The sequence below is a fragment of the Coturnix japonica genome, chromosome 28, assembly GCF_054131305.1.
Source record: "Coturnix japonica strain WE chromosome 28, WE-NBRP24, whole genome shotgun sequence".
NCBI lineage: Eukaryota > Metazoa > Chordata > Aves > Galliformes > Phasianidae > Coturnix > Coturnix japonica.
In genome coordinates this window covers 6,115,966-6,185,973 of record NC_140690.1, presented here as the reverse complement: position 1 = coordinate 6,185,973, position 70,008 = coordinate 6,115,966, and the positions used below count along the sequence as shown (strand labels likewise).

Sequence of the window (70,008 nt, the reverse complement as noted above, 5' to 3'; positions counted from 1 at the left end):
TGTAGTGAGCTGGGGTTTGGCCTCTTCTCTCGTGTGATCAGTTATAGATCTAGAGGGAATGGTTTTAAGCTGTGCCAGGAAAGATTCAGGCTGGACATTAGGAAATATTACTTCCCCTAAAGGGTATTCAGGCATTGGATAGCACTGCCCAGGGAGGTGGTGGAGTCACCGACCATGGGAGTGCTCAAGAAACATTTGGATGTTGTGTTGAGAGGTATGATTTATCCGGGAAGTATTGGTAATGGTTGGACCAGATGATTTTGTAGGTCTTCTCCAACCTTGATAATTCTGTGATTCTGAGCTGAGAAACTTTTCTTGCTCAAGTCCAGCTTCCAAGCTTAACCACCTACAATGAAGTTGATGTCGTTTTTCTGGTAGCCCTCAAGACAGTGTCCGCATTTACCCAAAATCAGGAGGTAACCAGCTGCAGTGAAGTGAGCAATTTCAGTGCCTATTTCTGATGGTGGCAATGAGTTCAGAGGTCACACTTAATTGACGGTGCCTGTTTCCATTCTGACAAAGGATGTAGTTGCAGCTGACTTCCCGAGGCTGCCATACGTGGTGGTGACGCAGCCTTGGGCTTCTGCATTTGCATGACTCCCACCTTTCCTTTCTGTGTCTTGCAGGTCAGCTGGTGCTGGAAGCGGCCGGTATCTGAGTAGGAATGAAGGTGAGTGCAGGAGCAGCTGCTGAGGGGAGGAAGGAAGTCCGTGCTAATGAGCTCTGTAGCATCTGCGGGTACGGAACACAAGGAGGCAGCAGTGATGCAGGGGGCTCCCCAGCAGGAAGCTGTCTGATCCAAATGCTTGCTGAGAGTTTGGAAGCCCAAGCCCTTATGGTCTCTGTAAGGGTGGCTAGTAAAAAGATGTTAACCAAGATGGTGGTAAATAGTCAAAGATTATTAGCAAAGGAAAACTGACCAATGTTGATGCCTTGACCAGAAAGCTGAGGCAGTCTCAACTGGGGAGCAGTCTCCAAGAGATTCTGCCTTAGTGGTGGTCAGCCTTTATATGAGGTGAGGTCTCAGAAGAGGTGCAGTCGAGGTCCACCCCTTCTGGGAGCACAGCTAGATTACTCTCACCTGTGCTCCCGCAGCTGGCCCAACACTTGCCTCAGCTGATTAATCAGAGGTTCAAGCTGTGATTTCCCATACAGTCTCAAAGCTGAAGGCAGCATCTCCTTGATCTGATGGTGGTGTGCCTGAGTGAGGGAGTGATCCAAGCTGGATGCAAAAGAGTCATCTTAATTTCTCTCCTATTTTACTTCAGATGACACCTATTGGGTGTTGGTTTCTTAAAATTTGGATCTAGGAGGTGGCCTCTCCCTTTGCTTCTGGTGAAAGCACAGAAGTGCAGCAGGAGTAGAAGACAAAGAGGTTTTCTTGGTGACAGCAACACCAATTATTTGATTCAAATGTAGAACTGTGATGAAGATGGTGAAGAACAGATCCGCCTCAAAGACATGCTTGATCACATAAGGAATGAGCATGTGATCCAAGACAGTCAGCGTGGATTTAGCAGGGGAAGGCCATGCCTAACCAATCTGGTGCTCTTCTATGATGGAGTGACTGCATTTGTGGACAAAAGGAAGGAAACTGATGTCATTGACCTGGACTTGAGCAAGATCTTTTACATGGCCCTCCACCACATCCTTATCTCTAAACTGGAGGGATGTGGATTTGACAGGTGGACCACCTGGTGGATAAGGGATTGGTTGAAAGGCCACAGACAGAGGGTGGTGATTCATGGTTCTGTGTCCAGGTGGAGGCCAATAACAAGTGGTGTCATCCAGGAGTCTGTCTTGGGACCAGGGCTTTTTTACATGGTTATCAGTGACACCAATGATGCAATGGAGTGCACCCTCTGCTGTTTGCTGAGTGGTGGGGCTGATGCAGTGGAAGGAAGGGATGCCATTCAGAGGGAGCTCAACCGAGAGGTTGGCCTAGGTGAATCTAATGAGGTTCAAGACAGCAAAGTGCAAGGTTTTGCACTTGGGCTGGAGGAATCCCAGGCATTTCTACAGCCTGGGAGGAGCAGTCCTTAAGAGAAGCCCCGCAGAGAAGGACCTGGGGGTCCTGGTGGATGAAAAACAGAACGTGAGCCATCAGCGTGCTCTTGCAGCTCAGAGAGCAAATGGTCCCCTGGGCTCCATCAGAAGAGGGGATGGCCAGCAGGGACAGGGAGGCGATTGATCTTCATGATCCTTGAGGTCCCTTCCAGCCCGGGCCATTCTATGATTCTGTGATTACACTCGCTGTCAGAAATAACAGCAGCTGTACAGAAGCTTGTTTTTTCTTTCTTTTTCTGGCTTTGAAGGAGAAGGGGTGGAGCAAGGGGAGACCCACTGGTCATTTGTCACCTCATGAACAGGATGGATTCTGCATTGACTGTGAAAAACCTGGGCTAGTAGCATGGGCATGTTTCAGGCTGGACTCTTCTTTTGCTGCTTGGTTTCCTTTTGGCTACAGGGAGACAGCTGTCTAAAGGTGTGTTTTCAAACCCACTCTCCAAAACCGTGTTTCATTGTTGAAGGTGGTTCAGTGAGCTCTTGCAGTGCAGATGCTGTAGTTTGCTGTAGAATCTGAATGGTTTCTGTTCCTAGGGGAGGACTGGGAGGAGGTAGTGAGAAGAGAATTCAATGCCTAAGGGGAGGGGAGGTCGGGGATTGGTGGGAGAGGGAGCCAATAGGAGGGAGAGAGGAGTTGGGCGCAGGGTGATGGTAACACCCCTTTGTGATGTCATAATGCCCCTTTGTGACGTCATAATGCTTCTTTGTGATGTCATAATGCCCTTTGTGATGTCATAATGCTCCTTTCTGACATCACGATGCCCCTTTCTGACGTCACGATGCCCCTTTGTGATGTCATAATGCCTCTTTGTGACGTCATGATGCCCCTTTGTGATGTCATAATGCCCTTTGTGACGTCATAATGCTTATTTGTGATGTCATAATGCCCCTTTTTGACATTATAGTGCCCCTTTGTGACATCATAATGCTTATTTGTGACGTCATAATGCCCATTTGTGACATCATATCACCCCTTTGTGATGTCATACTGCCCCATATGAAGTCCAGGCAGAGTCAAAACTTATGGACCTGCACGAGGATCACTTTCAAGACAGTCGCTCTGTTGCTTCAAGCTTATTTGCTTCGTCCTGCCGCCACTCTATTAACAAGTATCAGCAACCTCTTGCATGATTCAACTTGCAAACGTTTCACACTAACCCTTGTGTTTCTGTGCCTTCCTAGATAATTCGAGCCCTTGTCAACCCCAAAGATCCAAACCAAGTAGTGATGTGCAGTGTGTTTCCATCAATGGAGAGTTCTTATTAAGCACAAATCGCTGCAATTCGGATGACAGCCTTCCACATGGTAACAGTGATGGACACAAGGGGCTCATCCACGTTCATGCTCTCATATCTCCTGGCTCTGCTGAAGCTCCTGACCTGAGCCTGCCAGACACCACAGTCACCTGCCTGGATTGTGACCCAGCGCCTTTGCAGTGCTGCCCATCCCAAGCACAGCCCGAGTGCCCCAACAGCAGCACCACCATGCAGGAGCAGGGCAGCATCAGTGAGGTGAAGCTGAGCATCTTAGATGGGGACTTAGAGTCAGGCTGCCAGTCCCAGGCACCAGGCAGCAGCACCAGCTCTGAGCCACTCTCAACTTGACAAGAGGAGTCCTATCTTCACCCTTGACCTCTCAAGCCCTCCTGTCTTTTATTGAATAAAGTCACTCTCATGCTCAATCATCGCCTCGGCTGCATTCCGAGTCTTCATTCACAGGGATTGGGATGAATGCAACAAACAGCAAGGCAGCTCAGCTTGCAATGCTATGGCTGTGGGGTTCGTGCAGGCAGAGCTCTGGGTTCCCATTTTGCCTGGCTTTGGGATGTCAGCAGCAAGATCTCTACCATTTTGTATGGGAGCAAATAATCTCTAGCATCCAGGTTGCTGCTCATGATAATCCCAGTCTTCCTGGCTGTCGCTTTGTGATACCTTTCAAAGCCTTCTGATACTCTTTGATGCCATGGCTGCTCCCTAACACCTCTGTCCTCCTGCCATGTTGACTCATGTCTCCCACTTTGAAGCTGGCTTTGCAGATCATCTCCAGCCCTGTCATCATCACGCTGCAGCAGGAGGTGCTCACCTGGCCCAGTGTCTGGCAGTACTGCTTGTTCTGCAGATGAGCAGCTGCCTCCTCATCTCTTCAGCTACAGTAGTTTTTCTCAGGGCAGTTAGATGCAGTCACGCTCCTCTGGATTTGGTGTGTTAAATCCATGCTGCATGGCAGCAGTCAGTGCAATACAAAGGCGTTCTGTGTGCCACAGCATTTCTCCAGGGGCTGCCAAAGGTAGAAGCACAACACAGCACCATCCTTCTGACAGTAATGTCTGTGAGTGTTAGACATGTGAGCACTGCATCATCCCCAGCGTGTCAGTGCTTTTCCACACCAACCTGACTCTCACACTCTGCACTGAATGTAACTCTGCTCTTGTGGAGACAAATGCTTTCTGTCACATCCTCCATCCCTGCAATCATTTGCCGGTAGGCAGCTCTTGCAGAAGAATCAAGCAGCAGAACCTTGTGCTCACCCTACAGCATGCAAATGCTATGAAAGCAGAAATAACCTGGCGTGCTCTGGGTCTGCAAGGCTGCACAGATGGGAGAGGTAGATTGTGTTTTTGCAGTGGAAGTTTCCAGTATTTTCAGTACATAGTGTAGGCCGTAACTGAATGTATAACCCTCTTGTAAAACAGCTGTATAAGTAGTTTTTCCACCAAGAAAATTGCTGAACAGAGTTAAGTTCAGACTGGGGGCATTCTGACATGGGTAGAATTGAGACAAGCACAAGATAAATACAGGGTGGGTAGAGCCCAGCACAGCACAGAATGAATGTACTGACTGTTGGAAACATCGCCCTTCTCTCTCCGCAGAAAAGTACAAGGCAGACCTAAAAACAAGAGGTTGGTAATTGACCTTCTATGGAAATGAATCCTAGCAACAGTCTGGAGGAGTGTGTGAGCCTGAGATGCTCAACCAATGAGAGCCATGAGAGCATCACCTGCATTGGGTTTAGGGCATAGAACAGAATTAATGTCACTGACTGGTGTGCAGTTTCTCCCTTGCCAACAGGGGATGTGCGCGCAGTATTGCAGTAATGAATAAGCACTGCTGCTATCGCTGCCAGCTTTGCCTAACTAGAAATCTTTGACTTTGAGAGTTTCTCACACAAGGGGAGGGGGTAAGAAAGTAAAGAGGCACAGAAAACTAAGGGAAACTGCTCTTCTTTATCTTATCTATAAAAATTGATACAATTGATGCTGTCGTGCATTTTTTTATTATTTTTAATTTTTTGCCAATGTCAGTTAGATTGTTTTAAAATATCCACACACCAAAATCTGACTACCAAGCAAATGTAATGAAAATGAAATGAAGGTGAGTTAGCGGAAAGCACAAGGCCATATTATATCAGGCTCTAGCAAATTTACAGGCAGTCACTGCACGAAGAGGTAGATCTGAGTTGCACATTATATGATTCCCACAAAGATTAATGAAATCTGAAGCTTTCAATATATTTCCCCAATAATCAAAAGAGAACGGATCCCCAGGGTCTCTCCCGCAGACGTTCTTTCCGTGGTCTCTGCTGCCACCTGCTGGCCAATACACGGAACTGCCACTGTTGGGCGTTTGGTGCCGCAGGAAGCACAACGCAGATCTGAGTTCTGACCGGTCTACGCAGCAAATCCGCCAATCTTTATTGCGATAAGCCCTCCACATGGCATTGCACACGCACTCGAACACGCAACAGGCATAGATTTCTCCTAACTCCTCGAGGAGCAGGCAAGCAGAACAACTGAGCGCAGCACTGCTTGTGATTGGGCCACCCCCATCATAGAGATGTGTGTTAGATCTTTTACCCACCCCTGGCTTTTTTGGCTACAAGGGCACACTGCTGGCTCATGGTCAATCTGTCGTCCACCAGGACGCCCAGGTCCCTCTCAGCAGAGCTCCTCTCCAGCAGCTCTTCTTTCTGCTTACACAAGGAAGATAGACTTGTCAATGCAGAGAAATGAATCACAGAATCACAGAATGACCCGGGTTGGAATGGACCCCAAGGATCATGAAGCTCCAGCCCCCCTGCCTGGAAGGGCCACCAAACTTCCATGTTTACTAATGAAATAAATGAAATAAATGACAAAATTTCCTTTCAGAGAGTTGCATTCACACCTTGACTTAGGTTTGTACAGCTTGGGCATTTGGTCAGACGTGTACTGAAGTCAGGTTTTTCTTTGATTGAGAAAGCATTGAACTAGTTCCTCATTGATGTACAGTTCCTTAGAAATGGAGTAGTCCCCACTTCAGACCAGCTCCTACTGGATCCCATTTCCTGAGAGTCCCCCAAGAAATTCTGGAGGAATCAGTTTGCTTTCTAATCTACCAACTGTCTGATACTTTCAACACCTTGAATAAATTGCCAGTTGCTGACTTGTTTCTTTTTGTAAATCTGTTGATGCACGCACAAAAAATGGATCAGAGCACGGGGTCTTATCTGGAGATGGGAAAACAATTGGATAAACAGAAAATTGTTTTTTGCAAGTTTTGCAGATCTATAAGTGGCTTTTCAAGAGATTGTACCACTTCTGCACATTGATTGTCTGACAGTTTCCCTATGATTTTACTTAAAAATGAAGAAGCAATGAAAAGCTCTGTGCTCTGTGGGTGTGCATGGCTGGCTCTGCCCTTCTCATAGAGGAGAAAATCAACATTTTCACCCCTGGTTCCTACACTTAGATAAAATCCCCTCCACTTACCTGCAATTTTCCTATGTGTGGAAACAGCCTGACCTCAGATGGGGTGAAGCAGCTTCTATTTGTCCTTTCCCATTATTGAGGGAATAATCTGTATTCTTTTATCGTAAGAAGAAAGGAAATTTTGGATGAGGGAAGTACCTACAACATGTAGAGACTCTTAGGAAACAGAAAAATAAAAATAATAAAAAAATAAAAACAGTATCACAAAGAAAATCTTGAAAAGAGCCAAATAATAAGGGAAAATAGCTGACTGCTGCAGGTGCACTTTGAAGACCCACAACAGAGGAAGCTGAGGTCTCTCCTTCTTGTCCCTTCACTGTTTCTCAGTGTGCCTCATTGTGCCCAGGCGATGGCTTTTTTTATTATTTTACTTCTGTTATTACAGCAATTCACCTGCCAAAGAATTTAATTTGCTATGGAACTATATAGAATATCAGAGGAAAGACAGTGACAGTGCATGGACCCCCTTCTCTCTCCTCCTGGTATCTACATGTGCTGGAGAACTTCGCTTTTACCATAATATGCCTTGAAAGTGTTTGCAGCCTCATGATCTTTCTGGCTCTGCACAAACCTGCCTTCTCCAAGAGATTTTACTTTGAGATGTTGATGGCAGCTTGTAGTTTCCCCTTTTGGGAACCCTACTTGTCCTGGGCATCCTGATGTCTGAGTGGAGTCAGTCCTTGCTCTACAGCATCTTTCAACACCAAATATGCTGACCCCACTGCCAAGAGAACATTTCCTTGTAAAAAGCAACACAAAGAATTGAAGTCAGGGGTCATATTTGATATGGTCAATAAATCCATCCCTGGCTGACTTTCTTTATTAAGTTTCAGACATTTTTAATGAAAGAGCTATAATCCCTGTAATAAATTTTCTCTTGGTTTTCTATGTATTCAGATCTTAGTCTATGAAGAAGTAAAAGTGAATACAACTGAATTTACCATTGAATTGTAATATTTATTTCTTCTTCTGGTAGTATGTAGCAAATCATCTGTGCCTTACTGACTTCCCTTACTGACTGTGTTGCTAAATATCCTAATGGAAATCTCTTTTATTTGTATTTCTTTCTACTTTCCCCTGTTAAGGATTTAATGGCTGCTCTCAGGTCACCGTGGAGCCTTTTGTACTCCAGGCTGAACAGCCCCAGCTCTTTCAGCCTGTCCTCATAGGAGAGGTGTTCCAGCCCTTGAATCAGTTCTATGGCATGTATCAGTGACCTGTACATGCTCCAACAGGTCCATGTCTCTCCTGTACTGAGGACTCTGCATCTGGATGCAGTACTCCAGATGAGGCCTCATCAGCACAGAGTAGAGGGGCAGGATCGCCTCCTTTGCCCTGCTGGCCGTGCTTCTTTTGATGCAGCCCAGGATATGGTTAACTTTCTGTGCTGTGAGAGCACACTGCTGGCTCATGTTCAGCTTCCCACCAACAGGAACCCCAGGTATTTTTCGCCAGGACTTTGCTCAATCCTTTCAGGCATTTCCCTTCCACTGAAAGCTTGATCCAGGATCTTGCCTTGTTCATGTGCACGGTGCTTTCTCACTTCATTGTGTGCACGGTGATTTCCCAAATAAGTCCAGATTTGCAGCATTTCCTTTCCAAAAAGAATTGAAGGTGGGGAATAAAGTGGGGAGGAGAGAGATAGATTCCAGCTGTATCTGCTGATCCATCTTTGCCTCATAGCAGGAAATAATCAAACACCTGTCTTAGTTCCTGGTGCTGTTCAAAGAGGAGCTCCTCATGAAAGATGAATTTCTTCCTCAAGTTCTATTGATCACAGTACCGGTCTGTTTATCAGTGTTCTGTTTTGGACCCCTCACTATAAGAAAGATATTGAGGCCCTAAATCTTGTCCAGTGAAAGGCAACAAAGCAGTGAAGGATCTGGAGCAAAATTAAGCTGGGCAGTTCTTTTTTTTTTTTTTGAGAACCAAAGCAATAATATTTTTATTTTATTTCTTTATTTATTGCTTACATCCCACTGAATGCAGCAAGAATATTCAGAAATATAAGTGTGAGGTGCCACTTCTCTCTTGCTGGTGCAAAAGCAGATCAAACCTCTGCACATCAGGAGCAAAAAGAGACAGATTTTGCAGAGCACTCCATAGCTGGGACTGCAGGAGGGCTCAGCCTGCTGTGCATAGCAAAGTTTCTCTTGTGTCCCTTGTCTCACTGCAGCTTTAAGGAATTCCCGAGGGGAGCTGCCTTAATAGCAAGTTGTACCACTTTTAAAGCTACATTTGTATCGCTCACACAGCAAGAGCTCTTGTCACATGGAAGCCATCGAATGAAAACACTGATGTGGCAAGAGAATAAGGCGAGATAATGAGAAATTAAGAGCATGAAAAGTAAATGCTCTAGAAAAGCTGACACTTCATAACACTTCAAGTGAACACTTGCCTGAATTTCAAAGTCGACCGATAAAAAATTATTTGCTTTTCTTATGTAACAGAAATAGATAAAGAATTCTGTTTGGATAGGAAAAGATTCCACTAGGCTGCAATTTACGTATGGATGCTCAATATTTAAGGAAATTGATTCTTTTACTTTGTAAAAGTGCTGTGCGTCACAGGGCAACCATGGGTCCTGTGATCCATCCTGCCCAGCCCCACAGCACGGGGCTCAGCTGTGACCCAGGAGCAGCCACCATCCTGTCCATGGCAGGGTGACCCTGCGCATGCCATCGTGCCCTCCACCAGGCCATGGAAACTGCATTTTCTTCTTCCCCCCCCATCCCCAGAATGATAAAAGACAGACTCCATCAAGTCAATAGAGATGCTCCTGTTTCAAGGTGTGCAGAAATTCCCACCCTGCAGTGGTTTGAACAAGGACTGGTGACACGAAACAAACGGGGCTGCAGAAAGCAGAAAGAAATTGGTCTGTGCTTTATGGGGCACATCCTGGAGCTCCTCTGAGATCCGAGTTCAGCACCAATGGGATCATGCAGAGAAATCCTTAAGTCCGAGTTCAAAAGTCGTTTCTTCAGTGACCAAAGGGAAGTGAGAGCGCATAAGGAGAGAATACCACTCCCAGGGCTCAACGCAGCCATTCCCCTGCAGCATTTGAAGCACGGACTCAGATGTGAATGATCCAAATCCTTTATTACAAGTTCTCACATCCATTATAAACCTTCACAAGTTTTTTTTTTTCTAACATATCCAATCAGAGCCGTGAGTCCCTTCTTCTCCTTCCAGAGGTGTCCTTGGTTCTCAGGCTGTTGATCTGGCTCCACAGCTGCTGCTCTGAACAGCTTTTCTTGTATTCCCACATTCCCCCACGAGCCCAGCGCGGGGCAGGGCAGGATGGAGCAGGGGATGCTCCAAGGGACCACAGGAGAGGTAGAAGAAAGCTCCAGTGTGAGACCAGGGCCTCGTCGGCCCCCTGAGCAGAGAAACATGAGCAGGGCAGCTGGAGAGGCTGCGTCCTCATTGACACTCCTGGGCTGAGCCTTCAGCCTTCTGAAGGGCTCCAGCCATGCACCATCGTTCTCTGTAGGATTGTCCTTCAGGTGTGCAGCCGTGGGGGAGTCGTGCAGGATCAGGGTCCAACCCGTCCACACTCCGCTCCTGGCACAACCATCTCCATCCTCACCCATCTGCAGCCCTTCCCCACCCCACTGCAGAGCAAAGTGGGTACCCAGGGAAGAGCAGAGGGTCAGCAGACGTTGCAGTTGGGATTCAGAGATCTCTGCAGGGAAGCTCAGGGTGAGCCAGGTCAGATGCGCAGCTCCGGCTGCTGCACAAACAAAAGAGAGTGGATTTCAGAGTCTTGCTGCCAAAATGCTCCCCAAGAACAGCAGGGGATGCCCAGCGCCAGGGAAGAGGGGACCCTGCATGGGGATATCCCAGAGAGCGGGCAGGGGACAGACTAAGACAGCAAGGTGAGAGGAAGGCACTGAGGGACCAGAAAGCTGCAAGATCCCCTCTGCCCTCTTCGCCCTCCAGGCTCCTGGCCCCACTCAGTGCAAACCCACCCAGGCCCAGGGATGACAAGTCAACACAGGGCACTCTCACCTCCTGCAGGATCTGGGGAGCACCAAGCCCGAGGCTCACCTGGAGGCAGTGAAGATGTGCTTGGAGTTGGTGCAGATGGCGTTGATGGGGCTGCCCTTTGATCTCCCCAACTGGGCCGAAGTTATCCATGTTCCAGACTTTGATCACGCCTCCTTGGTACGCACTCAACAACATGGGGCAGCCAGGGATGAAGGCCAGGGTACAGACCCAATCTTTGTGTGCTCTTGGGATTTGCTGTAGGTACATGGCAGAGCAGAGATCACAATCAGCCTCATGCACTCAGCTGCAGGGCTGCAGATCATCCACTGCTGCCCCAGAGTCAATCCAAATCACCAAGCTGGACGCAAGACTTGGGGCCTGAATCCTCTTCTCAGAGAGTAACATAGCAACTGATGCTCCAAGCCTATGTCCCAAGGGGAAGTGGCAGTTCTGGGTGCCCTTCAGTACACACCCATAGGCACACAGAGCCACTTGGCACACACACTGCCAGATCCCCAGGCTGCCTTTCCAGGATAGCAGGACCTAGACCAGGTCCCTCAGCCTTCCTCCTTCCACACTTCCACATACCCTCGATCACAATTCCACATACCCTCTATTACACTTCCACATACCCTCAGTTACACTTTCTTATACCATCAGAACAGTTTGTCCCATTCAAACACCTTTAATACCATATAACGTTCCCTTAGCAATCCGTATTGTTCAGTTATAAACAAAAAGTTACTTTCTCTTTAACCCTTTTTCCTTTGTACATGATTCCACTATTTATACCCTCAATTAATGATTCATACTGCATGTGATGTTATGATGTGGAATATGGACAGCAACAGCACAAAACCATGACACAGTGTTACCGACCCAACAGGCTCCGACCTTAGAGCCGCTCAGGGCTTTGCTAGCAGATCTCAGCAAGGAGGCTCCCACCTCCGTCTTCGGCACTCCATGGGAAGATTGTCGGGGTCACTGAGCTGCAGCAATACAACAGGGCTGGCAAAAATGTTCTTGGTTGGTGTGAGAGAACCTGAGCTGGGGCTCATCCAAGGAGATTCAGCGATCACAGCTTCTAGTCCTGCACTTCACACATAGCTCCAGGCAACAGCAAATTAACTGTCCCTAAACACTGCAAAAAGAGGATGGATCCAATTGGATGGCCCCTGAGATAGACAAAACTTAACACCCAACACAAAACACAGTCCTCTCACCTGCTGGTCAGCAAACAACAGAGCACAACACACACCAGCATCCAGGACTCGTGCAAAAAAAGAAGAAAAAGAAATTGCTAGATGGTGTTTCTCAGAAACACAGAAGCACAAGCCAACTGGAAGATAGCTGCAATTATTCTTGAAAACAATGTCCTTTGTTATCTTGATGTGGCCAGTGTTGAGCGAAGCAAACAAAGTCAACCCGATTTTCTTACATTCAGATTAATCTGCAAGGCACAAAGTAATAAAGGTATGATTTTTATTAATAAACTGAGTGTTAGCAGCTGTCAGAAGAATGAATGTGTCACACACAGAGGTAAACTCCCACAGCAAAACTAGATGTAACATTTCCTATCTGTGTTTCATCCTCACAGGAAAAGCCTTTCTTCGCAAGATCTCCTGGAAGAGAGATGGTAAGAGACATGAAAACTGAAGGATCCGAGCACAGCTCTCCAGTAGCTCCCTCTATACGTAGATGGTCGCAGAGACAAAAGGTCAAGTCCACTTTTGGAGGGTTCCTTAGGCACACCAACCCCATGTTCCTATTACAGACCCTTGCATAAGACAGGTGATATACCTACAAGATTATCTACAGCTTAGACTATGAAAACAGGGAGTCTAGCTAGAGAAAATTATCTACCTGTGCTTCTGAGCAATCTGTTAACCACTCTCATACAGTTCAGGCCAATCCAAACAAGATGCAATGACATGTCAGCCACAGAAACAGCTTGATTTTAAGGAGTTTGTTTGGACAAGCCCCTGTTGCATACGGTGGTCAAACATGCATTACTTGGGGGCACATTGTATTTGATTTAACACATCCTCTTACCTTTGGCTTTGCACAGAGTCCAAAGTCTATCAGCTTCAAATTGTCAATCAGCAGATTTTCCCGGTGGATGAGAAAGCAGTCAGGAATGATTTCCACCCAAATGCCCAAGGAAACATCTTTTCTCTTCTCTTATTTCCTGCTGTGGACAGTGGTTCCCAGTCTACTCAAAGCTCGCTCGCTCTCGCTGTCTCAGAGATCTTCACTGACTGCTGGCAAGTTCCCATCTTCCAATATCCCAGGTGGGAAATACTAGCTTGTATCTGTTGGAAAGGACCTGGGGACTAGGAGGACAAGTGGTGAGAGACCACAGGCTGAATGCAAGCCAGCAGTGTGCTCTGACAGAAAAGAAGTACAACAAGATCATCAGCTGCATTAAAAAGCAGCACAACCAGACCAGGACAAGTCATTCCTGCTTCAACACTCATTGCACCACATCTACAATACTGTATCTGGTTTTTGGCCAGGAAGGATAACAACCTGAAACAAACTCTGAAGCAAGTTCTATGGATGACCTCCAGCCTGTGCAGGGGGCTGAAGCTCCCACTCAGAGAAGAGAAGCTGGGGAGAATGATCTTTGTTCAGAGTGCCTTCCAGTAGCCTTAGATAGAGGGATTTCATAAGATGCCTAGGAAAATGCTCGTGCTGTAATGATTTGCTTTACTCCGAGATACCAGCAGCTTACAAAATGCAAAGCTCTAACCTACTGGTGAGGAAATATTCAAGCCTTCCAGTACCTAACCTGTGCTTCAAGTCTTCAGTGACAGAAAATCCATTGGATGGGGCCAGAGGAATGCATCTCACCCCACACCCTCTGTACAGCCACCATTTGTTTAAAGGATCACTCTTCCTTGAGGCACAAAACTAGAGCAGGTTACACAACAGACTGACACCACAAGGGCTTCTCTCGAGATACAAACTGCAGCAAAGAGCATCACAAAAATGTGAAACCAACACTCAGATCAGATCTGTGTCTCTGCTCCGCTCATTAGGAGCATCATGTTTTACTCCCCTTTCAGAGGAAGATACTTCTTCAAGGATAACAAAATCCAGCTCAGCTACAGAACATAGTACCAAATAGCAATAATTATCTCACATTTCCTGTAGGGAAAGAATCCTAAGCACAAGTTATTGTCTGAGTTTCAGCTGGGACTGAATTATCTTCTTCAGTGTCTGATATAATACTACGTTTTCATTCTAGAGAAACAATGGAGATAGCGCAGTGATGCTTACAGTTGCTGCCAGGCAGCGTTGTACAGAGCCACAGTCAATCTCAGCTGAGAGCCCAAGGAAGTGAGAAGGAACAGAACTAGGACAGCTGACTTAAACTGGCCAAAGGATATTCCATACTATATGACATATTGTGGAAGGAGTTTTGAAGGGGGTAGAACTTCATGTAAATCTCTTCCACTACTAGGAGGCTAACTGGACACTGATTGGTAGGTGGTGAGCAATTGCTTTTGCATTCATCATAACTATTATCCTTTTCTCTATCTCAGTACATAATTCTATCTCAACCCATGAGTTCTACTTTGTGTTACTTCTCCCCCCTTCAGTTCTCTCCTGCAATCCACTGGAATGGAGTGGAGTACTGTAACTCTCTCTGCCAACAGAAAAATAAAAACACATTCATTATTATTTATGGAAGACTGACTGCAGTTCAGGCTCACTGGTTTGAGGTCTCTGGGCATAACCCTGACTGTGAACAGAAGCAATTGCTGAAACAGTCTGTCAAAAAAAGACTGGAGCTTCCTCTTCCAAAAGGCGGTCCTTAGAAACAATGCAATCAAACAGCTTCCCTGTAAGATAAGGTTATCTGAAAATGCATTTAGAGAGTATCAGAGAAAGATAAGTAAGAAAGACAGCACAGAAAGCAGAAACTATTTCTTACCTCTATGACTATAAATATTTCTTTGATGCCTCTCTTACATGATCCAATGGGCAAACATGTTGATGACTTCAGTTCTTCATGGCATCAATTTCTGTTTTAGCATGAGGCAAGTCATCCTTAAGAGACCATAAAAGCAAGCGATGAAATCGCTAACTACTGTGACATACCAGGTACCACATCTGACTGCTGTGGAACAGAACAAGCACATATGGGACAGTACACAATTCAACATCAACTCAGCAATGACTGACATCACTCCCATAGAAATTCTGAAACAGAGCTGTGAAAAATGAAAAGTAAAACATTCAGCATTTTCATTGGCATTTTGGTAAAGTTGCTGTAATAATGTAACAATAATGTAATGTAATGTAATGATGTAATAACTTCCTCCATTTTAAAGCCAGAGAATTCTGCCCTCTGAACAACCAGCAACAAGATTTGTGGTGCTCTGTTAAACTTTTTCCAGCTCTACAGCATCTTTCAAAAGGCAATGGGACCAGTAGGCTGCATTCGTATGTACCATCCCACCTGCCCCCGTGTTCTTGAGAACTCCACAACTCCAACAGAAGATATTATCATATTTAAATGCCTTTTGGCTTACCCCTACAGTAACTTTCTCCATGATTTTTAGTGCAACTTTTTCACCAGACAGAAGATGCCGCCCGAGTTTTACCTTGGCAAAACCACCTACAAATTAAAACACAGATGCTTAAAGTTGAGTGTGAATTCTTCTCTAATATAACATTACAATTTCCAACTGGTTTAAAAAACGAATTCCAAATTTATACAAATGAAACCTGACTTAGAGAACTGACAAGAGCTGTTAATCTATTCTCAGATTAATTCTAGAGTGGTGAGACAGACTGTTAGGCGTGCTGTTTCTGTACAAAGATGACACTTACCCGTTCCAACTGTTTCATGGAATTCCTAGTACTTGAGAATTTCCTCGTAGTCACTGACAGACATCCTGAATGTGCAAGAACTGAAGATCCTCCAAGCACGTGCAATGAGGAAGTGCCAGCAGTGTTCACATCCTACTTAGGACATATTCTTAGAGGCAGAAGGGACACTCGTGGCAGATCCAGCAATGCTCATCTTCTCACCAACGTGCATCCCCCTCTCACCCAGCAACAACAAAACACAGTGCATGAAGCTGGCTTCACTTAGGTTAACAATATGGAACATCCCTCAGGGCTTTGTGCCACAGAGCAGTAGCAGGGCTGGACTACAGCTTGAGGAAGCAGTGGAAGCCTTTCCCTGTATGGTTACAGTGTCCCTGCACGCACCCCACAGCCAGAGCGTTGCAAGCTGAGCTGTCTTGCTGTTTCTTGTACTCATCCCAATCTCTGCGAATGAAAACTCAGAATTCAGTCAAGGCGTTGATTGAGCACGAGCGTGCCTTTATTCAATAGGAAAAAGGAGGGGGTGTGAGGTCTGGAGGAAAGATGGGACTCATTCTCTGTTGTCTGACGAGAGTGTCTCAGAAGTCGGGCTGTTGCCCGGAGCCTGGGACTCTTGGCCTGATTCTACCTCCCCCTCCAAGATGTTTAGCTTCTCCTCTGTAATGCTGACCTGAGCCTGCATGGTTGTGCTGCTGTCGGGGCACTCGTGCTGTGCTTGGGCTGGGCTGTCCTCGAAAGGCACTCGGTTCAGGCTGGTGCCTGAGGAGTCTGGCAGGCTCAGGTCAGCAGCTTCAACAGGTATGGGATGAACGAGAGCTTCAACGATGATGGCATTCTTCTCTTTATAACTGATGTTATACGGAAGGCTTTCATCTGAACTGAAGCATCCTGTGCTTAGTAACAGTTCTTCATTGATGGAATCACAGGATGCTGCATCGTAACATGCCTGGCGTCTTGGAGATATACAAGGGCTCGGGTCACCTAGGAAGGAGTAGACGCACAGCAGTTAGTGTCAAAGTTTCACAAGATGAATCATGAAACAGGTTCTTGACATTTGGCTATGCAGTGATGGTGGGCAGAAGCAAATAGGCTTCTAGCAACAGTGTCACTGTCTTGAAAGTGATCCTCGTGCAGGTCCAGCTCTTGTGTTGACAAGAGACTCATTTGGGAAAGACAGGGGTCAACTGAAGATGTCAGGCACAGGCTTGAATGCCAGAAGGATGTACAAGCCCACTGAAAGCATGAATTCTACCTGTGTTGCTGACAAGCAGTGATTTGAAAGCTGGATTTGCATGCTTACCTGCCAGGACCAAGACTTCTGCTTCAGAGGGCTCCCTGGCACTGCTCTGCAGTTGGCGTTTGGCCACAGGGGATGGTTTGCCCAGGCAGAAGCAGGAACGCCAACTGCAAGCTGCTGACTCTGCCCTCTTACTGGGAGAACTCATTCTGCAGAGAAAACAGAGCATGCTGTCAGTCGTGGTGCAGGGTGAGGGAAGAGCTGCACCGAACCCTTGCCAATAGTTGCCTGTTCCGGGCAATGCCTGGTTTCTGCTGAAACACAGCTTAGAAAAGCGCTCTGTTTCAAACAGCAGAGGATGCTTCCATTCCTACAGCTCAGCCCTCAAGTCCTGTTGGCTAAATACCTCTCAACGATGTCAAGCAGGGACATGGATCCCGAGAATGTTGGAGGCTCCGGCTGCTTCGCTCTCCTGGGGCAGGCCTTCAACAGGGAACGAAGGCAGGAGATGAACTTGCCCCGTTTCTTTGGCTCTGCGCAACAAAACAAAAAAACAAGTTCATTTCAGCCCTGGCTCGGTTGGACGAGGCCGAGTGCAACACATTCAACAGAACACGTAACAACAGAAAGCATGTTCCCAACAAAGACACGCAAGAACGGATTTTCCCCATCCCTGGAGGTGCCCAAGGAGCTTAATGCAGTTCTCTTTCTAAGCTTGCTCAACTCGGGCATTAATGAACCCCCTGAAAGCCACGTTCAGACCCCATTTTACTAACCCGCATTGTCAAATGTAAAATACGCACCTGGCTTTGGCAATGAATGTAGGATGGACTCGGGCAGCTTTCCCCTGATGAGTTCCACGCACTCACCAGGGAAAAAACCAACCTGTAATAAGAACAAAAAGACAGGTGGGCATTAGCCCAAGCCCAGAGCCAAAGGGAAGGTCCTCTGACACCGACACAGGGCAACTGTTTGCATCCAGAAGCCATCCTGTGCAGGCAGATCAGCTCCAACTGGAGATTCCCGACTCTACTGAAGCTGTGCTCTCTAGTCAAAAATGTGTGCCTACCTCAAAGCCACGCTTGCCTCTCCAAAAGGGGCTCATCTCCTTTGGTGGCATATCAACAATGCACACGATGTCTCCAACCTGCAAAAGATTGAAACATCAATCCCAGCTTCAGCACAGCTAAAACAAAAGCCTTTTTCTACGACACAAAATATGAGAGTATTCCCAAGGCGTTCACACTCTATACTAATTCTGTGCACAACAACAAGGAACGCCTGGAACTGCTTACCTCCAGAGAGAGCTCATCCGGCCCCTGGGCGACGTGGCTCCTAATAACATGGGCTGCCGCAATCGCTGGTACGTTTAAAGATGACATAGCACGTACCAGCTGCGGCTCCCGCATGTTATCAGCCTGCAAAACAGAGCACAGGCCGTGGTCAGGGCACTGAGGACAAACCAGGAGGATTTCAAGGTGAGGAGCACATCTGCAAAGAAAGCTGCAGCAAATGCGCTGCGTCCTTATCAGGAGCACTTCAGAAGGAGCTGCACGTCTCATCACAGTTATTTCCCTTTCTGGCGTGCATTGCCAGGCCATGCAAAGATGCATCTCTCTCTACCCAGACTAATCAGCAATGGCACTGGCACAGACAGGTGGCCAGGCCCTTTTTGGCCCATTCTTTCCTGCAGGAGAGTACACCTGCAGCTCCTTCTAATGGCTCAACACAGGGAAAAAAGACCGGCCAGAGCTTCATACTGTACCTCCGTCGCCGCCAACTCAGGCTCACGGCTGATCCCACTGCACGCAGCACCCATCACAGCAAGTGTGAACAGCTGGAACAGAGCAGAAACACACTTCTGTTTTCTCTATTCACACAGCACAGTATGGACAGACTTCTTCAGAGCTACCCGCGCATACCCTGCGGCAAAACCATGCGGGGGGACAAAACATGGCACGTACCTGGCAGTGAGATCACCTCAAGCTATCTGCAGCAGTTCCTTGTCGCTTTGCTCGGATGAAATGAGAGCAAAAGCTGCACCGAGGCAGTGGGCGGAGGGTGAGGAGAGGAGAGAGAAAGAGCAGGTCAGTGAGCAGGGCTAAGACAGTCATGGAATAACACACACAGCACAACTGTCCCACCCACTTGCTGCAAGACATGCTGAGTCTCAGGCTACGTGATGCCTGTCCGCCCAGCAACTTTACAATGCTTCCACTACTGAGCAAAGACAATGGAAGAAGCACGGGACAGGTGCCAACTTTACTGATACCCCCTTTGGAACGTGTGTACCGGGGAAAATTACGTCTGATGGTCAAGAGTAAGCAATACGGTGCTGTGAGCTCAAACAGCCAGCAGTTCTCAACACCTCACTGCCCACCCATCCATCCCACGCCAGCTCAACTTACCTACAAGCTGCTGCACACGACGGTGAGAAGAAAAAGCACTAAAGATACTAACTAAAGCCACTAACTAAAGGCACTAACTAACTAACGGCACTAACTAACTAAAGGCACTAACTAACTAACGGAACTAACTAACGGCACTAACTAACAACAGTAACTAACTAACAACAGTAACTAACTAACAACGCTAACTAACAACACTAACTAACTAACAAAACTAACTAACTAACAAAACTAACTAACTAACGGCACAAAAGGCACAAGAACAACAAGACAACCAACCACTCCGACCACTAGCTCACCCACAAAGGAACACAGAACGCACCGCTCCTCCCCTCATTCCAGCCGCTTATGACATCACCAACGGCCAACAGCCTGGTCCACCATGACCCCCCACAAGGCGGGGAGCCAAGACCACGTGGTCACGTCTGATTCCAACACGGCACCACAACATTCCAGGACTCAGTGTGGGCTTGGAATTCTATCCTGGTGTGGCAGCGCAATGGGAGGTGTTAGGGCACAGCTGAAGAGCTGACAGACAACGGACGTTTCCAAAGGAGGGTGCCAGATTAACTCTCAGCATTCTCTTGCGGGGCTCTTAGGAATGCTTTAAACCCATTTTCACTGCCTAGCTCATTTCTAGAAAGTCCAGTTGAGAAATGCTCACTTTGTCTGGGGAACGCCTCTATGCATCATGAATGAAAAATAAAATAAAATGGGCACGCGACCCTATGAAACTTACCTCTCTGCTCTTGCTGTCAGCCAGACACCTCAGATGAGCATGACGTGTCCCTGCTCCTGAATGAAGATTCACCCAAGTCTGTGTTCCTCTCTGCTCCATCTCTGGCTCTAAAAGAAACACAGACAGAGATGATTACAAGATCCTTTGTGCAGACGAAAGACAAGGGTGCACACGAATTCTGTTTAGCAAGAAATACTACAGTCCCAATGGACTGCTGTGGTAGTATTTGAATCCTCATTTGGGGCTGGAGCTCAACAGGTCACACATCAGAAATAACACAAAGTGCATCTGGAAGACGTGTCTCAAAGCCCAGAAAATCCAACACGGGAGGGGGCTGGACAGTGGACCACAAGTGTCCATTTCCATTGCAGCTCCCTGTAGAGAACAGCACCAATCAGCAGGCGTGAATCAATTCATTCACAAGCTGCCCAATGACTCTGTTCTTTACGTGATAAAGAAACACACAGAGATTCCTGACCAAAAAGTTGGGAGTTAATAACAACCAAAGAGGTTCCTGTTCCTACACCTCATCCTCTCACCCCAACTCCTGGGTGATGCCCACAGGCTTCAAGTCAGCTCTCAAATCCATTGAACTCCAGTCACAGAACTCCATCAAAAAGGATGTCACACATGTGACACTTACATACATTTTGCATCAGAAACAGTGATGCCAGCAGGAGCAGAGAGGTGACTGTCCCTCTGTACTCAGCACTGGTGAGGCCACAACTCTAATTCTGTGTCCAGTTTGTGCCCCTCACTGCAAAAAAGACACTGAGGCATTGGAATGTGTTCAAAGAAGGGTAACAAAGCTGGTGAGGGGTCTGGAGCACAATGGGGCCATATGAGGAGAGGCTGCAGGAGATGGGAATGTCCAGCCTGGAGAAGAGGTGGCTCAGGGGAAACCTCATTGCTCTCTATAACTTCCTGAAGGGAGGTTGCAGTGAGCTGGTGCTTGGCCTCTTCTCTCGTGTCATTACTGATAGAACTAGAGGGAATGGTTCCAAGCTGCGGCAGGAGAGGTTCAGGCTGGACATTAGGAAATATTACTTCTCAGAAAGGGTGGCCAGGCACTGGAATGGACTGCCCAGGGAGGTGGTGGAGTCACCCACCCTGGGGGTGTTCAAGGAACGTCTGCAGAAATCCCTGCTGAAATCCTGACCTCTGCCACAGGTGGCTGAGTGACACAAAAGCTGTGTCCTTGGTTCCCGGCCTTACCTTCACATGCTGTTCATCTTGCTCTGCAGCTCCTGTTCTGAATAATCTTCTTATATTCCCATGTGATGTACCCTGAAATACATCATTTAGTGAGTCTGAACAAAACATAAGACATTAATTGGAACTGTGAAGAAATGTTTTTTGCACTTTACTTGGAGGATGTTACATGCTATACCTTCTTTTCTCAATTGTAACACATGATTTTTTATAAAAAGAAACATAGCAAGTCAGCTCTTCAGTGTGCATATTGATGAAACTTGATGAAATACAACTTTAGAAAAAGGTAATTTGAAAATTTAAATATTCTTATCAGAATCTCTGCTATTAGTTACCGTTCCAATGTTCTGATTTGATGATGATTCTCTCAGAGCTGTTTTGTCACTCCCCACCTCAAATGCACTTCAAGTGCTTTAGGAGCATCACTGGAATTTTGAATAAACTCGATATATTTTAGCAAAGCTGCTACAGATGCATGACTGAAGTACTTTGGAAAAATATAATCTTGATTGAATGCTGAACAGTGTTATTTAATTATAATCCAGGTAATTAAATTAATTAAACCAAGGGAATCACCTCCCAGTCAGTCAGCTCCCACCAGGGAACTCGCTTCCCTGCCAAGCAGATGCAACCAACACAAGCTGCTACATCACTCTAGGGCCCCACTGAGTCTTCCCAAGGGGTCTCCAAAGGCTTCCCTGTTGACTTCTGGGAACCTGGGAACACTCACATGGAAACCAGTGCCCCCTAATGTGCCCCAGAGGTTTCTCAGGGCCCCGCAATTAGCTCTACAGACATCCAGACATGCCCCAGAGCAAGTATGTGTGCTGTAGGGAGCCCAAGAGACATTCCAGAGTACCCTAGTACTCCTCAGTGCGCTCAAGGGTTCTTCACCTGTCTCTAAATATGCCCTATTGGACTTTGTTTTCTCTTCTGGAGCCTTCCTTACTTCTCAGCTTTGCTTTCTCATGCCATTTATCTCGCTCCACAGCTACTGCTCAGAATATTCTTTCTTGCATTCCCACATTCCAACAGAATCACAGAATTATAGGGGTTGGAAGGGACCTCTAGAGATCATTGAGTCCAACCCCCCTGCCAAAGCAGGTTCCCTACACCACGTTGCACAGGTAGGTGTCCAGGCGTGTCTTGAATATCTCCAGAGAAGGAGACTCCACCACCTCCCTGGGAAGCCTGTTCCAGTGCTCCGTCACCCTCAGTGTGAAGAGGTTCTTGCACACATTCGTGCGGAACTTCCTATGCAGAAGTTTCACCCCATTACCCCTAGTCCTGTCCCCACGCACTACTGAAAAGAGACCAGCCGTGCCACTATGGCCCCCACACCTCAGGTATTTATAAACCTGGATCAAATCCCCTCTCAGCACCGCCAACGACAACCCTCTGCACTCTGCCAGTCAGACAGTTCTTGACCCAATTCACTGTACACTCATCTATTCCATGCTTCCTCAGCTTTGTTATAAGGATGTCATGGGGGACAATATCAAAAGCCTTTCTGAAATCAAGGTAGACTACATCTGCCACTCTCCCCCTATCCACCCAGCCAGTGACATCTTCATAAAAGGCCACCAGGTTGGTCAAGCACGACCTCCCCTTGGTGAACCCATGCTGAATACTCCTGATAACCTGCTTTACTCCCAGTTCTCTGGAGATGGCATCCAGCACAAGCTGTTCCATCACATTCCCTGGGACAGAGGTGAGGCTGACTGGCCTATAGTTACCTGGGTCCTCCTTCTTGCCATTTTTTAAAGACCGGAGTGACACTGGTCATCCTCCAGTCTTCAGACACCTCCCCAGTTTCCAAGGCCTCTGAATGACTACAGAGAGCGGCTCAGCAATGACCTCCACCAGCTCTCTCAGCACCCGTGGATGCACCCCATCAGGTCCCATGGATTTATGGACCTTAATGTTTCCTAGGCACTCACGGACCACCTCTTCCCTGACTAAAGGGAAATCTCCCATTCCCCAGACTCTCTCATTAACCTCCAGGTTCTGGGATTCCTCAGGGAATGCCTTTTCACTAAAGACAGAAGCAAAGAAAGCATACAGTATTTCCGCCTTCTCAGCATCCTCTGTTACCAGGACCCCTTCCTCTGTTACCGACCCCTCCAACCCCCCCTTGTTTTTTGTTTATTAGCAAACTGCTAACATACGACAAAATAATAGCACTAATTACATAAGTAACATCATCATGCCAGCATCCCGACCACCTGCTTTAGAGATTTATCCTTCATTTTGTGTAACACTTCAAACACTGCAAAGAAACAAAGCAAGTGCAGAAACAGGACGCCACTTCCCTCAGGATTTTACAGTCTCATTCATGTCTGACAGATGGAGGCCCTGACAACAAGAGCTGTGTCTGTCCATAACAAGGACTCACCTCTGCAGGTGCAGGGGCAGCTCTCAGAGAAGCCTTCTTCATTTCTGCTTTCTTCTCTTTTTGTCTTTTGTCTGGGAGCTGGTGTCAATCTGCCTGAGGGAAGGGAGGCCCCTTCAGAGGGATCTAGATAAGCTGGATCAACCTCACTGGGCTGAGGTGAATGGGATGAGCTTCAGTGAGGCCAAATGCCAGGTCCTGCACTTTGGCCACAATAACCCCATGCAGCGCTATAGGCTTGGGGCTGAGTGGCTGCAGGACTGTGCAGAGGAAATGGACCTGGGGCTGTTGGTCGATGCTCAGCTGAACATGAGCCAACAGTGTGCCCAGGTGGCCAAGAAGGCCAACGGCATCCTGGCCTGTATAAGAAATAGTGTGGCCAGCAGGAGCAGAGAGGTAATCATCCCCTTGGACTCAACACTGGAGAGGCTGTGCCTCAAGTCTTATGTTCAGTTTTGGGCTCCTCGCTACAAGAAAGTCATTGAGGCACTGGAACTTGTATGTGGAAGTCTGTCCCTTGAGCAGCTCCCATTCATCATCAGCTCCCATTATGAACCCCACTGTGCAAAACTTCTAACTTCTACTGCAGATGGCTGCAGTCACCAAAGCTCAGCCCACTATCCAGGTATCAGCCTTCTCCCTTCTGTTTTCCATCTTAGCCCATAGTTTTGCTCCCAAAAATGGAACTGCACTCCAACAGTCAAAACACAAACTAATACATCACTTTCACTGCTCCTTCCTGCACCCCCAAATTAATGGTTACCTGACATCCCCTACAGCACAGCACCTGCTCACAAGTATCATTCAAACTCTATTCTTTCATACTTCTTGATAGAGGACAGTAAAAACTCCCTTCTGCATGGCACTAAGGACAGTCTGTCCCCATCACATCCCTCTGTGTGCTGAAAGCTGCCATTGGATCTCTTGCAGCCTGCTGGCTGCTGCTCACAAACACAGGGAACTGCACCACACTGATTCTAAAGAGAGAAAGGAAGAAATGCTGGTGGGTATGGGCACCCAAGCATTGCAGAGATGCTCCAGATTTTGCCAGAGATGGAATCTCAGAGTGCTGGGACATGATTGATCACTAAGGAAAACACTTGGAAGCACATTCAATCTGCAGAAGCTGTAATTACTGGGCACAGTCAGCCTTCCTATGGCTCAGCTGGAGGAGGCGGGTGCTCTCACACATCTGCTCAGGGGCTTCAGCTGAGACACTTGCACAATGCTGGGATCATTCTGATGGAAACTATGTCTTCAGATACCATGGTTAAATCCATCCAAAATGATCAAGCCGAGCCTTAGCTCTTGAGCAGCACTTCTTCCCCACCCTTCACTACTCCAAGCAGCTCCAACAAACTTCTCAGAAGAAATCCAGGCCAGCACAGACCTGGCAGACCAGAACCAAGTGCAGCCTGTGGGACGGCAGTGCCCACTCCTTGCTTCCACCCTGCTCCAGCAGGTTAAGGAGTCTGAGCCTCACTGGCCTTTGACAGCTCAAGACTTTCAGCACCTCATGCCAACATTTCTCACTAAGATACACCTCAGGCATTGAATTCTCTTCTCACTACCTCCTCACAGTCCTCCCCTAGGAACAGAAACCATTCAGATTCTACAGCAAACTACAGCATCTGCACTGCAAGAGCACACTGAACCACCTGCAACAATGAAACATGGTTTTGGAGAGTGGGTTTGAAAACACACCTTTAGACAGCTGTCTCCCTGTAGCCAAAAGGAAACCAAGCAGCAAAAGAAGAGTCCAGCCTGAAACATGCCCATGCTACTAGCCCAGGTTTTTCACAGTGAATGTAAAATCCATCTTGCTCTTGAGGTAACAAATGACCAGTGGGTCTCCCCTTGCTCCACCCCTTCTCCTTCAAAGCCAGAAAAAGAAAGAAAAAACAAGCAGAAGAAACCCAGATGTACCTTTCCACACACAGAGCAGAAAGTGGAACAGCAGTTGGTCTCCTTCCTGAGACATGGTGGGGAGCATGCCAGAGGAAGCCCAAGTTCCTTGCTTCTCTCCACAGGGACTTCAAGCACTCTTGGCAAGAGCTGCTTTGGTTCTTTCTTCAACTGCTTCCATCACCAGAATCTCCTTTGGAAAAGGAACACTAAAGAAAGAATCAGCAAATGAGAAAGAATGAGCAATAACCACTTTCCCAGCTTTCTACTGACATGCAATTAAGACTCACGACTTGGGCAAGGTCTTAAAATCAGCTGGTTACAAGAACTGTCCCAAAATATATCCAGCTTCTGTACAGCTGCCGTTATTTCTGTCAGTGAGTGTAATCAGAGAATCATAGAATGGCCTGGGTTGGAAGGGACCTCAAGGATCATGAAGATCAATCGCCTCCCTGTCCCTGCTGGCCATCCCCTCTTCTGATGGAGCCCAGGGGACCATTTGCTCTCTGAGCTGCAAGAGCACGCTGATGGCTCACGTTCTGTTTTTCATCCACCAGGACCCCCAGGTCCTTCTCTGCGGGGCTTCTCTTAAGGACTGCTCCTCCCAGGCTGTAGAAATGCCTGGGATTCCTCCAGCCCAAGTGCAAAACCTTGCACTTTGCTGTCTTGAACCTCATTAGATTCACCTAGGCCAACCTCTCGGTTGAGCTCCCTCTGAATGGCATCCCTTCCTTCCACTGCATCAGCCGCACCACTCAGCAAACAGCAGAGGGTGCACTCCATTGCATCATTGGTGTCACTGATAACCATGTTAAAAAGCACTGGTCCCAAGACAGACTCCTGGATGACACCACTTGTTATCAGCCTTCACCTGGACATCGAACCATGAATCACCACCCTCTGTCTGTGGCCTTTCAACCAATCCCTTATCCACCAGGTGGTTCACCTGTCAAATCCACATCCCTCCAGTTTAGAGATAAGGATGTGGTGGAGGGCCATGTCAAAGATCTTGCTCAAGTCCAGGTCAATGACATCAGTTTCCTTCCTTTTGTCCACAAATGCAGTCACTCCATCATAGAAGACCACCTGATTAGTTAGGCATGGCCTTCCCCTGCTAAAGCCACACTGACTGTCTTGGATCACATGCTCATTCCTTATGTGATCAAGCATGTCTTTGAGGTGTATCTGTTCTTCACCATCTTCATCACTGTTCCACATTTGAATCAAATAATCGGTGTTGCAGTCACGAAGAAAACCTCTTTGTCTTCTACTCCTGCTGCACATCTGTGCTTTCACCAGAAGCAAAGGGAGAGGCCACCTCCTAGATCCAAATTTTAAGAAACCAACACCCAATAGGTGTCATCTGAAGTAAAATAGGAGAGAAATTAAGATGACTCTTCTGCATCCAGCTTGGATCACTCCCTCACTCAGGCACACCACCATCAGATCAAGGAGATGCTGCCTTCAGCTTAGAGACTGTATGGGAAATCACAGCTTGAACCTCTGATTAATCAGCTGAGGCAAGTGTTGGGTCAGCTGCGGGAGCACAGGTGAGAGTAATCTAGCTGTGCTCCTGGAAGGGGTGGACCTCAACTCCACTTCCTCTGAGACCTCATTTAAGGGCTGACCACCACTGAGGCAGCATCTCTTGGAGATTGCTCCCCAGTTGAGACTGCCTCAGCTTTCTGGTCAAAACATTGACATTGGTGAGTTTTCCTTTGCTAACAACCTTTGACTATTTACCACCATCTTGGTTAACATCTTTATATTAGCCACCCTTACAGAGACCATAAGGGTTTGGGCTTCCAAACTCTCAGCAAGCATTTGGATCAGACAGCTTCCTGCTGGGGAGCCCCCTGCATCACTTCTGCTTCTTCTGATACCGAACCCGCAGATGCTTCAGAGCTCACTAGCATGGACTTCCTTCCTCCCCTCAGCAGCTGCTCCTGCACTCACCTTCATTCCTACTCAGATACCGGCCGCTTCCAGCACCAGCTGACCTGCAAGACACAGAAAGGAAAGGTGGGAGTCATGCAAACGCACAAGCCCAAGGCTGCATCACCACTACGTATGGCAGCCTCAGGAAGTCAGCTGCAACTACAGCCTTTGTCAGAATGGAAACAGGCACTATCAGTTAAGTGTGACCTCTGAACTCATTGCCACCATCAGAAATAGGCACTGAAATTGCTCACTTCACTGTAGCTGGTTACCTCCTTCTTTTGGGAAATGCGGACATGGAATTGAAGGACACCAGAAAATTGACATCTACTTCATTGTAGGTGGTTAAGCTTGGAAGCAGGACTTGAGCAAGAAAAGCTTCTCAGCTCAGAATCACAGAATTATCAAGGTTGGAAAAGACCTAGAAGATCATCTGGTCCAACCATTATTAATACTTCCCGGCTTAATCATATTCCTCAGCACCACATCCAAACGTTTCTTGAACACTGCCATGATCGGTGACTCCACCACCTCCCTGGGCAGTGCATTCCAATGCCTGAATACCCTTTCCGACAAGTAATGTTTCGCAATGTCCAGCCTGAATTTTCCCTGGCGCAGCATAAAACCTTTCCCTCTAGTTCTATCAGTGATTACACAAGAGAAGAGGCCAAACCCCAGCTCACTACAACCTCCCTTCAGGAAGTTATAGAGAGTTATAAGGTCTCTCCTGAGCCTCCTCTTCTCCAAGCTGAACAATCCTAGTTCCCTCAGCTTCTCCTCGTAAGGTTTTGCTCCAGACCCCTCACTACCTTCTTAGCTGAAGACGTTCCAGAAACGTAAGGTTTTCTTGCATGGAGGGGCCCAAAACTGAATAGGTCAGAGCTCCTTCTTTCCATCATTGCTGTCACCTGGAAGGCTGTCCTTGGAACTGCAGTGACTCATGCATCCTAACTGCACTCCATTGATGGAAGCACAACGTGCATCATTGCAAATTGCTGGTGGGTTCCTGTGTTGGCGAGGGATGGATTCACCTGGAAAGAGTAGATACACAGCATTTAGCGTCAAACTTTCACTATCCAAGGAGGCAAAGGCTTGGTGCTGCCTGTCAAGCAGGTTTCAAGCAGCTTGCGAGACTCATTTGGGAAAGACAGGAGTCAACCAACGATGTCAGGCACGGGCTCGAACGCAGGAATACAGAGGGAGGCACAAGTCCACGGAAAGCATGAATTCTACCTGTGTTGCTGACAAGCAGTGCTTTGAAAGCTGGATTTGCACCCTTACCTGCCAGGACCACGACTTCTGCTTCGGAAGGCTCCCTGGCACTGCTCTGCAGTTGGCATTTGGCCACAGGGGATGGTTTGCCCAGGCAGAAGCAGGAACGCCAACTGCCAGCTGCTGACTCTGCCCTCTTACTGGGAGAACTCAGTCTGGAGAGAGAAAACAGAGCATGCTGTCAGTCGTGGTGCAGGGTGAGTGATGAGCTGCACCGAGCCCTTGATGACAGTTGCCCATTCCTGGCACTGCCTGCTTTCTGCTGAAACACAGCCTAGAAACGCGCTCTGTTTCAAACAGCAAAGGACGCTTCCATTCCTACAGCTCAGCCCTCAAGTCCTGCTGGCTACATTCCTCTCAACCATGTCAATCAAGATGCAGACCATGTGAGTAAAGTCTCCACAGCAGAACAGGACAGGAGCTGGCAGGCGTAACTGCTTTCTGAGGAATGGTGCAGCCATAAGGGAAGCTCAAAAGCATCCCTGACTCTTACGTTAACACCTCCTCGGCCTCAGCTCACTGCCATCTTTAATTTGTAGTGCCTGCAAGTCTGACCAACAGCTCTGCTTACAGGAGAAGCACAATTGGTTTCAGGTGTGTGGCCCTGAAATCTGGAAAACCCCAGTGTTTCCAGGTACAGCCAACACAGACCAGGATAGACGTCAGTGTGGCTTTCTGCATCTCGTGACTGCCTGCCCAACCAGGAAGGAAATGCACCTTGTGTGGCTCCACTGAGCCCGTAGGGCAACTGTGTGTAAGTTGAGTCCTTGGAGATGTAACGGACAAAAAGTAAACCAATAAAAATCACCCAAATAATGATGATGGGGGCTGGAAAGGGAATTCCTCTTTCTTTATCTTTCAGATGGAAAATCAATGATTGCATCCAAGTTCCTTAGTACAGCTGCGGGGCCTTCCTCCGCTTGTATCTTGCTGCTCCGTGTTGCAACAGGAGAGCTGCTCTGACCTCTCCTCTCAGCCTGTGCCTCCTGCACGGTGAGCAGCTTTGTGGATGGAGACACCCACACAGACTTGGGCCCAGGCAGAGAACTGTGCCCTGCAAGGGAAAAACACAGGTGAGACGGAGGAGGAAGCAGCAGCACAGCCATCCCAGTTCTGCATATCTCTCAGAATTGCTCATCCAAGCCACTGGAAGAAGAGGAGCTCAAAATAACCGTGTGCTCAGTGGTATGCTCGTGGCGAAGGACACAGCCACAATTAAGAGCAACTCACTGTATCGAAAAAGGCAAACAAAAAGCGTAGAAAAACTAGGGGGCAGGGATCTCAGAAAGCTTCACAGCCACACTTCAGTCAAGCTTCACCTGCTTGCAAAAAATCTTAACAGCAGTGATAGTTTTCTCCATGTAAGGCTTGGACACTCTCATGACCCAGCAACGGGGCACAGTATTCTAACCTAAGCCCAGAAGCCTGCTGTCTCCTCGACAGTAATAGAATTTTCAAAGGTCTTGGAGAAGCCCTGGATTGGATGAAGCTGTCAGATCAACATCAAGCTAATGGAGGAAGGTGCTCACCTACTCCCTCTCCCAATGCTCGTGTGTATTTGGAGCAGAAGAGGACATCTGCGTGGCTGATGAGGAATTCCACAACAGCTGACTGGGTCTGCAGCTCCATGCAGGCAGCTTCACTGGCGCAGGGAGATTGGCTCTGCTGGGATCTGAAGAAAAGGCAGATCTTACAAGTCATTTCCCCAAGATCATTTCCCCAAGTCTGAATTTCTGTAGCCAAAAACTGTCAAACTGGGCTCCGGAGATTTCCGCAGTGGGCAAACAGTGATGCCACTGACGAAATTATCCTGGATGATCAGGGACACAGCAGTCCCAGCTAAACAAGTGAGTAGAAACTGTCATCTAGAAATTGTTCCCCTGGGGTTGGAGGAGAGCAGAACTAAGCATCGTGTTGAAAAGGAAAAAGAAGTTTACCTTAAGAGGTTTGGAGCCCACACAATTGCTAAGTTCTTCGCGTCCATGTTTATCACCGAGCAGATCCCAGCCAGAGACACCAAGTGTCTCATTAAGTCCCATGGGGACAGTGCACTGGTGGTCAGCACTGAGGCAGACTTGATGACTTCCAAGAGGCATCTGGGGAACACAGAATCACAGAATGACCCGGGTTGGAAGGGACCTCAAGGATCATGAAGCTCCACTCCCCCTGCCTGGTAGGGCCACCTATCTTCCACATTTATTAGACCTGTCTGTCCAGGGCCACATCTAACCTTGCCTTGAATACCTCTACAGATGGGGGATCCACAACGTCCCTGGGCAGCCTGTTCCAGGACCTCAGCACTCTCCTAGTAAAGAACTTCCCCTACCAACCAACGTAAATCTTCCCTCTTTCAACTTAAAACCATTTCCCCTTGTCCTGATATTATCAGCCCTTTCAAAGAGTTAACACCCCTCCTGATTATACACACAGCCCGTGCCATCAAGGCCAAGCTTCTATCTCTTCTTGATTCCTAGTTCCATGGTGTGCACAGCATGCTGTGCTGCATGCACAGCACAGCTGTTCTGCAGAGGAACAGGGGCACCCAGTGACCAACAGCAGCCATTGTCTGCAAATACACAGCAACTTCCCAGGATCTGCAGCAACAATCTCCCCACACACTCCACTTCACACAGACACTATGACCCTGAATAGACTCAAGCAGCAGACTGAAAACAAGTCAGAGTTTTAGATTCCAGGATATTTGAGGGTCTATAATGTGTGAAATTCAGTTACACAACAGTGCCGAGGTGCCTGCGTTTCAAGCAACTTTCAGATCACAACCATGTAAAATAAAAACAAATTCAGTGCAGAAATAGCAAGCCTGTACCTTAATACCCATGAGATTATCCATTTTTTACTGCGTTCTGACTAAGTTCTAAAATTTGCTCATCCCAGTTCACTTCAACAAGTTCCACCAGTTCACGCAACGCCGTTCTGAGATCCTGTGTATGTTAGGCAGATAGAATTGAGCAGTGCAGAAATAATCTCTGACAGCTTTAAGAGCTCCGTTCTGCTTACAAACTCTCAGTCCAAAACTATTCTCAGTTTTAAGGAAATGAACACCTGAAGCAGTTGGATCATCTGCCATTTGCCGCATTATGCTTCTTGGCATCATGATTAGCACAAAGGGTTTTCTGCTGTCCTGCAGAAATGGACAAAGTCCTGCTTACAAATGGACCAAGTTTCAGTGTACAGCAGAGTTTGTACCAGACTGAAAAGCCACGTCATTCAGTTCATGTGCTCAGGTTGTTATGCACTCCCAAAGGAAACAGAACTAACTGTTGGATTCTGAAGGCAATCTGTGGGTTCCTACATTACCTCCTGATTCTGGAAGAGGAAATTCTAATAGCAAATGCAGAACTTTGCTCTTCGTAGACATGAGAAGAGCTGGCATTTAGTAACATTCATTTCTGGGAAATCAAATGATGTGTCTCTATTTTTACTACAGATAGTATAGGGAGCAGCCAGTTGAAGAACCAGATACAAAAAATCCGCCCATTGGCAAGAAAATACTTCTCCTTAAATTCTGTATGCTATCATGGTATAGAATCAGGCTACAGTGCCACATAGGCCAACCAAGCGTAGAACCAAATCCACAAAATACTGGCAGACAAAGCAGCAAAAACAGGGACAATATTCAGCAGACAGGCCTTTCTACCCACAGCTCAGCATGTTCTGCCATCCGAAAAGCAAGGCCTCTTGTCAAGCTCAGCTATTTCCCTTCTCAGTGTATTCTAGCACCACTGATATCCACTGGTATCCTCCTGTAGAGTCCCATCATATTGTCATCATCCAAAGGGAAAACCCACACAGCAGAGCATACAGCAGTACACCCACGCTCCAAATATCCGCCTCAAAAAACAAAAAGACAAGCTTACAAACCTGAAGCACCTCAAATGGCTTCCTGACAGACTGGATTGTCTGCCCTTGCCAAAGCCCACATATAGCCCATGAAAAGCTGGCTCTTTATCTCAAGAAAAAAAAACCTTATCGTCCCAGAGAAAGCATATAACCCTAATTCAATTGTTCTTCCACTCAGCTTAGAGCACTACTAAAACCAGCATCTTCACCTTAGCTCATCACACTGCTGCAGTTCCTTTTACAAGGATTTCACTGGCAAAAATGAAATCAAAGCCGTCACAAGGGATTTAGCACAGTTACGTGTTACTGGCTACGAGAGCTGTCAGCACAGTCACCTGTCAGGCTTTGCTGCTGTTCTCTTTATGTAGAGGCACAACAAGGTTCAGACACCTCACAGTGCAATTCTCACTTGGACTGTAAAGAAAAAGGAGGCTTGAAAAGCAGTGTGTGGAAAACAAAGAAACAAGAATTAGAACAACAGTGGGGCCATGGCACTTGTAGGAATTGCTCCGCCTTTAACAGCAGAGCGATTCAAGAAGGATGAGGGCATTCCAAACCAGACCAGTTTGGACAGATTAACAACTGCAAGTAGTGGGTTCCAAAATTCCAGACATCTCTCAGTTTTTAGTACACTGTGCATTACAATGGAAACAAGTCTTCACCTACAACTTGGAAGCTAAAGACACGTCTGACAAAACAGACTGCACAAAAATGATGGATAATTAACAGAGCAAATTGCTCTTTCAAAAACTTAGTAATAGAAAGAGATCTCTGAAGCTGCTGTTCTGTAGAGCCCCAAAGCAGTCGCTTGAGGCAGTTCAGGATTAGCCAGAGACAAACCAGCCAGCTGTGTGAACTGAGACCAATTGCACTTTTCTAGTCTGTGGCCACTGACAGCTTCTGAGAGCTACCAAGCAATGCAACCTAGCAGAATTCAGAAGGGAAACCAAGAGAGCCTACCTGAGCTCCACTGCCTTTCAATGCTTTGTGCAGAGGGAAGGGAAAGAGGGGAAAACAAACACCGCTCTACATCCCTCTGAGCCAATAGACACTTTGCCCTGGATTAGCTCTGGTGCTGCATAAGCTGGGCTTCCACAGCATGTGTTCAGGCGGTAATCAAGGCCTCCCTGGAAGAACACAAAAAAGAGAAACGTTTGCTTTAACAGAGTTTATGTCTTCTGGTCATAACAATTCAGAAGCCTCAGAGGCTTCTTCTCCTCTGTATATTTTCATTCATCTTAGATTTTGCTTTCATTCAATGTGACCTCACTAAGCAAATATTGTCTAAGACCATGAGCATCACATGAATGTGCAGATCTCAAGCTGCTCCCTTATCTAGTACCCTTGGCATGATGCTTTCTTTTCCTCAGCTGATCATCTCGATTGTGCCTGTTGATCGTGCAACAACAGCCTGTTGGTCTCGATTACCTGTGAGAGGCTCTAACTTTGGCCAGGAAAAATCATTTGATGATAAATAATTCTCTTGGAATCAGTAAGGCAGTCTTCCCATTCTTTCTTACCAGCACCCATCTTACATGTTAATAAAGGCTTCTGGAAATCAGTTTGAAGATCAAGAAACAATTCAGTTCAAGCATATGCAATCACAGGATTTGTACGTCACCTGCAAATGTCATTTTATTCTATCCACAATCTCATCCTACATACAGATCCTTAGAAGGTTCCTTAGGCACACCAACCCCATGCTCCTATTACAGACCCTTGCATAACACAGGTGATATACCTACAAGATTATCTACAGCTTAGACTACAAAAACAGGGAGTCTAGCTAGAGAAAATAACCTAGGTTATTTATATATATATATATATATAAGGTATGATTTTTATTAATAAACTGAGTGTTAGCAGCTGTCAGAAGAATGAATGTGTCACACACAGAGGTAAACTCCCACAGCAAAACTAGATGTAACATTTCCTATCTGTGTTTCATCCTCACAGGAAAAGCCTTTCTTCGCAAGATCTCCTGGAAGAGAGAAGGTAAGAGACATGAAAACTGAAGGATCCGAGCACAGCTCTCCAGTAGCTCCCTCTGTACGTAGATGGTCGCAGAGACAAAAGGTCAAGTCCACTTTTGGAGGGTTCCTTAGGCACACCAACCCCATGCTCCTATTACAGACCCTTGCATAAGACAGGTGATATACCTACAAGATTATCTACAGCTTAGACTATGAAAACAGGGAGTCTAGCTAGAGAAAATTATCTACCTGTGCTTCTGAGCAATCTGTTAACCACTCTCATACAGTTCAGGCCAATCCAAACAAGATGCAATGACATGTCAGCCACAGAAACAGCTTGATTTTAAGGAGTTTGTTTGGACAAGCCCCTGTTGCATACGGTGGTCAAACATGCATTACTTGGGGGCACATTGTATTTGATTTAACACATCCTCTTACCTTTGGCTTTGCACAGAGTCCAAAGTCTATCAGCTTCAAATTGTCAATCAGCAGATTTTCCCGGTGGATGAGAAAGCAGTCAGGAATGATTTCCACCCAAATGCCCAAGGAAACATCTTTTCTCTTCTCTTATTTCCTGCTGTGGACAGTGGTTCCCAGTCTACTCAAAGCTCGCTCGCTCTCGCTGTCTCAGAGATCTTCACTGACTGCTGGCAAGTTCCCATCTTCCAATATCCCAGGTGGGAAATACTAGCTTGTATCTGTTGGAAAGGACCTGGGGACTAGGAGGACAAGTGGTGAGAGACCACAGGCTGAATGCAAGCCAGCAGTGTGCTCTGACAGAAAAGAAGTACAACAAGATCATCAGCTGCATTAAAAAGCAGCACAACCAGACCAGGACAAGTCATTCCTGCTTCAACACTCATTGCACCACATCTACAATACTGTATCTGGTTTTTGGCCAGGAAGGATAACAACCTGAAACAAACTCTGAAGCAAGTTCTATGGATGACCTCCAGCCTGTGCAGGGGGCTGAAGCTCCCACTCAGAGAAGAGAAGCTGGGGAGAATGATCTTTGTTCAGAGTGCCTTCCAGTAGCCTTAGATAGAGGGATTTCATAAGATGCCTAGGAAAATGCTCGTGCTGTAATGATTTGCTTTACTCCGAGATACCAGCAGCTTACAAAATGCAAAGCTCTAACCTACTGGTGAGGAAATATTCAAGCCTTCCAGTACCTAACCTGTGCTTCAAGTCTTCAGTGACAGAAAATCCATTGGATGGGGCCAGAGGAATGCATCTCACCCCACACCCTCTGTACAGCCACCATTTGTTTAAAGGATCACTCTTCCTTGAGGCACAAAACTAGAGCAGGTTACACAACAGACTGACACCACAAGGGCTTCTCTCGAGATACAAACTGCAGCAAAGAGCATCACAAAAATGTGAAACCAACACTCAGATCAGATCTGTGTCTCTGCTCCGCTCATTAGGAGCATCATGTTTTACTCCCCTTTCAGAGGAAGATACTTCTTCAAGGATAACAAAATCCAGCTCAGCTACAGAACATAGTACCAAATAGCAATAATTATCTCACATTTCCTGTAGGGAAAGAATCCTAAGCACAAGATAATGAAGGATGTCTGAGCTTCAGCTGGGACTGAATTATTTTCTTCAGTGTCTGATACAATACAACGTTTTCATTCTAGAGAAACAATGGAGATAGCGCAGTGATGCTTACAGTTGCTGCCAGGCAGCGTTGTACAGAGCCACAGTCAATCTCAGCTGAGAGCCCAAGGAAGTGAGAAGGAACAGAACTAGGACAGCTGACTTAAACTGGCCAAAGGATATTCCATACTATATGACATATTGTGGAAGGAGTTTTGAAGGGGGTAGAACTTCATGTAAATCTCTTCCACTACTAGGAGGCTAACTGGACACTGATTGGTAGGTGGTGAGCAATTGCTTTGGCATTCATCATAACTCTGAGGGAAGAAAAGACACATTGCTGACACATTGCAGCCCCACATCCCCCTCTGCCCCCCCACAGCCCCACACCCCCCTGTCCTCCCCGCACTCCCCATCAGCCCATCCCACCTCAGTGCTGCCTCTGTCTCTTCTCTCCTCTCCCCGTCCCAGCGCCGGCCTCCCCCGGCCTCCCATTGGGCAGCGGCAGCTCCGCCGGCTCCGATTGGCTGAGCCGCAGTGCGCGGGAGTGGCCGTTGTGGGGGGGGCAGAGGGGGATGTGGGGCTGCAGTGTGTCAGCGTCAGGAGCACAGGTGAAGGCAGCTGAGCTGTGTGAGCAGTTGTGTTTGAGTCTGGCTGCAGCTCTCTTAGACCCCACTGAAGGGCTGAGTGCCACTGGGAAAGGATCTCTGTGTGGAGATTGCTTCTACTAGAGGTAGTTCTATCAGACTGTTCTATAGAGCTGTGCAGGGGCTGTAAAAGGAGCTGAGGGGGACTGTAGGGGGGATATGGGGCTGTGGTGGGCCATAGGAGGACTAGGGGCTCTAGGGGGCTGTGAGGGTGTGTAGGGGTTGTGGGGAGCTATTGGAGGATATGGGCAGGTATGGGGCTTTAAGGGGTGGTGTATGGAGAGATAGAGGGTTGTGGGGGCCTTAGGGTGATATGGGGCTACTGGGGGCTGTCGGGGACTGTGGGGAGGAATATGAAGTTGTAGCAGATTGTGGGGGTGTAGGTGTGGTATATATATGTACATCTATGGGAATATACATATGAAAAAGATAGATCCATGTGTGTTCTGGGCTGCACTGAAAAAGGGGTGGCCAGCAGGAGAGGGAGGTGATTGTCCCCTCCTGCTCAGCTCTTGTGAGGCCCTATTTGCAGCACTGTGTCCAGGCCTGGGAAGGATGTGGAGCTGTTGGGGTGGGTCCAAAGGAGGGCCACTGTGATGATCAGACGGAAATTTGGGTGAAGCTGCCTGATTTTATGAAGCTATTCCTGTTATTTTCTTGGTGCTGTGTTTCCCAAATGAGTGGTTTCTGGCTGTGCTGCAGCACCAGTCTGCATGTGAACATCAACTCTATTCACCATCTGGGAAGATTAGGACTTCCCTTCTCCCACCAGCACCACTGAATTACAGTTACTCTAAGGAATCCTTAAAGAAGGGTTTATAGCTGTCATGTTATCTGAAGTGCTTGGGGCATTCTGATGCTATTAAGCTCTATGTATTAACAAGTTCAAAAAGAAAAGGTAGGCATCTGATTGTTGTGCCAGTTTCTAAGTTATTTGGAAAGCTGTACCACCCAACCACTCCTTCTATTTGATGGAGGTGACAAAGCTCAGTTTAATTTCTGACTGCTGTTTAAATTCTGGAGCTCAAGCTGGTTCCTGGAGCAGAAAAAGCTCGGTAGCTGTCCCTCCTACAAGCAGGCACCTCTGAGCAAAATATGACATCTCAATTTCTGATGGTAAGGTCAGGAGATCTGATTCCAGCGTCTAGCTTTTGGCTTCATGCTATGTTAGTGGGACCTTTGGCATCCAGCACTGACTAACAGCAACTGACAGGCTGGTAACAGTGCACATCAAAGCAGTTATGTGTCAGGATGGGTCAGGAAAATTGTATGGCATTGAGATTTCCTGTCTTTGCTCTTTGCAGATCTAACTAGCTGCTGGAAGAATACTGTACGCCATGTTCACACCATTTTCAATGAGCTGGATGAGTCTGTTGTTGGCATTTTAATACCATTGACCAGGCAGGCAATATGTATGGAGTATTTGGCTCTCTCTACAGTAATGAATATTTCAGTGTCTTCAACGTGTGGCTCATTGCTTCCATTTCAGGCTGCCCAGAGAAGCTGTGGATGCCTGTCCTTGGTGTTGAAGGCGAGGTTAGATGGGTGATGGGCAGCCTGAGCTGGTTAGTGGGCAGCCAGCCCATGGCAGGGTGTTTAGAACTGGATGATCTTGAAGGTTTCTTCCAACCCAAGCCCTCCCGTGATCCTATGATTCTGTGATTTCATTCAGGTTTATTGAGATGAGATGAGTTCTCCTAAATGCGCTGTTCTCCATATGATTATAATTGGAGTCTTAAATTATAATTGGAGTCTTAAATTATAACTAGAGCCCATCAGGTAATTCCCAGCCTCCTGCCTGTATCAGTGGCTGCACACAGTGAAAAAGTCTGATGGGAATTTAACCTCTAAAATGTTCAGAAGCAACCAGAGGGTGAATATATTCACTATGCAAATACCTGCAGGAATAAGCTTGTCATGTATGTCCTCAGGTACCACAGTAGTTAATGGTGGGACTCAGTAGGTCATGCTGAAAGTTGAGTCTGCTGATCTTGAAGGTCTTTTCCAGCCTACATGACCTTATGCTAATATTTCTGTATTTATTTCTGTTCAGCTCCCAGAAAACCTCCCACCCAGCCCCCAGCTGACCCCGTGGTGAAAAATAAAACAGAAACCTCAGTGACGCTGGCATGGTCCCCTCCGAAGATGCAACCCCCATTCCAATCGATGGCTACATTGTGGAAGGCAATAAACTAACTGGCTTCACGTGGGTGAGGTGCCACGAGTCTCATGTCCCCGTCCCAGAGTTCACGGTGAGCAATCTTTCTGAAGAGGCTGATGATCAGTTCCGAGTGTCTGCAGTCAATGCGCATGGACAGAGCCCGTCTCTGGAATTCCCAGGGAGCGTGCACCTTGGTAAGCACAAAAGCCCCAATGGAAATGGGTCAGTGTGTGCTGAGCAGCTGTGTTGGTTCCCTAAAGTTGTTTTCTTTGACTTGAAGGATAGTAGTGCATTAACACACCAAAGGCTTTCCTTTATTACTAGTTCTCCTATCTCCTATCAACCTCCAGCTACCACTAAAGTGATACAAGTTCTGTTTCTGTGACAGAGACATGAATATTATTATCTTTTGATATCTCACATGTGCAAGAGGCAGAACTTTCTGTAACAGATTTGAAGCATAGAAGTGCTTCTTCCAGCACTCATGCAAAGGGTGAAGTAGAAATGTACCTATGATTTAATCTTCCATCTCTAAATGAGATACCAGACTTGCATCTAAAGAGCATTAAGACATCCATGTTGTTCTTCCTCAGAACCAGTCCTGGCTGTGAAATCCCCACTAACAACTGGTGAAGCTGTACCTGGAAGGAATGCCATGTTTACTATTGACCTTACAACAACGTGTTGCGGCACTTGGTACATCAATGGTAAAGTCTTACAGGAAAGCGAGACCTGCATCATCAAGAGAACCCAAACTACTCACAGCCTAATGATAAAGAACGTCACCAAGAACGATGATGGAGCAGAAGTGAAATTTGTTGCCAAAAATGTTGATGTCAGCAGCAAGATGAGAGTGAGAGGTATTTGCTTTGATCCTTCTCCTTTCCTCTTCCAGTCAAGGCATAGTTGCTGTGATCTGCTGATTAGAACTGGGGCTGCAGGCATTCACTGACTGTACCAAATACCTGAAATTGCATCCCATGGACTGATGTGAGTCCTGGTAATGACCTAAACATGATAGCACAGAGTGTAGGGTAAGCCAATCTACCCAGCTGCTTGGTATCTGAACCAGATTGCTTCATGCCAGCTGATGAATGTCTGCAGTTCACAGCTATTGGCCAGTGCATTCAGTCACCAGGTTTACCACTGCATCACCATAGAGCAGTACTTTCAGCTCCAGGTTCAGACAGCCTTTCTGATTGCACTGGAATAGTTTAGAAGTAGGGGAGCAATCATTCCAATAATATCAATCAGCGTTGCATGACCAAATATAACAAATAAACATTCGTGATGGGAGGAGCTGTTTGTCACTGGGTGGAAACCTCTGCAGAAGCATGTTTAGAGCATTCTTAATCAGTAGAAGGAGATGTTTGGTTGATTTTTACTTAGTAAATCTGGCAAGAAGACCAAATTTAATATCTTGAATTGCTCAGCACTGACATGTAGAAGAGACTTGTGACGAGTCACAGGGATGTTTACTTAGCTGTCATTCCATGGTGGGCTTTTTCTTACACAGATGTAGGGAGAAACTGAACTTTCCCACGCAGGTCTCTGTTTTGCTGCAGGGTTTAGGTCTGATCTCTGAGATCCACACGCTGGGCCTTGATTGCAATAAATGAGAGCCCTTTGTTTGCTCCAGTGGAAGACTTTCCATTTCTGCATTACCCTCTGCAGAAGACACAAATGCAAATGCACCTTCTTCCCAGCAACAATTGCCTTGTTCTTTTTTACACTGAGTATGCATGAGGCTCTTCATCATATTCTTCTGGCTTGTCACCCTTGCTGATCCATGGAGAAACAACAAAGCCCTAGAGTAGTGTATGCACTTTGGCATTGGAGAGCTTACTTAATTGCTTCTTCTCAATGAACAAACTCCAGAGAGGCATGGAGACAGCTCCAAACAGAATTGAATAACGGGACTAAACTTATGGAGAGCACAACTTCCTGCCAAGGCTTGTCAGCTAGTCTTAATTTTGCTTTTCTTCTCCCTCTTTGTCACGTTAGCATAATATTTCATACTGGCAGGTCTGCCCTCAGAATTAACTGGCACAGGCTACCCAGGGAGGTGGTGGGATCCCTGGAGGTGTTCAGGAACTGTGGAGATGTGGCCCTGATGGATGTTATCAGGGGGCATGGTGGGGTGGGTTGGGGTTGGAATCAAAGGAGGACCCCCATGTATTTCAGCAGGAAGCACTACTGGTAATAAGACTTTTGGAGCAAATCCTGGTAGGGCCACGCTCAGCTGGTCCAGTCCGGAGGCTGTTCCTCCTTCCTGCAGTATCTGCAGTGAAAACCAGCAGCTGCTTTTGTGTGGCTGGGCTCACATCCAGCAGTGGTGAGGTGACTACAATTATTCCACTGTGTGTTAATAGAGGCCAGTTTCATCATCTAACTTTTGCGCTCCAATTAACTTCCATAAAGGAATTCTGTTTTTCTTTTCAGTCCTAAGTGTTGTCTCCATCTTTTAGGCTCGATTTGTTTTCCAGGGGGTTACAATGCAGTAATAGAACACCCTCCATTTATTTCCTTCTAGTTTGCTTGTTCCAATTCTTTCCTCAGTTTTCCGAGTTTAGACATTTTCTTTAAGCCCTGGGCTTCTTCCTTTGGCTCTGTCCCCTGTACAGTGTATGTCTTTCAACTTGTGGAGATAAGGTAATCTGGTACGTGGTTTATAAAAGCTGCCAATTTGCCAGCTTCTGAATTAGAATCTAGCAATTAGAACTAGGATTAAACGTGTATGTTTGGCCTTATGATAAATGAATGCCTCATGGTCAGCAATGTCCCTGCAGTTCTTTACCATCGTACATATTTTGTGTGCCCATATTTTGTTTCAGCACTGGCAAACTTCATAAACAAAGAGACAACTGGAGTCACGACTTGAGCCCTGACATCTGGGCTTCATTCTTCTAGTTCATGAATTGCCTCAGCACTTACATCATATTTAAACCTATGACTGAAACGGTCCTAAGTTCTTAGCATGGGAATCCAGTCTCCTCTTTTGACAAATTAAACTCCACATTTGGAGAGTTGAGTGTCTCCTGCTGTACCTGAAGGACGTTGTGATCTCTGAGGTGTCTCCCTGAAGTGCTGTAAGCACAGCCATTAGCTCATAGTGCAAGTAAAGCACTGTCAGGTCAAGCCTGGAGGAGTAATGCTTGTCACTGACATGTTCCTGTTCAGGGTGGAGCTGGAGGATAAAATAACACAAGAAATTGTCATTGAAAGTCAATATCTGTGAAATTCAACTGGCTGCATTCACAGAACCTGGCGTTAAGATCTGGTTTCTGGTTTCTATCTTGAACCTCTTTTCCATAACCCAGTCCTCATTTATGAACTGAAGCTCTACTGAAAGCCTTTTGCTGTGTATGCTCATGCTGCAGTGCAACGCTTGTGACCTTTAACAGCACATTCACATTCCTCTGATCACAGGCTCCTTAAGGTTGATTAATACCGTCTAGTCCAACTGCTCACCCATCTCCACCAAGATGCTCACCATCAGCAGGCTAAAAACTCAGCAGAGATGATAGATCAAGCACAACACTGGATTTGGGATGGCTAGAGATTCCTAAGATATTGAAGGGTTGCTTGCAGGTGGTGTTGGCTCAGGTATTCACCCTGCATCCCACCTCCCGTTCTGTTTGGTTGAGAATCATGCATTCTGCAATTTCACTTTGTAATTCAAAGCCCCTTTCTTTATCTGTTGAAAAACTGATCTAAAACAAGCCAAGAAGACTCCATTGGAACTGGTGGATGCAGAACAAAGGCATCCCCTAAGGACAAGTTGCACTGTTTGATGAACATTATTGGATGAGAGTTAAGCTAAGATTTAAAAAGTTCTGGGGCTGTCTCTGAGCATCAAATACAGAGGAAGCCTGCATGATTCCCTGAGAATGGATACCTCCTACTTTGGTGTAGGGTGAAGGGAACACTAGCAGTAACTCCTATCACAAAATGTCACGTGGCTCAGACAAAAATGCCATCAAGAGGGGGCTTAATTAGGAGCAACAAATGGTCACAAGATGGTCTTAGGGCAGGGAAGTAATCTATCTATGTGCTACTGATTGATGCTATTAGTTCTTAACAGCTTGACTCTAGAGGGGCTGTTCTTCTTTGGTCACCTAGTTTTAAAAGAATAGATGGCTCCTGTCTATTACAATTTTTAACTCATTATTTGTTCACTGATGCCATAAATGTGCCTGGCATAGCAATTGGCCTTGGTATATCCAGTGACTGAAAGCAACAGTTGTGAACGCCAGAAGAACGTGTGCAGAATACAGAATTGATTAAAAGAAATAAGAACTGTCTGCATAGAACTTACTCTTTCCTTACACAGGAGAATCAAGCACACGTTTGTATGTGAGTATCTCCAGAGGTGAAACTCGATCACCCAAATGTAATGAGCAGAGACATTACAATCAGTTCTAACTGTATCTTCATGCTGTGCTGAATAAGCCTGAGTCAGGATGTAAACCACTTTTTCTTTTTTTCTTCAGATGAAGCCATTAATGTTGTCAACAAGCCCAAAATGACTCCAGAAATATCAGTCAGTCCTTCTGAAGACCTGGAGCTGGTGTGTGAGGTGTCAGCTGCAAGCGGAGCTGTTGTATGGAAGAAAGATCAAACAGAGGTGAAGCAGGACCAGAAGACAACCATCATCTCCCAGGGGACGCACCGCAAGCTCATGGTCAAAAATGTGACCCTGAAAGACCAAGGGAGCTACAGCTGTGAAACAAAAGATGACAAAGCAACATTCCAAGTGAAAGTCAGAGGTGAGAAAATGCTTGGAATCCCAGAGATAAAGGAACGCTTCATTTGGTGTGTCTTGCATTTGGAGGATCAACTGACAGCCTCTCTGGTGCAAAACATTTTGGCTCTAGGACTTTCTCTGTCATCTAGTCTCATAGCAACACTTTTCTACATGTGCTTTTCCATCCAGGAATGAATTACTGCAACAAACAATAGGCAAGGAGGGTAACTTGTGCAGCTCTTGTAGTCAGCTGGTGTCTGCAGGGTTACAGTGCAAGAGCACACCAGGCATGCAAGGAGTGAGAAAAGGGGAGGTGTTTGAAGAGATCTGGTTACAAAATTTGAGTGACACAATTAGCTGGAAAATGCCAATAATCAGACTCATAAATGGCCTGGGTTGCAAAGGCCCACAGTGCTCATGCAGTTCCAACCCCCTTCTTTCTATGTGCAGGGTTGCCAACCAGCAGCCCAGGCTGCCCAGAACCACATCCAGCCTGGCCTTGAATGCCTGCAGGGATGGAGCATCCACAGTCTCCTTGGGCAACCTGTTCTAGAGGGCCGTTCCCTTCTGATTTACTGGAAATGTAGAGAGACATCAGAAGAAAAAAAGATAAGATAGGAGGTTCAGCAGTGCATGCAGGTGTTCTAAATCTCATGTCCAAATCTGCTATCAGGCTGCAAAATGTTTAGCTTTGTGATATGATGTGATATGATATGATATGATATGATATGATATGATATGATATGATATGATATGATATGATATGATATGATATGATATGATATGATATGATGTGATATGATATGACATGAAATGATATGTCTATCATTTCACAAGGCAAAATAGAGGGGAAAGTATTTTCCTGTCTTAGTGAGGCATCACGATGCTCCCTGTGAAGTGCAAGTATAATGAAAACAGGCAACTGGAGTAAGCTCTGCAGCAGACTACAGCAAAACTGTGTGACTCTTGTGATGTCCCTGCAGAGAAAGAAGACGTGTTTACAGAGAAGGACAAGATACAAAAGGAGATGAAGGCTGCACCAACAGATAATGCCACGCTGAGCTGCGAGGTGGCCCAGGAGAAGATGGAGGTGAAGTGGTACAAGGAGGGGAAACTGATCACCTGGAGCAAGAAGTTCAAGGTGGAGTCAGAGGGCAAACAGCGTCGGCTGGTGCTGAGCCAGGTGGAGAAGAAAGATGCAGGGGAGTACAGCTGCGAGGCTGCTGGCCAGAAACTCACCTTCAAGATTCATGTCACAGGTGAGACAGGTGTTGTCTGAAATACAGCAGAGAACAGAAAAGTAAAATCTAGTTTCTATTATACAGTGATCCAGTTGCAGTAGTCTGTGCTGAGGTTTTTTCCCTAGACTTGATTGCCTGGGTTTGTAGAAAGTATTTGGTTTTAGTATGGCACAAAGACCTGTTTCAGTCTGTCTGTAGAATAATAATTACTGATATATGTACAATGGAAGCAATATTCAAGATATTATTCAAATCTCTCCTGTGCCTGAGATCCCAAACTGTAATTCTTGTTCACCGAAACATTTGACTAAGATAAGTATGTGCAGTGAGGCTGGAGTGCATGTTGTACGTGCAGGCTTTCATGGTAGGAGAAGCAGGAACTTCTCCTAGTAGTACACTGCCTTTTTCCTATGCCTTTATGTTGGAGGCTGCATCTGGATAGGTGAGTCTGCTACTCCCAGTAAAAGACCTGGTAGAGCTGACTATTCCCAGAGCTCAAAGTAAAATAGATATCTGCAAATCACACACAAAGAACAAAGGACTGCATTGGTGAGCATATTTCCTTTGTGTCTTTGACAGTCACAGTTGTGGCAATGGTAGATGCCATGAGGAGTCTGTTCAGGAAGCCAGGAGTACTGTTCTGGGTCATGAAAAGGCAGCCAGTGGTTTGACTATCACATGTTTATGTGTTTTGATGTTTCACAGTGGGTCTTAAGTAAAAGGAACTCAGGTTTTGGTTGCCTGCAGGACAGATGTTCTTTTGGGTTCAATATGTTTGCATAGTGACTTGCAACCATGGGACTGGTGTTCAAGGACCCTCTTGGTTCCTTCAGTTCCTAGGTTCTTTCTTGCCTAGATTTGACACTTAGTTTCAACAGAAGAGCTGATATTCTCTAGTGAAGGCTATTAGTTTGGGCACAAGTGGTAACCTAAACCTGTTCCAAGCTGTACATACAAACCTGCAAGATGGTCTCATTTCAGTCCCTCAGTCAATACTTTTTCTTTTCTTCCCTCAGAGCCAAAACCTGTGTTTATAAACCAGGAGAAGGTGCAGAAAGAGCTGAGTGCTGCCCTGGCAGCAAGTGCCTCCCTCAGCTGTGAAGTAGCACAGAATCCAATCTAAGTAAAATGATCCAAGGATGGAAGACTGCTTGCCTCCTCCAGAAAGTTCAGAATGGAATCTGTGGGCAAAACACGGCGTCTGGTTGTGGAGCAGCTGGAGAAGAAAGATGCTGGAGAATACATCTGCGAGGCTGCTGGCCAGAAGATGACCTTCAAGTTGGAAACAACTGGTGAGCATTTGCTTTGGGAACACTAAGCAGCTTTGGTGGGATGTGGATGTGGGGGAATGGCTGGTTTCATTGACATGAGAGAACAGGCAGTGATGCTGTGAAACCAGATGGATGATGCTCAGCCTGGCCATGTGCCTCAGAGCTGTTTGCTCAAGGAAGCCAAGTGTAGTTGTGGGTTTGCTCTCAAGAGCACAGTTTGGTAGGGATGAGTTGGCGGTTGGACTAGATGACCTTAGTGGTCTTTTCCAGCCTTAGTGACTCTGTGGTTCTCTGCTTCAGGAAAGACCTACTCGCTGACTTACACACGTGTCCAAGTCAAGGATGCCGCAGAAATAAAATCTGTAGCAGAAAAGGCAGAATCTCGTGCCCATCTTACAGTGAAAGGTAATTATGCTTCTGATGACGATTTTGCTTAAATTATCTTATGTTATAAACCAGCTAACATCCTTTGCTTTAATGTCAAGGAAGTTAAACACCACCATGACCTTTCACAGAAATAAAAGCTCCAACCTACCTGCCTTTCTGTCCACAAAATATCCAGCTTGTCTTTTGGGATTTACTTTGCTAAGTAAAACAGGCGATTTTCTTAGGAAGTTGATTTTCTATCTTTAGACTTCAGATTTGTGTTTGAACGTTGAGGGATAAAAACATAGCTTGAATTTTTCTTCATCTTCTCTGTATGTTTGAAATGAGCACAGGTTGTGTTTTTTTTTTAATATATACAATGTTAGGGTATATATATGATGTTAAGTGTGGTAAAGAAAAGGGAGACATTTGAGTTAGCACAGTACTCAAGAGTTCAGTCCCCAGCTTTGCCACTGTTACAATTATAAGGGCAAGAACATCCTGGAAAATGAATTTCTCCTAAGTAGAGTCATTTCATTTGAGCTACAGAGACCTTTACTAGGAGAAAACTTGTTGTTCAGAGCTACGTTGCTGTATTTAATCAAAGTAATTATCAATGTCTGTGTTTCACTGATCCTCTATTCCATTTCGTAATGCGAGGAGTTTGATATCGAGATGGGAAGGTCATGATTTGATTTGGATGTTGGACTGGGAATCAGAAGATCTGGGCTCTCTTCAGGTTGTCAGTCTTATTGTCTGACTTCTTAACAACTTTCCTTTCTTTCTACTACTTTTTTAATGATGTTTTAAGGCATTTTGAGCTGATAGGTGTAGTGTTCATATGCAGTAATGCTGACATGAGTAAGTAGGGTGATAATGTATGGGTTTTTTATATTCCTTCTAAATCTCTGCTTTCTCTTGTTCCATCCTTCTTAAAGAGCAATCCATTAATCTAGTAAAGGAGCTGTGTGATGAGGATGTGACTGAGCCTGAAGAAGCCAAATTTGAATGCGAGATATCCATTCCTTCTGTGAAACCTCCCAAGTGGTATCTGCGTGAAGAAATCTTACAGGCTGGCAGAAACTTGATTATGCAGCAAGAAGGCACCATCCACCGGCTGACCATACCGAAAACCACCACTGATATGACAGGCACCATTCAGTTCTCAATTGGCAAATCCAAATCCACAGCCAATCTGCTCATCAGAGGTAACGTATCCTGGCTTGATTTACATCATGAAGATGAAGAATTAATTAACGTACAGTCTTCCTTCACTGGAGTCTTTGAAATATTGTGTGTTTTCTGGAGGGTCTGCTCCATTTCCTTTTAAAAGTCGTTGGACACTAAATAAGACAGCTGCATCTCAGTAAAAGATCTGTTTGAATAGTTGTGATGTGCTTACTATTCAGACCTACAGAGCTGAGGTTTTGTCCTTGGCTATACCAAAGAAGTCAAATCAGGTGGAATTAATTGTATTTCTGAACTAGACAAGTTTAAGTTTGGTAGCACCTAAATTTGATGCAGTTTGTCATTGATTTCATCTGAAGGAAACTTCCAGGCTTCTTATCTGCTGTTGTCCCCAGCGTAAGAGTCTCCATTCACATCCTAAAGTACTTGTTATATTTTCAACTCACTCTTATTTGAAAAAAAGCCTCAACTGGGAGCAATTTAATAAGCACAGAACAAGAGCTGGACCTTGCATTTAGTAGATAATATACAGTATTACTTTATAGAAATGTAGTCAATGGCATTCCCTATAGGCAGTCGTTTGTTTTATCTTTAGAGTGGTTCAAAGAACAATTGTGAACATGGAATTAATTGGAATGGAATACACGCAAGAGACTTTCCTCTTCTTCCAATTGTCCTCATCCTTTCTTCTCTTCCACCCCTGTTTTGCAGATTACCATTTACAAATCACCAGGAAGTTGGAGGACAAGACAGCTTTGGAACGTCATTCTGTCATCCTGTCCTGTGACTTCAGGCCTTCTCCAAAGGTTGTGAAATGGTTCAAGGGTCACCCACCCATCGAGCCCTCTGAGAAGTACAAGATCAAGAGGGATAAGCATTCAGCAGAGCTCAAGATTCTGAAGCTGAAGCCCAATGATGCTGGTGTGTACAAGTGCAAGGCAGAAATTGCAGAGACTTAGGCCACGCTGACAGCTGAAGGTATGAGCATGGAGGGTGGCCTCTTCCATGTCCTATTTCACCTCAGATTTCTCTTCTTAAGGTTCTTATTTTTGTAACAGTTCACCTTGTTTCCCCACAGCTCGCAATGTAGAAGTGACGAAGCACCTGCATGATGTGGAAACTGAAGAAGAGAGCTCTGCTGTCTTCTCCTGCGAGCTGTCCCATGATGACGAGGACGTGGAATGGTTCCTGAATGGCAACCTCCTTTACACCAACAATTACAATGACATCAAGAACGTTGGCAGTTGCTGAACACTGACAATGAGTCAGGTTAAGCCTGAAGATGCTGGCACAGTGACAGTGAAGTCAGACAAGGTGTCAGAAAGCGCACCTGAAGGTGATAGGTGGGTCTGGTCACAACCCTCCTGGATGTAAGAGATGCTAAGGAGCTCCAGTTCATTCTATTGTGAAGCAATCCTGCTTCTAAAGCTCACCTCTCTGGGGTGACAAGTTATCAGGGGCTTTCTTCCAGTGGAAGGTTCCATTGCAGCAGATATCAACGAAGGAGGATGGTTTTGGTGTCCTGCCAAAGCATTCCATTGCTTTTTATCATCATTTTACTTAACACAAGAAGAGTTACAGGAGCAATTTTTTTACTGCTTCAGTGCCATGCAGTGTCAATGCTGTTGTCTCCAAGGATTTATGACTGCAGGGAGAGATCAGCTTATCCTCTTAATCCTGTGGCCTGCTGTATGAGCTCTGCTCCATGTGAGGGCAATGCCAGCTCTCCAGCTTTAGAAGAGCTGCATCCCAATAACTTCATATGATATCAGTCCCACCCACAGCAATGCAGGCTGTCCCTCCTGTTCCCTGTATTCTCCTACTGATTAGTTCAGAATTCCTTAAAGCGCATTCTGTCAAGAGACATGAAACCGCTTTAGGTTCTATATTGGTGTTGTCAGTACTGGTAAAGATTTATTGATCTCTCCTTAAAAAGCTGAAAGCAACTGGAAATGTCTCAACTTCTGTATCACGTTGTTCTGTTTTGCCTGTTTAATTGCAGAGAAGCCTGCTGTCTTCATGAAGTCCTTGGATGATGTTTTTGGTGAGGAGCGGGGTGTGATTAAATTGGAATGTGAAGTCTCTAAAGAGAAGGTCAAACCAGTGAGGAAAAAGGACGGTGATGTGCTCACTTCTGGCAACAAGTATGAGCTGGTACAGTCTGGGAAGACCCTATGTCTCCTTCTCCATGACCTCGAGAAGCCAGATGCAGGTTTCTATACCTGTGATATTGGCACTGATGTTGCCAAGTCAAATGTCGGCGTTCAGGGTAAGTACTGTGGAAAGTGAAGGAGTGCTAAAAGCACATTCAGTGTGGTCACTATGTCTTACACCTATTCCCCCACGAGCCTTAATAGTTTCTACAATAGAACTGTATTTCTGCAATTTAGCGCAGTGATGTCTGGAAAATTCCCATTGCTTTTGAAGTAAATGTATCTCCTTTTGCCATGAAAATCACAAAAAACGTCAAGAATGTCCTGGAAATGTTTCCTTTCTAAACATCCCTAAAATGGAGAAATGGTTTGAACACCAGTAGGGGTAGGATGGTAACAAATTAGCTAATAGAAACATTTAATGTCTTGTCGTAGGCAAAACCCTTTTTCTCACGCAGCATCCTAGAGTTGTCCTCTCTGTTAGGTTTTTCCCTCTGTAGCTCATTGAATCTTCATTGTGCTCCATGGACTGAGCTGCTCTCCTTGTAGTTCTTCCAGAGCAAAGCCAAGAGATTCACGTCTCTTTTTTTTATAGCTTTCTGGTAATTCTGAGAGGAGAATGTCTTAGAGAATACATCAGTGAGGAACGCAGCCATGATCTGCAAATCCTGAGTTCAAACACCAGTACTGCTACTCACATTGGTCACGAATGCCTTTTCTCCATCTAAACCTCATACTAACCTATCTCTTATCTTCCAGAGCTGAATATTGGCATTAGCAAACGGCTGAAAAACACTGAAATCCAGGAGGTAGAAGATTGCACGTTTGAATGCATTCTGTCCCATGAAAGCATTGATGAGTTCAAGTGGACACTGAATGGAAGCAGAGTGGAAAGTGGTGGGCGATTTAAAGCTTCTAACGTGGGTTGGTAAGAGACTCTCCTTATCAAAAGTGTGACTCCTACTGACTCTGGGGAAGTCGTTTTTATTGCCCGTGGTCTAACCTCCAAAGCCTCTCTGTCTGTGAAAGGTAATGAGATGGGGGAGATTCTGGGGTCTGATTCCTTCAACTGTCTTCTGATAAGATTGTCATGAGAGCTAACTCATAATATGGTTAAAGTGAATAGCAACCTTCTACTTGAACCTTGAAGCACTGAGAATTTCTCTTAAAAATAAGTAAAAGGAGGAACCATTTGACACAAATGTGAGAACTACCCAAAGCACTGGGGTAGTGTTGGAAATGGGCATCTCACTACAGCTTGTTCCATTAACAGTAAATCAGGAATGATCTGTTGAGGGAACTGTGGGAGCAAATATCCTCTAAGTATAAGCTGAAGGGATGGCCTTCACATCATCTAGCTGTACAACAAATTCCTATCTAGAGCATGTGCATCTGAGAGCATCATCTGAGGCTCCCAGTGTGATCAGTGGAGAGAAGGAAGAGGCAGTTTTCAGACATGGTTCATCATCCTCAATGGGGTAGATTTAAGAGAGAATTAATGGTGCCTGGAATTCTATTGTCTGTACTTTACAGATTACTGCTGGCTGTAGGATGGCCTCTGTTGCAAGTGCCTCTCTAACTTATCTCCAGCATGTAGATGCGTGTATTTTGAGAGAGGCATCCTACCCTAAGTGTATGTTACTCAAAAAGCAATGTTTTCTTTCAGAAAAACCTACTGAGGTAACAAAACAGCTGGAGGATAAGACAGCAGCAGCAGGGCAGGACATCAGCCTGAGCCGTGAGCTGTTGAAACCAGATGTGAACATCAGGTGGTACAAGGATGGCAAAGCAATCAGAAAAAGCCAGAAGTACGACTTGCAGCAGGAGGGAACTGGGTCCATTCTGATCATCCATGACTCTACCGCCAAGGACAGCGGGGAGTACACCTGTGAGACAGAGGACTCTGAAACAAAAGCCAGGGTCACTGTGCAAGGTGAGTTGAAAAGCACACTGGGGAAGGCATGTAGAGAAGTCGAGGTAAATATCTGCAGCCTGTGGGTGATGTTTTTCTCTTCTGTTTCCTTGAGCGGGATCAATTCTTAGTTTTCAGAAAATATGGTGGATTAAAATATTTTAGTTAAAATAATCTCTAAACTGAATGATAAATGGCATGAGAAAGCAAAGCTGAGAACTAAGCTCCAGAAGAGAAAACAAAGTCAAGTATGGCATATTTAGAGACAGGTGAAGAACCCTTGAGCGCACTGAGGAGTACTAGCATACTCTGGAATGTCTCTTGGGCTCCCTACAGCACACATACTTGCTCTGGGGCATGTCTGGATGTCTGTAGAGCTAATTGCAGGGCCCTGAGAAACCTCTGGGGCACATTAGGGGGCACTGGTTTCCATGTGAGTGTTTCCAGGTTCCCAGAATTCAACAGGGAAGCCTTTGGAGACCTCTTGGGAAGATTCAGTGGGGCCCTAGAGTGATGTAGTAGCTTGTGTTGGTTACATCTGCTTGGCAGGGAAGCGATTTCCCTGGTGGGAGCTGACTGACTAGGAGGTGATTCCCTTGGTTTAATTAATTTAATTACCTGGATTATAATTAAATAACACTGTTCAGCGTTCAATCAAGATTATATTTTTCCAAAGTACTGCAGTCGTGCATCTGTAGCAGCTTTCCTAAAATATATCGAGTTTATTCAAAATTCCAGTGATGCTCCTAAAGCACTTGAAGTGCATTTGAGGTGGCGAGTGACAAAACAGCTCTGAGAGAATCATCATCAAATCAGAACATTGGAACGGTAACTAATAGCAGAGATTCTGATAAGAATATTTAAATTTTCAAATTACCTTTTTCTAAAGTTGTATTTCACCAAGTTTCATCAATATGCACACTGAAGAGCTGACTTGCTATGTTTCTTTTTATAAAAAATCATGTGTTACAATTGAGAAAAGAAGGTATAGCATGTAACATCCTCCAAGTAAAGTGCAAAAAACATTTCTTCACAGTTCCAATTAATGTCTTAGGTTTTGTTCAGACTCACTAAATGATGTATTTCAGGGTACATCACATGGGAATATAAGAAGACTATTCAGAACAGGAGCTGCAGAGCAAGATGAACAGTATGTGAAGGTAAGGCCGGGAACCAAGGACACAGCTTTTGTGTCACTCAGCCACCTGTGGCAGAGGTCAGGATTTCAGCAGGGATTTCTGCAGACGTTCCTTGAACACCCCCAGGGTGGGTGACTCCACCACCTCCCTGGGCAGTCCATTCCAGTGCCTGGCCACCCTTTCTGAGAAGTAATATTTCCTAATGTCCAGCCTGAACCTCTCCTGCCGCAGCTTGAAAACATTCCCTCTAGTTCTATCAGTAATGACACGAGAGAAGAGGCCAAGCACCAGCTCACTGCAACCTCCCTTCAGGAAGTTATAGAGAGCAATGAGGTTTCCCCTGAGCCACCTCTTCTCCAGGCTGGACATTCCCATCTCCTGCAGCCTCTCCTCATATGGCCCCATTGTGCTCCAGACCCCTCACCAGCTTTGTTGCCCTTCTTTGAACACGTTCCAATGCCTCAGTTTCTTTTTCTCAGTGAGGGGCCACAAACTGGAAACAGAATTAGAGTTGTGGCCTCACCAGTGCTGAGTACAGAGGGACAGTCACCTCTCTGCTCCTGCTGGCGTCACTGTTTCTGATGCAAAATGTATGTAAGTGTCACATGTGTGACATCCTTTTTGATGGAGTTCTGTGACTGGAGTTCAAGGGATTTGAGAGCTGACTTGAAGCCTGTGGGCATCACCCAGGAGTTGGGGTGAGAGGATGAGGCGTAGGAACAGGAACCTCTTTGGTCGTTATTAACTCCCAACTTTTTGGTCAGGAATCTCTGTGTGTTTCTTTATCATGTAAAGAACAGAGTCATTGTGCAGCTTGTGAATGAATTGATTCACGCCTGCTGATTGGTGCTGTTCTCTACAGGGAGCTGCAATGGAAATGGACACTTGTGGTCCACTGTCCAGCCCCCTCCCGTGTTGGATTTTCTGGGCTTTGAGACACGTCTTCCAGATGCACTTTGTGTTATTTCTGATGTGTTGACCTGTTGAGCTCCAGCCCCAAAGGAGGATTCAAGTACTACCATTGGGACTGTAGTATTTCTTGCTAAAAAGAATTTGTGTGAACCCTTGTCTTTCGTCTGCACAAAGGATCTTGTAATCATCTCTGTCTGTGTTTCTTTTAGAGCCAGAGATGGAGCAGAGAGGAACACAGACTTGGGTGAATCTTCATTCAGGAGCAGGGACACGTCATGCTCATCTGAGGTGTCTGGCTGACAGCAAGAGCAGAGAGGTAAGTTTCATAGGGTCGCGTGCCCATTTTATTTTATTTTTCATTCATGATGCATAGAGGCGTTCCCCAGACAAAGTGAGCATTTCTCAACTGGACTTTCTAGAAATGAGCTAGGCAGTGAAAATGGGTTTGAAGCATTCCTAAGAGCCCCGCAAGAGAATGCTGAGAGTTAATCTGGCACCCTCCTTTGGAAACGTCCGTTGTCTGTCAGCTCTTCAGCTGTGCCCTAACACCTCCCATTGCGCTGCCACACCAGGATAGAATTCCAAGCCCACACTGAGTCCTGGAATGTTGTGGTGCCGTGTTGGAATCAGACGTGACCACGTGGTCTTGGCTCCCCGCCTTGTGGGGGGTCATGGTGGACCAGGCTGTTGGCCGTTGGTGATGTCATAAGCGGCTGGAATGAGGGGAGGAGCGGTGCGTTCTGTGTTCCTTTGTGGGTGAGCTAGTGGTCGGAGTGGTTGGTTGTCTTGTTGTTCTTGTGCCTTTTGTGCCGTTAGTTAGTTAGTTTTGTTAGTTAGTTAGTTTTGTTAGTTAGTTAGTGTTGTTAGTTAGCGTTGTTAGTTAGTTACTGTTGTTAGTTAGTTACTGTTGTTAGTTAGTGCCGTTAGTTAGTTCCGTTAGTTAGTTAGTGCCTTTAGTTAGTTAGTGCCGTTAGTTAGTTAGTGCCTTTAGTTAGTGGCTTTAGTTAGTATTTTTAGTGCTTTTTCTTCTCACCGTCGTGTGCAGCAGCTTGTAGGTAAGTTGAGCTGGCGTGGGATGGATGGGTGGGCAGTGAGGTGTTGAGAACTGCTGGCTGTTTGAGCTCACAGCACCGTATTGCTTACTCTTGACCATCAGACGTAATTTTCCCCGGTACACACGTTCCAAAGGGGGTATCAGTAAAGTTGGCACCTGTCCCGTGCTTCTTCCATTGTCTTTGCTCAGTAGTGGAAGCATTGTAAAGTTGCTGGGCGGACAGGCATCACGTAGCCTGAGACTCAGCATGTCTTGCAGCAAGTGGGTGGGACAGTTGTGCTGTGTGTGTTATTCCATGACTGTCTTAGCCCTGCTCACTGACCTGCTCTTTCTCTCTCCTCTCCTCACCCTCCGCCCACTGCCTCGGTGCAGCTTTTGCTCTCATTTCATCCGAGCAAAGCGACAAGGAACTGCTGCAGATAGCTTGAGGTGATCTCACTGCCAGGTACGTGCCATGTTTTGTCCCCCCGCATGGTTTTGCCGCAGGGTATGCGCGGGTAGCTCTGAAGAAGTCTGTCCATACTGTGCTGTGTGAATAGAGAAAACAGAAGTGTGTTTCTGCTCTGTTCCAGCTGTTCACACTTGCTGTGATGGGTGCTGCGTGCAGTGGAATCAGCCGTGAGCCTGAGTTGGCGGCGACGGAGGTACAGTATGAAGCTCTGGCCGGTCTTTTTTCCCTGTGTTGAGCCATTAGAAGGAGCTGCAGGTGTACTCTCCTGCAGGAAAGAATGGGCCAAAAAGGGCCTGGCCACCTGTCTGTGCCAGTGCCATTGCTGATTAGTCTGGGTAGAGAGAGATGCATCTTTGCATGGCCTGGCAATGCACGCCAGAAAGGGAAATAACTGTGATGAGACGTGCAGCTCCTTCTGAAGTGCTCCTGATAAGGACGCAGCGCATTTGCTGCAGCTTTCTTTGCAGATGTGCTCCTCACCTTGAAATCCTCCTGGTTTGTCCTCAGTGCCCCGACCACGGCCTGTGCTCTGTTTTGCAGGCTGATAACATGCGGGAGCCGCAGCTGGTGCGTGCTATGTCATCTTTAAACGTACCAGCGATTGCGGCAGCCCATGTTATTAGGAGCCACGTCGCCCAGGGGCCGGATGAGCTCTCTCTGGAGGTAAGCAGTTCCAGGCGTTCCTTGTTGTTGTGCACAGAATTAGTATAGAGTGTGAACGCCTTGGGAATACTCTCATATTTTGTGTCGTAGAAAAAGGCTTTTGTTTTAGCTGTGCTGAAGCTGGGATTGATGTTTCAATCTTTTGCAGGTTGGAGACATCGTGTGCATTGTTGATATGCCACCAAAGGAGATGAGCCCCTTTTGGAGAGGCAAGCGTGGCTTTGAGGTAGGCACACATTTTTGACTAGAGAGCACAGCTTCAGTAGAGTCGGGAATCTCCGGTTGGAGCTGCTCTGCCTGCACAGGATGGCTTCTGGATGCAAACAGTTGCCCTGTGTCGGTGTCAGAGGACCTTCCCTTTGGCTCTGGGCTTGGGCTAATGCCCACCTGTCTTTTTGTTCTTATTACAGGTTGGTTTTTTCCCTGGTGAGTGCGTGGAACTCATCAGGGGAAAGCTGCCCGAGTCCATCCTACATTCATTGCCAAAGCCAGGTGCGTATTTTACATTTGACAATGCGGGTTAGTAAAATGGGGTCTGAACGTGGCTTTCAGGGGGTTCATTAATGCCCGAGTTGAGCAAGCTTAGAAAGAGAACTGCATTAAGCTCCTTGGGTACCTCCAGGGATGGGGAAAATCCGTTCTTGCGTGTCTTTGTTGGGAAAATGCTTTCTGTTGTTACGTGTTCTGTTGAATGTGTTGCACTTGGCCTCGTCCAACTGAGCCAGGGCTGAAATGAACTTGTTTTTTTCTTTTGTTGCGCAGAGCCAAAGAAACGGGGCAAGTTCATCTCCTGCCTTCGTTCCCTGTTGAAGGCCTGCCCCAGGAGAGCGAAGCAGCCGGAGCCTCCAACATTCTCGGGATCCATGTCCCTGCTTGACATCGTTGAGAGGTATTTAGCCAACAGGACTTGAGGGCTGAGCTGTAGGAATGGAAGCATCCTCTGCTGTTTGAAACAGAGCGCTTTTCTAAGCTGTGTTTCAGCAGAAACCAGGCATTGCCCGGAACAGGCAACTATTGGCAAGGGTTCGGTGCAGCTCTTCCCTCACCCTGCACCATGACTGACAGCATGCTCTGTTTTCTCTGCAGAATGAGTTCTCCCAGTAAGAGGGCAGAGTCAGCAGCTTGCAGTTGGCGTTCCTGCTTCTGCCTGGGCAAACCATCCCCTGTGGCCAAACGCCAACTGCAGAGCAGTGCCAGGGAGCCCTCTGAAGCAGAAGTCTTGGTCCTGGCAGGTAAGCATGCAAATCCAGCTTTCAAATCACTGCTTGTCAGCAACACAGGTAGAATTCATGCTTTCAGTGGGCTTGTACATCCTTCTGGCATTCAAGCCTGTGCCTGACATCTTCAGTTGACCCCTGTCTTTCCCAAATGAGTCTCTTGTCAACACAAGAGCTGGACCTGCACGAGGATCACTTTCAAGACAGTGACACTGTTGCTAGAAGCCTATTTGCTTCTGCCCACCATCACTGCATAGCCAAATGTCAAGAACCTGTTTCATGATTCATCTTGTGAAACTTTGACACTAACTGCTGTGCGTCTACTCCTTCCTAGGTGACCCGAGCCCTTGTATATCTCCAAGACGCCAGGCATGTTACGATGCAGCATCCTGTGATTCCATCAATGAAGAACTGTTACTAAGCACAGGATGCTGCAGTTCAGATGAAAGCCTTCCGTATAACATCAGTTATAAAGAGAAGAATGCCATCATCGTTGAAGCTCTCGTTCATCCCATACCTGTTGAAGCTGCTGACCTGAGCCTGCCAGACTCCTCAGGCACCAGCCTGAACCGAGTGACTTTCGAGGACAGCCCAGCCCAAGCACAGCACGAGTGCCCCGACAGCAGCACAACCATGCAGGCTCAGGTCAGCATTACAGAGGAGAAGCTAAACATCTTGGAGGGGGAGGTAGAATCAGGCCAAGAGTCCAAGGCTCCGGGCAACAGCACGACTTCTGAGACACTCTCGTCAGACAACAGAGAATGAGTCCCATCTTTCCTCCAGACCTCACACCCCCTCCTTTTTCCTATTGAATAAAGGCACGCTCGTGCTCAATCAACGCCTTGACTGAATTCTGAGTTTTCATTCGCAGAGATTGGGATGAGTACAAGAAACAGCAAGACAGCTCAGCTTGCAACGCTCTGGCTGTGGGGTGCGTGCAGGGACACTGTAACCATACAGGGAAAGGCTTCCACTGCTTCCTCAAGCTGTAGTCCAGCCCTGCTACTGCTCTGTGGCACAAAGCCCTGAGGGATGTTCCATATTGTTAACCTAAGTGAAGCCAGCTTCATGCACTGTGTTTTGTTGTTGCTGGGTGAGAGGGGGATGCACGTTGGTGAGAAGATGAGCATTGCTGGATCTGCCACGAGTGTCCCTTCTGCCTCTAAGAATATGTCCTAAGTAGGATGTGAACACTGCTGGCACTTCCTCATTGCACGTGCTTGGAGGATCTTCAGTTCTTGCACATTCAGGATGTCTGTCAGTGACTACGAGGAAATTCTCAAGTACTAGGAATTCCATGAAACAGTTGGAACGGGTAAGTGTCATCTTTGTACAGAAACAGCACGCCTAACAGTCTGTCTCACCACTCTAGAATTAATCTGAGAATAGATTAACAGCTCTTGTCAGTTCTCTAAGTCAGGTTTCATTTGTATAAATTTGAAATTCGTTTTTTAAACCAGTTGGAAATTGTAATATTATATTAGAGAAGAATTCACACTCAACTTTAAGCATCTGTGTTTTGATTTGTAGGTGGTTTTGCCAAGGTAAAACTCGGGCGGCATCTTCTTACTGGTGAAAAAGTTGCACTAAAAATCATGGAGAAAGTTACTGTAGGGGTAAGCCAAAAGGCATTTAAATATGATAATATCTTCTGTTGGAGTTGTGGAGTTCTCAAGAACACGGGGGCAGGTGGGATGGTACATACGAATGCAGCCTACTGGTCCCATTGCCTTTTGAAAGATGCTGTAGAGCTGGAAAAAGTTTAACAGAGCACCACAAATCTTGTTGCTGGTTGTTCAGAGGGCAGTATTCTCTGGCTTTAAAATGGAGGAAGTTATTACGTTATTACATTACAATACATTATTGTTACATTATTAGAGCAACTTTACCAAAATACCAATGAAAATGCTGAATGTTTTACTTTTCATTTTTCACAGCTCTGTTTCAGAATTTCTATGGGAGTGATGTCAGTCATTGCTGAGTTAACGTTGAATTGTGTACTGTCCCATATGTGCTTGTTCTGTTCCACAGCAGTCAGATGTGGTACCTGGTATGTCACAGTAGTTAGCGATTTCATCGCTTGCTTTTATGGTCTCTTAAGGATGACTTGCCTCATGCTAAAACAGAAATTGATGCCATGAAGAACTGAAGTCATCAACATGTTTGCCCATTGGATCACGTAAGAGAGACATCAAAGAAATATTTATAGTCATAGAGGTAAGAAATAGTTTCTGCTTTCTGTGCTGTCTTTCTTACTTATCTTTCTCTGATACTCTCTAAATGCATTTTCAGATAACCTTATCTTACAGGGAAGCTGTTTGATTGCATTGTTTCTAAGGACCGCCTTTTGGAAGAGGAAGCTCCAGTCTTTTTTTGACAGACTGTTTCAGCAATTGCTTCTGTTCACAGTCAGGGTTATGCCCAGAGACCTCAAACCAGTGAGCCTGAACTGCAGTCAGTCTTCCATAAATAATAATGAATGTGTTTTTATTTTTCTGTTGGCAGAGAGAGTTACAGTACTCCACTCCATTCCAGTGGACTGCAGGAGAGAACTGAAGGGGGGAGAAGTAACACAAAGTAGAACTCATGGGTTGAGATAGAATTATGTACTGAGATAGAGAAAAGGATAATAGTTATGATGAATGCAAAAGCAATTGCTCACCACCTACCAATCAGTGTCCAGTTAGCCTCCTAGTAGTGGAAGAGATTTACATGAAGTTCTACCCCCTTCAAAACTCCTTCCACAATATGTCATATAGTATGGAATATCCTTTGGCCAGTTTAAGTCAGCTGTCCTAGTTCTGTTCCTTCTCACTTCCTTGGGCTCTCAGCTGAGATTGACTGTGGCTCTGTACAACGCTGCCTGGCAGCAACTGTAAGCATCACTGCGCTATCTCCATTGTTTCTCTAGAATGAAAACGTAGTATTATATCAGACACTGAAGAAGATAATTCAGTCCCAGCTGAAACTCAGACAATAACTTGTGCTTAGGATTCTTTCCCTACAGGAAATGTTAGATATTTATTGCTATGTGGTACTGTGTTCTGTAGCTGAGCTGGATTTTGTTATCCTTGAAGAAGTATCTTCCTCTGAAAGGGGAGTAAAACATGATGCTCCTAATGAGCGGAGCAGAGACACAGATCTGATCTGAGTGTTGGTTTCACATTTTTGTGATGCTCTTTGCTGCAGTTTGTATCTCGAGAGAAGCCCTTGTGGTGTCAGTCTGTTGTGTAACCTGCTCTAGTTTTGTGCCTCAAGGAAGAGTGATCCTTTAAACAAATGGTGGCTGTACAGAGGGTATGGGGTGAGATGCATTCCTCTGGCCCCATCCAATGGATTTTCTGTCACAAAGATCATTCTCCCCAGCTTCTCTTCTCTGAGTGGGAGCTTCAGCCCCCTGCACAGGCTGGAGGTCATCCATAGAACTTGCTTCAGAGTTTGTTTCAGGTTGTTATCCTTCCTGGCCAAAAACCAGATACAGTATTGTACATGTGGTGCAATGAGTGTTGAAGCAGGAATGACTTGTCCTGGTCTGGTTGTGCTGCTTTTTAATGCAGCTGATGATCTTGTTGTACTTCTTTTCTGTCAGAGCACACTGCTGGCTTGCATTCAGCCTGTGGTCTCTCACCACTTGTCCTCCTAGTCCCCAGGTCCTTTCCAACAGATACAAGCTAGTATTTCCCACCTGGGATATTGGAAGATGGGAACTTGCCAGCAGTCAGTGAAGATCTCTGAGACAGCGAGAGAGAGCGAGCTTTGAGTAGACTGGGAACCACTGTCCACAGCAGGAAATAAGAGAAGAGAAAAGATGTTTCCTTGGGCATTTGGGTGGAAATCATTCCTGACTGCTTTCTCATCCACCGGGAAAATCTGCTGATTGACAATTTGAAGCTGATAGACTTTGGACTCTGTGCAAAGCCAGAGGTAAGAGGATGTGTTAAATCAAATACAATGTGCCCCCAAGTAATGCATGTTTGACCACCGTATGCAACAGGGGCTTGTCCAAACAAACTCCTTAAAATCAAGCTGTTTCTGTGGCTGACATGTCATTGCATCTTGTTTGGATTGGCCTGAACTGTATGAGAGTGGTTAACAGATTGCTCAGAAGCACAGGTAGATAATTTTCTCTAGCTAGACTCCCTGTTTTCATAGTCTAAGCTGTAGATAATCTTGTAGGTATATCACCTGTCTTATGCAAGGGTCTGTAATAGGAGCATGGGGTTGGTGTGCCTAAGGAACCCTCTAAGGAACTGCATGTAGGATGAGATTGTGGATAGAATAAAATGACTTTTGCAGGTGACGTACAAATCCTGTGATTGCATATGCTTGAACTGAATTGTTTCTTGATCTTCAAACTGATTTCCAGAATCCTTTATTAACATGTAAGATGGGTGCTGGTAAGAAAGAATGGGAAGACTGCCTTACTGATTCCAAGAGAATTACTTATCCTCAAATGATTTTTCCTGGCCAAATTTAGAGCCTCTCACAGGTAATCGAGACCAACAGGCTGTTGTTGCACAATCAACAGGCACAATCTAGATGATCAGCTGAGGAAAATAAAGCATCATGCCAAGGGTACTAGATAAGTGAGCAGCTTGAGATCTGCACATTTATGTGATACTCATGGTCTTAGACAATATTTGTTTAGTGAGGTCACATTGAATGAAAACAAAATCTAAGATTAATGAAAATATACAAAGGAGAAGAAGCCTCTGAGGCTGCTGAAGTGTTATGACCAGAAGACATAAACTCTGTTTTTGAAAGAGCAATTTGCTCTGTTAATTATCCATCATTTTTGTGCAGTCTGTTTTGTCAGACTTGTCTTTAGCTTCCAAGTTGTATGTGAAGACTTGTTTGCACTGTAATGCACAATGTACGAAAAATTGAGAGATGAAAATGTGAAGAGTTTTTCTATCTTTGATTTCATGTCTGGAATTTTGGAACCCACTACTTGCAGTTGTTAATCTGTCCAAACTGGTCTGGTTTGCAATGCCCTCATACTTCTTGAAAAGCTCTGCTGCTAAAGGCAGAACAATTCCTACAAGTGCCATGGCCCCACTGTTGTTCTAATTCTTGTTTCTTTGTTTTCCACACGCTGCTTTTCAAGCCTCCTTTTTCTTTACAGTCCAAGTGAGAATTGCACTGTGAGGTGTCTGAACCTTGTTGTGCCTCTACATAAAGAGAACAGCAGCAAAGCCTGACAGGTGACTGTGCTGACAGCTCTCGTAGCCAGTAACACGTAACTGTGCTAAATCCCTTGTGATGGCTTTGATTTGATTTTTGCCAGTGAAATCCTTGTAAAAGGAACTGCAGCAGTGTGATGAGCTAAGGTGAAGATGCTGGTTTTAGTAGTGCTCTAAGCTGAGTGGAAGGGCAATTGAATGAGGGTTATATGCTTTCTGTGGACAATAAGGTTGTGGTGCTGTTGGGGTGGGTCCAGAGGAGGGGCCACTGTGATGATCAGAGGGTTGGAGCAGCTCTCCTATGAGGAAAGGCTGGATTGTGGCTATGGGCAGCCTGGTCTGGTGGTTGGCGACCCTGCACATAGCAGGGGGTTGGAACTGGATGATCTTTGAGATCCTTTTCAACCCAGGCCATTCTATGGCTGTACAGTTCCATACTGGAACAAATATAAAATGCTAACTATGTAAAACATGGAGTCAAACCTGTGTGATTTGTCCACACCAGGAGGTGATTAGAAAACAATTTTTTAAGCTACAAAGCTGCTTGCATGAAAGGAAAATAAAATAAAACTACAAGAAAAAGGGAAAACCTTTCTTCCTGAAAATAGGAAGAATAATGGACCTGACATGAAATTTGGGTGAAGCTGCCTGATTTTATGAAGCTATTCCCATTATTTTCTTGGTGCTGTGTTTCCCAAATGAGTGGTTTCTGGCTGTGCTGCAGCACCAGTCTGCATGTGAACATCAGCTCTATTCACCATCTGGGAAGATTAGGACTTCCCTTCTCCCACCAGCACCACTGAATTACAGTTACTCAGTGGTTAAACAAAGGAATCCTTAAAGAAGGGTTTACAGCTGTCGAGTTATCTGAAGTGCTTGGGGCATTCTGATGCTATTAAGCTCTATGTATTAACAAGTTCAAAAAGAAAAGGTAGGCATCTGATTGTTGTGCCAGTTTCTAAGTGATTTGGAAAACTGTACCACCCAACCACTCCTTCTGTTTGATGGAGGTGACAAAGCTCAGTTTAATTTCTGACTGCTGTTTAAATCCTGAAGCTGGAGCTGGTTCCTGGAGCAGAAAAAGCTCGGAAGCTGTCCCTCCTACAAGCAGGCACCTCTGAGCAAAATATGACATCTCCGTTTCTGATGATAAGGTCAGGAGATCTGATTCCAGCCTCTAGCTTTCAGCTTCATGCTATGTTAGTGGGACCTTTGGAATCTAGCACTGACCAACAGCAACTGACAGGCTGGTAACAGTGCACCCCAAAACAGTTATGTGTCTATTTATGTTATGAGGGAAAATTGCATTGCATTGAGATTTCCTATTTTTACTCTTTGCAGATCTAACTCGCTGCTGGAAGAATCCTGTACGCCTTGTTCACACCATTTTCAATGAGCTGGATGAGTCTGTTGTTGGCATTTTAATACCATTGACCAGGCAGGCAATACGTATGAAGTATTTGGCTCTCTCTACAGTCATGAATGTTTGAGTATCTTCAACATGTGGCTCATTGCTTCCATTTCAGGCTGCCCAGAGAAGCTGTGGGTGCCTGTCCTTGGTGTTGAAGGCGAGGTTGGATGGGTGATGGGCAGCCTGAGCTGGTTAGTGGGCAGCCAGCCCATGGCAGGGTGTTTAGAACTTAATGATCTTGAAGGTTTCTTCCAACCCAAGCCCTCCCGTGATCCTATGATTCTGTGATTTCATTCAGGTTTATTAAGATGAGATGAGTTCTCCTAAATGCGCTGTTCTCCATATGATTATAATTGGAGTCTTAAATTATAATTGGGTGACTTAAACCAGACTCCAAACTATTTGATGGCCAAAAGGAAATGAAATCAATCCTTTACTGTGTCAGTAGTCTGTAACTAGAGCCCATCAGGTAATTCCCAGCCTCCTGCCTGTATCAGTGGCTGCACACAGTGAAAAAGTCTGATGGGAATTTAACCTCTAAAATGTTCAGAAGCAACCATAGGGTGAATATATTCACTATGCAAATACCTGCAGGAATAAGCTTGTCATGTATGTCCTCAGGTAGCACAGTAGTTAATGGTGGGACTCAGTAGGTCATGCTGAAAGTTGAGTCTGCTGATCTTGAAGGTCTTTTCCAGCCTACATGACCTTATGCTAATATTTCTGTATTTCTTTCTGTTCAGCTCCCAGAAAACCTCCCACCCAGCCCCCAGCTGACCCCGTGGTGAAAAATAAAACAGAAACCTCAGTGACGCTGGCATGGTCCCCTCCGAAGAAGGGCAATAAACTAACTGGCTTCACGTGGGTGAGGTGCCACGAGTCTCATGTCCCCGTCCCAGAGTTCACGGTGAGCAATCTGTCTGAAGAGGCTGATGATCAGTTCCGAGTGTCTGCAGTCAATGCGCATGGACAGAGCCCGTCTCTGGAATTCCCAGGGAGCGTGCACCTTGGTAAGCACAAAAACCCCAATGGAAATGGGTCAGTGTGAGCTGAGCAGCTGTGTTGGTTCCCTAAAGATGTTTCATTTGACTTGAAGGATAGTAGTGCATTAACACACCAAAGGCTTTCCTTTATTACTAGTTCTCCTGTCAACCTCCAGCTACCACTAAAGTGATACGAGTTCTGTTTCTGTGAGAGAGACATGAATATCCTTATCTTTTGATATCTCACATGTGCAAGAGGCAGAACTTTCTGTAACAGATCTTAAGCATAGAAGTGCTTCTTCCAGCACTCATGCAAAGGGAGAAGTAGAAATGTACCTATGATTTAATCTTCCATCTATAAATGAGATACCAGACTTGCATCTAAAGAGCATTAAGACATCCATGTTGTTCTTCCTCAGAACCAGTCCTGGCTGTGAAATCCCCCCTAACAGCTGGTGAAGCTGTTCCTGGAGGGGATGCCATGTTTACTACTGATCTTACAACAATGTGTTGCAGCACTTGGTACCTCAGTGGTAAAGTCTTACAGGAAAGCGAGACCTGCATCATCAAGAGAACCCAAACTACTCACAGCCTAATGATAAAGAACATCACCAAGAATGATGGTGGAGCAGAAGTGAAATTTGTTGCCGAAAATGTTGATGTCAGCACCAAGATGAGAGTGAGAGGTATTTGCTTTGATCCTTCTCCTTTCCTCTTACAGTCAAGGCATAGTTGCTGTGATCTGATGATTAGAACTGGGGCTGCAGGCATTCACTGCCTGTACCAAATACCTGAAATTGCATCCCATGGACTGATGTGAGTCCTGGTAATGACCTAAACATGATAGCACTGAGTGTAGGGTAAGCCAGTCTACCCAGCTGCTTGGTATCTGAACCAGATTGCTTCATGCCAGCTGATGAATGTCTGCAGTTCACAGGTATTGGCCAGTGCATTCAGTCACCAGGTTTACCACTGCATCACCATAGAGCAGTACTTTCAGCTCCAGGTTCAGACAGCCTTTCTGATTGCACTGGAATAGTTTAGAAGTAGGGGAGCAATCATTCCAATAATATCTCTATCAATCAGCTTTGCATGACAAAATAGAACAAATAAACATTCATGATGGGAGGACCTGTTTGTCATTGGGTGGAAACCTCTGCAGAAGCATGTTTAGAGCATTCTTAATCAGTAGAAGGAGATGTTTGGTTGATTTTTACTTAGTAAATCCGGCAAGAAGACCAAATGAAATATCTTGAATTGCTCAGCAGTGACACAATGATGAGTGCAGGAACAGAAGGTGATACTTTTTCAGAGATCTTGCAGCAAACATTGACCACGTTAGCCTGATCTAAATTGAAATAACGAGGCCTTTGCTCCTGACAGGTGCTGCAGTGAGATTTACCAATAAGAGCAAAGATGTAGAAAAGATCTCTGCTCGGCTGCGTGAGGAAGCCAAACTGCAGGCTGAGCTTTCAGACACAGGTGCTACTGTGGAGTGGATGAAGGATGGGAAGGAGCTCAAGGCCAGTGAAAAATATGAACTGCACATTGTGGGGAAGAAACACACCCTGAAAATTCACAACGTCTCAATGGATGATGCTGTAAGTTGTCAGTGCATCTGTGAGGGGGATAAAATGCATGAGTTTGCATGATGAGGCTCTTCATCATCTTCTGCTGGCTTGTCACCCTTGTTGATCCATGGAGAAACAAGAAAGGCCTAGAGTAGTGTATGCACTTTGGCATTGGAGAGCTTACTTAATTGCTTCTTCTCAAAGAACAAACTCCAGAGAGTCATGGAGACATCTCCAAACAGAATTGAATAATGGGACTAAATTGATGGAGAGCAGAACTTCCTGCCACGGCTTGTCAGCTAGTCTTAATTTTGCTTTTCTTCTCTCTGTCATGTTAGCATAATATTTCATACTGGCAGGTCTGCCCAAAGAATTAAATGAATTAGCTGATGGATGTTTCCATGTGCTTTGCACTGTAATGTGACTATCAAATGAGTAATCAATGCTGTTATTTTAAAATCTGTGTTGGCAAGCTGTAAGACAAGCAGCTGCTGTTGGTAGCTTGGTTACTGCAGAATCAGCTTTTGTGTATCTCATAGATAGAGAAGAGACCCTTAAGGGTCAACTAGTTGGACTCCCTTGCAATGAACAGGGGCACCGCAGCTCTATCAGGTGCTCTGAGCCCTGTCCATCCTGACTTTGAACATCCTCAGGCTCACAAATCTTATACCTATGCCACACACTCGCAGTATTTCACCATTCAGCATCACCACTTGTATCTTCTCTTGCTGTAAATCAGAGCGAGCTGGTGAATCATCTGCTGTGCGGGTCAGCTGTGTCTCTCCCATGGGCATCACGTGGCTGCTGGGAGGCTCTGAAGAGCTGCAGCCAGAGGTGTGTCACCCGCTGGGCCTCGTGCCCAAAGGAGCCCACAGGAAAGTGTTGTTGCAGTTTGTCATGCACTGCACTGCCATGAGACTTGACGTGCCAGACATCCTCTGACACGTGACCTCCTGCATCCAGGCAGGACATCTGAGACGTCTCCTTCAGCCTGACGTGGCTGCAGTTTCACACTGGTTTTACTAAGGAAGGAGAAGGCACGTGGATGAAACTCTTTTCCTGCTCTTCCTGGCATTAGCTCATAGTACAAGTAAAGCACTGTCAGGTCAAGCCTGGAGGAGTAATGCTTGTCACTGACCTGTTCCTGTTCAGGGTGGAGCTGGAGGGTATAATAACACAAGAAATTGTCATTGAAATTCAATATCTGTGAAATTCAGCTGGCTGCATTCACAGAACCTGGCGTTAAGATCTGTTTTCTGGTTTATTTCTTGAGCCTATTTTCCATAACCCAGTCCTCATTTATGAACCGAAGCTCTACTGAAAACCTTTCGCTGTGTATGCTCATGCTGCAGTGCAGCTCTTGTGACCTTTAACAGCACATTCAAGTTCCTCTGATCACAGGATCCTTAAGGTTGATTAAGACCCTCTAGTCCGACTGCTCACCCATCTCCACCAAGATGCTCACCATCAGCTAGCTAAAAACTCAGCAGAGATGATAGATCAAGCACAACACTGGATTTGGGATGGCTAGAGATTCCTAAGATATTGAAGGATTGCTTGCAGGTGGTGTTGGCTCAGGTATTCACCCTGCATCCCACCTCCCGTTCTGTTTGGTTGAGAATCATGCATTCTGCAATTTCACTTTGTAATTCAAAGCCCCTTTCTTTATCTGTTAAAAAACTGACCTAAAACAAGCCGAGAAGACTCCGTTGGAACTGGTTGATGCAGAACAAAGGCATCCCCAAAGGACAAGTTGCACTGTTTGATGAACATTATTGGATGAGAGCTAAGCTAAGATTTAAAAAGTTCTGGGGCTGTCTCTGAGCATCAAATACAGAGGAAGCCTGCATGATTCCCTGAGAATGGATACCTCCTACTTTGGTGTAGGGTGAAGGGAACACTAGCAGTAACTCCTATCACAAAATGTCACATGGCTCAGACTAAAAAGCCATCAAGAGGGCTTAATTAGGAGCACCAAATGGTCACAAGATGGTCTTAGGGCAGGGAAGTAATCTATCTACGTGACATTGATTGATGCTATTAGTTCTTCACAGCTTGACTCTAGAGGGACTGTTCTTCTTTGGTCACCTAGTTTTAAAGAATAGATGACTCCTGTCTATTACAATTTTTAACTCATTATTTGTTCACTGATGCCATAAATGTGCCTGGCATAGCAATTGGCCTTGGTATATTCAGTGACTGAAAGCAACAGTTGTTGCTCTAAGAAATGCAATGCTAAGCTAGGTCTGCCTGTAGCTGACAGCCATCAGCTTGCTCCTCAGGCAGGTTCTGTCTGGATGGAATGAAGGGCATGAAATACTGATGTGCTCATCAAACGCTGCTTGTTAGCTTAGAAACAAGGTGTTGAATAGGTTTGTTCATGCATTGCAAACACGTTACTTAGCTGCCTTCATTTTAGCTTCAGAAGAACGTGTGCAGAATACAGAACTGATTAAAAGAAATAAGAACTGTCTGCATAGAACTTACTCTTTCCTTACACAGGAGAATCAAGCACACGTTTGTATGTGAGTACCTCCAGAGGTGAAACTCAATCACCCAAATGTAATGAGCAGAGACATTACAATCAGTTCTAACTGTATCTTCATGCTGTGCTGAATAAGCCTGAGTCAGGATGTAAACCACTTTCTATTTTTTTCTTCAGATGAAGCCATTAATGTTGTCAGCAAGCCCAAAACCACTTCAGAAATATCAGTCAGTCCTTCTGAAGACCTGGAGCTGGTGTGTGAGGTGTCAGCTGCAAGCGGAGCTGTCGTATGGAAGAAAGATGAAACAGAGGTGAAGCAGGATCAGAGGACAACCATCATCTCCAAGGGGACGCACCGCAAGCTCATGGTCAAAAATGTGACTCTGAAAGACCAAGGGAGCTACAGCTGTGAAACAAAAGATGACAAAGCAACATTCCAAGTGAAAGTCAGAGGTGAGAAAATGCTTGGAATCCCAGAGATAAAGGAACGCTTCATTTTGTGTGTCTTGCATTTGGAGGATCAACTGACAGCCTCTCTGGTGCAAAACATTTTGGCTCTAGGACTTTCTTGGTCATCTAGTATCATTGCAACACTTTTCTACATGTGATTTACATCCAGGAATGAATTACTGCAACAAAGGGGAGTACAGCTGCGAGGCTGCTGGCTAGAAACTCACCTTCAAGATTCATGTAACTGGTAGGAAACACATTTTGGTTGATATTCTTTGATTATTCCCTAGTCTGGCTGTGGAAACGTCTGTGTGAACGTGTCCTCTTTATTCTGCCATGAAACTGTTTTGAGAAGGATGAAAAGAAATGCTTACAAACGTGCAGCTAAAATGATTATTTGTTTTTAACAATATTTCATCCAGCTCTTCCCCTACAATTACTTTTATCATCAGCTGTCCATGGATGTCCAACTGTGATTTGTACAATGTGCAACACTGCTCTACCAGTTGATATTTCAACAGTACTATTTACACAGACGTCCTTTTCTGCTCCAAATCCACACCAGCCATGGGAGAGGGAGTAGGTGAGCATCTTCCTCCATTAGCTTGATCTAAATCT

The 70,008-nt window shown here is 45.9% G+C and overlaps 4 protein-coding genes and 2 long non-coding RNA genes across 8 annotated transcripts; 3 read left to right on the top strand and 3 right to left on the bottom strand.

Moving 5' to 3' along the window:
- Positions 1 to 9,896: 9,896 nt before the first annotated feature.
- LOC146756191 (uncharacterized) lies at positions 9,897 to 12,930 on the bottom strand. Of its 3 annotated transcripts, XR_014937687.1 has the most exons (5): positions 12,857 to 12,930; positions 12,028 to 12,254; positions 11,699 to 11,945; positions 10,865 to 11,059; positions 9,897 to 10,547 (listed from the first exon to the last, which is right to left on the bottom strand). It is a non-coding gene; the product is annotated as an uncharacterized LOC146756191 (long non-coding RNA). The 3 variants fall into 3 exon arrangements; XR_014937686.1 differs by lacking the exon at positions 12,857 to 12,930 and having other exon boundaries at positions 12,028 to 12,491; XR_014937688.1 differs by lacking the exon at positions 12,857 to 12,930 and having other exon boundaries at positions 9,897 to 10,544; positions 12,028 to 12,491.
- A 4,267-nt stretch (positions 12,931 to 17,197) lies between these two features.
- On the bottom strand, positions 17,198 to 18,022 carry LOC146756190 (rho GTPase-activating protein 32-like). Its single transcript, XM_085524760.1, has 3 exons — positions 17,953 to 18,022; positions 17,687 to 17,768; positions 17,198 to 17,416 (listed from the first exon to the last, which is right to left on the bottom strand). The coding sequence occupies exons 1-3, from the start codon at positions 18,001 to 18,003 to the stop codon at positions 17,268 to 17,270; spliced, it is 282 nt and encodes a 93-aa protein (XP_085380886.1). The 5' UTR covers positions 18,004 to 18,022; the 3' UTR covers positions 17,198 to 17,267.
- Positions 18,023 to 30,313: 12,291 nt separating this feature from the next.
- On the bottom strand, positions 30,314 to 33,734 carry LOC146756189 (uncharacterized). The gene is made up of 3 exons (XR_014937678.1): positions 33,571 to 33,734; positions 30,687 to 30,845; positions 30,314 to 30,421 (listed from the first exon to the last, which is right to left on the bottom strand). It is a non-coding gene; the product is annotated as an uncharacterized LOC146756189 (long non-coding RNA).
- A 933-nt stretch (positions 33,735 to 34,667) lies between these two features.
- On the top strand, positions 34,668 to 43,935 carry LOC146756188 (obscurin-like protein 1). Its single transcript, XM_085524820.1, has 3 exons — positions 34,668 to 34,686; positions 39,587 to 39,853; positions 43,487 to 43,935. The coding sequence occupies exons 1-3, from the start codon at positions 34,668 to 34,670 to the stop codon at positions 43,933 to 43,935; spliced, it is 735 nt and encodes a 244-aa protein (XP_085380946.1).
- A 623-nt stretch (positions 43,936 to 44,558) lies between these two features.
- LOC146756187 (myosin-binding protein C, fast-type-like) lies at positions 44,559 to 48,089 on the top strand. The gene is made up of 3 exons (XM_085524819.1): positions 44,559 to 44,577; positions 46,523 to 46,657; positions 47,557 to 48,089. Exons 1-3 carry the CDS (start codon positions 44,559 to 44,561, stop codon positions 47,946 to 47,948), a joined length of 546 nt encoding a protein of 181 aa, XP_085380945.1. The 3' UTR covers positions 47,949 to 48,089.
- Positions 48,090 to 56,246: 8,157 nt separating this feature from the next.
- LOC146756186 (rho GTPase-activating protein 32-like) lies at positions 56,247 to 57,012 on the top strand. The gene is made up of 3 exons (XM_085524841.1): positions 56,247 to 56,316; positions 56,501 to 56,582; positions 56,853 to 57,012. The coding sequence occupies exons 1-3, from the start codon at positions 56,266 to 56,268 to the stop codon at positions 56,999 to 57,001; spliced, it is 282 nt and encodes a 93-aa protein (XP_085380967.1). The 5' UTR covers positions 56,247 to 56,265; the 3' UTR covers positions 57,002 to 57,012.
- The last annotated feature ends 12,996 nt before the right edge of the window (positions 57,013 to 70,008 follow it).

Excerpts from the sequence above, each read along its gene's own strand:
- LOC146756190 (XM_085524760.1), bottom strand. The coding sequence starts at position 18,003 with ATGCCACCAAAGGAGATGAGCCCCTTTTGGAGAGGCAAGCGTGGCTTT. Across the intron at positions 17,769-17,952 it reads GAGGCAAGCGTGGCTTTGAG|GTTGGTTTTTTCCCTGGTGA; the intron begins GTAGGCACACAT and ends TTCTTATTACAG. Across the intron at positions 17,417-17,686 it reads ACATTCATTGCCAAAGCCAG|AGCCAAAGAAACGGGGCAAG; the intron begins GTGCGTATTTTA and ends TTTGTTGCGCAG.
- LOC146756188 (XM_085524820.1), top strand. Across the intron at positions 39,854-43,486 it reads CAGCAAGATGAGAGTGAGAG|ATGAAGCCATTAATGTTGTC; the intron begins GTATTTGCTTTG and ends TTTTTTCTTCAG.
- LOC146756187 (XM_085524819.1), top strand. Across the intron at positions 46,658-47,556 it reads TGCCCATCTTACAGTGAAAG|AGCAATCCATTAATCTAGTA; the intron begins GTAATTATGCTT and ends TCCTTCTTAAAG.
- LOC146756186 (XM_085524841.1), top strand. The coding sequence starts at position 56,266 with ATGCCACCAAAGGAGATGAGCCCCTTTTGGAGAGGCAAGCGTGGCTTT. Across the intron at positions 56,317-56,500 it reads GAGGCAAGCGTGGCTTTGAG|GTTGGTTTTTTCCCTGGTGA; the intron begins GTAGGCACACAT and ends TTCTTATTACAG. Across the intron at positions 56,583-56,852 it reads ACATTCATTGCCAAAGCCAG|AGCCAAAGAAACGGGGCAAG; the intron begins GTGCGTATTTTA and ends TTTGTTGCGCAG.